At 47.5% G+C, this 71,510-nt stretch overlaps 2 protein-coding genes across 2 annotated transcripts; one reads left to right on the top strand and one right to left on the bottom strand.

Moving 5' to 3' along the window:
• Window positions 1–29,047: 29,047 nt before the first annotated feature.
• On the top strand, window positions 29,048–42,561 carry CLDN16 (claudin 16). Its single transcript, XM_081007548.1, has 5 exons — window positions 29,048–29,244; window positions 33,841–33,943; window positions 34,501–34,665; window positions 39,887–40,078; window positions 41,638–42,561. Exons 1-5 carry the CDS (start codon window positions 29,131–29,133, stop codon window positions 41,754–41,756), a joined length of 693 nt encoding a protein of 230 aa, XP_080863674.1. The 5' UTR covers window positions 29,048–29,130; the 3' UTR covers window positions 41,757–42,561.
• Window positions 42,562–51,890: 9,329 nt separating this feature from the next.
• On the bottom strand, window positions 51,891–61,489 carry TMEM207 (transmembrane protein 207; the record flags this gene model as incomplete). Its single annotated transcript, XM_081007553.1, has 5 exons — window positions 51,891–52,203; window positions 55,083–55,225; window positions 56,161–56,205; window positions 58,770–58,807; window positions 61,397–61,489. 5 exons carry the CDS (start codon window positions 61,487–61,489, stop codon window positions 51,986–51,988), a joined length of 537 nt encoding a protein of 178 aa, XP_080863679.1. The 3' UTR covers window positions 51,891–51,985.
• Between the last annotated feature and the right edge of the window lie 10,021 nt (window positions 61,490–71,510).

Below are 71,510 nucleotides of genomic sequence, written 5' to 3'. Positions count from 1 at the left end.
ACCAGTGGCTTCTTCTGGCAGGTTCATCTTAGGTTCCTGTGTTCTTAAGCTGAGGGAGGAGGTGGTGGCCGAAATATGTGGAGAGTGCGAGGTTGGTGAAGGCTGGTGCATATTTATTTAACACTCCTTGCAGGGGGCTGGACTAGATGATCCTCAGGGTTCCTTCCAACTCTACAGTTCTATGATTCCATGATCCTCCCAAAGGAGACCAGAACAACAGACAGCAAAACAGCAAAACAATGCAGTTTTAAAACCTCTTTAAAATAACATTTAACATTTAATATTCTAGTGCTTGGGATGCGGGTGGCACTGTGGGTTAAACCACAGAGCCTAGGACTTGCCGATCAGAAGGTCGGCGGTTCGAATCCCCGCGACGGGGTGAGCTCCCGTTGCTCGGTCCCTGCTCCTGCCAACCTAGCAGTTTGAAAGCACGTCAAAGTGCAAGTAGATAAATAGGTACCGCTCCAGCGGGAAGGTAAACAGCGTTTCCGTGCACTGCTCTGGTTTGCCAGAAGTGGCTTAGTCATGCTGGCCACATGACCCGGAAGCTGTACACCGGCTCCCTCGGCCAATAAAGCAAGATGAGCGCTGCAACCACAGAGTCAGCCACAACTGGACCTAATGGTCAGGGGTACCTTTATCTTTTTATTCTAGTGCTTACAGCTTGAATTAGGCCCAGTATGGCTAACTGGTAACCAGTGTAGTGCTCTGAGGACTGGTGCCACAAGGTTCCAATGGGCTGCCCCATATAAACTAGTTACCACTAGCTGGAGCCTCCAGACCATCTTCAAGGGCAATCCAGAGCAAAGAGCATTGCAGTAGTCCAAAGAGGAGGTCACTTAGAGCATGGCTAGCTGATGCCAGGCTATGCTGGTCAAGGAATGGCTGCAGCTTGCAAACTAGACTAAGTTGGCATGTGTGCTCCTAACCACAGGTGCCTCCTGAGACTCTAGGGACAAGGTGGAATCCAGGAGTACTCCCAGGGTTCAAAGCTGCTCCTTCAGAGGGACCACAACCCTTCCCAAAACATGGGAACCACCCACTCAGAGTACCTCTGTCTTATCAGGATCCAGCCTCAGTTCACTGGCTGCCATCCAGCCCATCACTGCTTCCAGGCATTGATGCAAGACCTTCACACCCTTTCCTGATGGAATGCAGTGAGAGCTGAATGGCATCGACAACTTGGTGACATCGTGCTCCAAATCTCTGGATGACTGCTCCCCATGGTTTCATAGAGAAGAGAAGAGAAGAGAAGAGAAGAGAAGAGAAGAGAAGAGAAGAGAAGCCAGTGGCGGGGTAGTGGTTAGAGTGCAATATGCTTGTGAAACATGGACCACTTACAAATACCATCTCCAACTCCTTGAAAGATTCCATCAACAGTGTCTCAGAAAATTTTACACATCACTTGGGAAGACAGGCGAACTAATATCAGTGTACTGGAAGAAGCGAAGATCGCCCGTGTCAAAGCAATGATTCTTCAACATCAACTTCATTGGACCGGTCATGTTGTGTGGATGCCCGATTATTGTCTTCTAAAGCAACTACCCTTTTCCCAACTTTAAAATGGAAAGCGTAATGCTGGAGGTCAACAAAAGAGGTTTAAAGTCTCTTCCAAGGCAAATCTTTAAAAATGTAGTATAAACACCAACAATTGGGAAACACTTGCCTGCGAGCGCTCCAGTTGGAGAATAGCCTTTACCAAAGGTGTCATGGGCTTTGAAGACACTCAAACTCAGGACGCAAGGGAGAAACGTGCTAAGAGGAAGGCATGCTTGGCAAATCCACACCGTGATCAACTCCCGCCTGGAAACCAATGTCCCCGCTGTGGAAGAACGTGTGGATCCAGAATTGGCCTCCACAGTCACTTACGGACTCATTGTTAAAACCGTGTTTATGGAAGACAATCTTACTCGGCTACGAGGGATTGCCAAAGAAGAAGAAATGGTTTGAATGTCACACTAGGATCCTGGAAACCAGGGTTTGAATTCCCCGCTTGACTATGCTGCTCACTGGGTGATGTTGGGCCAGTCACTCACTCTCAGACTAATCTACTTCATGGAGTTGTTGTACAGATTAAATGAGAGGGGGAGGGGGACCATGAATGTTGACATATTTTAATTAGGCATTAGTAACTGTGAAAATGCAATTGAAATCAAGAGGGCATGTGCATTGCAGAGGGTTGGGCTAAATGACCGTTGTGGTTCCCTTCCAAAGTTACATTTCTATGATTCCATAGCAAAAGCTTCTACCCTGGGAGCCTGCAGTAGGAATTGCAACAGGGGCGTGGAAGAGTAAGTGTGAGTGAGGCTTGTGATGCAGATGTCCTCTTGGTTTCAATTACATCTTCACAGTTTCTAAGGCCTGGTTGAAATGTGTCAGCAGGTGAGCAAGTGCTTACCTGAGAAATTCACACATCCTCATCCACTGGCTCATTTAAATCAAGCCACCCTTCCTGTAGGTGAAATGAGAGGATCTGTCACCCAGGAACCAGCCAAGCACCAAGTTTAAATGAGGCACCGAGAAGCTTTCTTCCTGCTCGTGTTTGGCATAGCGCTGAAACTGAACCTGCTTCACAGGCAACGTTTGTCTAACCTGCTGATTCAGAAATGGGAGTAGCTCCTGCTGCTAATCTCCGCACCTTCCCCATTTCAAATTCCTTCTAACTTGTTTTTGCAAACCGCTGTGGTATATATTTACCATACAGTGGAACAAAATAAATAAACTACATGGCTATTTTCATGCAGTGCATATTCTTAGGCCTTATACACACCTGAATTCCCTTGATAAAAATACCAAAAAAAATCCAAAGATGGGAAGACGGTGCAGTTTAGTGGGTGGCTAAAGTTAATAATAATAATAATAATAATAATAATAATAAGTATTATTTGTACCCTGCCCATCTGGCTGGGTTTCCCCAGCCACTCTGGGTGGCTTCCAGCAAAGATTAAAAATACACTAAGATGTCACACATTAAAAACTTCTGTTCCACCATCAAACAGCCCTTACTGTCACAAAGTTCTTCCGAATGTTTAGTCAGAATCTCCTTTCTTGCAATTTAAATCGATTGGTTCTGGTCCTCCCTTCTGGTGCATCAGGGGAAAAAATCTTGCTCCCTCTTGCATGAGACAGCCCTTCAGATATTTGAAGATCCAGTCTCCTCTCTTCCAGACTAGCTTCCTCATGAGGTCTGGTTTCCAGACCCTTGATCTCCTTCTGCACATGCTCCACAGAATAATAATCGTAGAATCGTAGACTTGGAAGCGTCATCAGCCCCCTGCAAATGCAGGAATCACAGCTGAAGAATCCCAGACATATAGTTATCCAGTTAGAGAGTTGGACTAGGATCTGGGAGAGCAGGGTTCGAATCCCAGCTGAGCTTTGAAGCTCACTGGGTGACCTTGGGCCAGTCAACAGCTCTTAGCTTTCTGGGTTTTCTAATGCTTTATTGGTTTCAAAACCGCATAACAGAAATAATCAATAGATGTTAACGACAAAATAAAGATAAGCATTCATTCATTCCTTGATTACTGCTTGTTTTGTACCTCATTCTATACAGTGGTACCTTGGGTTATATGTGCTTCAGGTTATATGCGCTTCAGGTTACAGACTTTGCTCACCCAGAAATAGTGCTTCAGGTTAAGAACTTTGCTTCAGGATGAGAAGAGAAATTGTGCTCCGGTGGTGCAGCGGCAGCTGGAGGCCCCATTAGCTAAAGTGGTGCTTTAGGTTAAGAACAGTTTCAGGTTAAGAACGGACCTCCAGAACGAATTAAGTACTTAACCCGAGGTACCACTGCGCTTCAATTTAACATGACCTCCCATCTTCCCATTATGTTCCCGAGTTAGATTCCTTGGATACGCACTTGACTTTATTTTCTCCCTATTACAGTGGTACCTCAGGTTACAGACGCTTCAGGTTACAGCCTCCGCTAACCCAGAAATATTACCTCGGGTTAAGAACTTTGCTTCAGGATGAGAACAGAAATCACGCTCTGGCAGCACGGCAGCAGCAGGAGGCCCCATTAGGTAAAGTGGTGCTTCAAGTTAAGAACAGTTTCAGGTTAAGAACGGACCTCTGGAACGAATTAAGTTCTTAACCCGAGGTACCACTGTATTTAACTTGTTTTAGATTTTTCCAAAATTGTCCTCTTCACACACAGAAACTCAATCAATACCTGCCAACAGTTTGATATTCTGACAATGTTCTTTTACATAAACTCTCTCTCTATATCCCATTCTCTGATAAATTTTTCATCTGTAACATCTCATAGCCTTGCTGATAGTCTTGCCAATTCTGCATACTCTCTTAATTTGTTTTGCCAGTCTGATTTGGATGGAATAGTTTCTCCCTTCCCACCTTTGCAGTTAAATTTCTGGCGGCAATGGCAGCATACATAAAGATTCTCGTAAACTTTTTGGAATCCTTTACCCGTAATTCCTAGCAGGAATCTCTTAACTTAACCTACCTCACAGGGGTGTTGTGAGCATGAAATGGGGAGAAGGAGAACCACACACACCATCTTGAGTTCTTGAGATCTTTGGAAGATAAATATCAACAACAACCTCTGCTAAGAAAAAACAATTCCAGTGAAGGAGAGTCCACCATTTTCGGAGGCAGTGATGAAAGGAGCCCCGCTTCCCATCCCTCCCACTGAGGCAGAATAATAATAATAATAGTAATAATAATAGTAATAATAATAATAATAATAATAATAATAATAATAATTTATTTGTACCCCGCCCATCTGGCTGGGTTTCCCCAGCCACTGTGGGCGGCTTCCACAAAGACCAAAAATACACTAAGATGTCACACATTAAAAACTTCCCTGAACAGGGCTGCCTTAAGATGTCTTCTGAATGTCTGGGAAATGATATATAATGAATTGAAAAAGGTATTTAAATATACCTTCCTGAAGAAACCAGAGGCCTTTCTTCTGGGCATGGTCAGCCAATTGGTGCGAAGGGAGGATAGAATTTTTTTTATGTATGCTACAACAGCAGCAAGAATACTCATCGGAAAGTACTGGAAAACACAAGAATTACCCACCCGAGAAGAATGGCAGATGAAAGTGATGGACTACATGGAACTGGCTGAGATGACTGGCAGAATTCGAGACCAGGGAGAAGGGTCGATGGAAGAAGATTGGAAAAAATTTAAAATATATCTTCAAAAATATTGTAATATAAAAGACTGTTAGAAAGATGTTGGAAAAAGAAAATTAGGTCATTTTGGTAGATATGATATAAAGGATTAAGCAAAAATGAGTTGATGAAATTGATGAAACAGAGGATGTTTAACTACATTATTTTAAATTAAAATACGCAAATGAAAATAAGGTTAGAAGGATTTGCTGGAAATACAATCTGAACTAGAATACAAAATTGGGAGGTGAGAGGAGGTCATGGAAATAAGTAAAGGGAAAAGGTTATGTAAAGGTTTAATCTGTTTTTGTTCTATTTTAACTCAATGCATTTTTATATTTTTTGTTTCGTCTTCTTTTTTACTCTATTTTATTGTTCACTTTTTTCTTGTTACTTTTCGCTTTGTTATGGTTAAATTTTCTTTGTATTTTGTATTGTTTTTTTATTTTTGTTTTTTTGTAATTTTAAACTTGGAATAAATATCATTTTTTTAAAAAAGATGTCTTCTGAATGTCAGGTAGTTGTTTATCTCTTTGACATCTGATGGGAGGGCATTCCACAGGGCAGGTGCCACCACCGAGAAGGCCCTCTGCCTGGTTCCCTGTAGCTTGGCTTCTCGCAATGAGGGAACCGCCAGAAGGCCCTTGGCGCTGGATCTCAGTGTCCGGGCAGAACGATGGGGGTGGAGACGCTCCTTCAGGTATACTGGGCCGAGACCGTTCAGGGCTTTAAAGGTCAACACCAACACTTTGAATTGTGCTTGGAAATTGTTATGTACTGAGAACAATAGGATCCAAAAGGCAGCAGTCTGATTGGTCCTAGAACAATAGGATTCAGAATGCAGCAGTCTGATTGGTCCTAGAACAATGCAGCAGTATGATTGGTTGGCAGGAACCACCCAATCCTGCTCCAGATAGAAGTGAATCCACAACCTGATTGGCTTACAGTAGAATTCCAGAATTAGCCAATCATGTGCAGCCCATTGTGTAAATAATGTATATAAAGCAGATACTGTGAGGGGACATTTATTCATTCCTCCTCACCACTATGAGCTGAATAAAGAGCATGAAATCACTTTGCGACTCTGAGTATATTTCACTGGCGACGAGGATGGGATCCCGCTGAGCTGACTGCCACACACAGCACCGCCAACTGCCGCACCGCTGCCTCGCACCGTGTATCCAGGCTTCAGCTCCGGGGCACAAGGAACTCAGAATGGCAGCCAACAGCAGCTTCTCGCCATTCAACCCAGCATCTGGAGACTGGGAGGCGTACGCCTCCCGTTTCACCTTCCTCCTAGAAGCCAAAGGGGTCACCGACGAAGAAGACGCCAAGAAGAGGGCGATATTCTTCAGCGTCTGCGGAGAGGAGACGTTTGAAATCGCCCGGGCTCTCCTTGCGCCTGAAGACGTCGCTACTGTTCCATACAAAACAATAATGGAACAGCTGAAGGGGCACTTTTCGCCGCAGCCCTCAGTGGTGGCTCGTCGAAATGCCTTCTACGCAAAGCGGCAAGCCCCTGGGGAAACCATAACTGGGTTTGTGACCTCTCTCCGCCAAGCCGCCCGGTTCTGCAACTTCTCAGAGCTGGAGAACATGCTTCGTGACCGCCTCGTCGGTGGCCTGAAGGATGAGAAGCTGCAACGACGCCTCTACGCTAAAAAGGACCTAACGTTCCAGGTCGCTCTGGAGGAGGCCCTGGCAACAGAAGCTGCCGAGAGGTCGACCCAAGAGGCACGGCCGAGCCTGCCATCCCAACCGAGGGTCCACCATGAAGACCTCACCAACGACTCAGGATCCGACAGGGAGGAGGTGCACCGAGTACAGCAGCGCACTCAAGCAGCGCACAGACCACAGCTGCCTCGACGAGAAGGAGGGAACTGCGCAAGCTGCGGGGAGAGTCACGAGAGGAGGACCTGCCGTTTCCGCAACGCAGAGTGCAGGCAGTGCAGAAAATCGGGACACATCGCCCGGGTGTGTCGGGCTCGGCCCACCCGACACCAGGCATCAGATGACCAATCCAAGAGCCCCAGGTCCCGGGGCCCAACGCACCAAGGCAACTCGACGGAGCTCACGGACTTCCAGGTATACCAGTTGCCCCACCCCAACGTAGAGAAAATTTATGTAGAGGTACAGATAGAGGGGGCCCCATGCCGCATGGAGCTTGACACGGGTTCAACTCTATCCATAATCTCGGCAAGGACCTTAAGGAAACTGTGTCCCACTGGGGGTCCCAAACTCAGGCCGGCCCCATTCACCCTCCGGGACTTCCAGAAACGTAAGGTCCCCACAATGGGGGTGGGGACCTTCAGGGTGCAATACCGAGGGCGGACGCGGCAACTGGACTTGCTTGTGGTCAAGGGCCCCTACATTAGCTTACTGGGATTGGCATGGTTTGGACCACTGGGGCTAGCTGTCACCGGGGTGAACCACACTAGCTTACAAGTGGACGTGGACGCCATATGCAAGGAATTTCCAGGGGTTTTCGATGGGAAATTGGGACAGTATACGGGCCCCCCCATTGTGCTACAGCTTGACCCCGCAGTACGACCGGTCAGGCTCAAGGCCCGCCGGGTCCCGTTCGCCTTGAAACCCCGTATAGACGAGGAATTGGACCGACTCGTAGAGCAAGGAGTGCTGGAGCCGGTGCCTAATGCTCCCTGGGAAACCCCAATCGTCACACCCGTCAAGCCTAATGGTTCGGTCCGCATCTGCGCAGACTACAAATGTACCATAAACAAGGCCCTCACGGCCCACGCATACCCAGTGCCAGTGGTCAGCCATGTCCTTGCCACCCTGGCTGGGTCGAAAATTTTTGGCAAGCTGGACTTGGCCCAAGCATATCAACAGCTGCCAGTAGATGAGGCCACAGCAGAGGCACAGACGATTGTGACGCACAGAGGAGCGTTCAGGGTAAAGCGGCTGCAATTCGGTGTCAGCGTGGCACCAGGCATATTCCAGAATATAATGGACTCTCTCCTTAAAGGGATTCCTGGCGTCACCCCCTTCTTCGATGATGTGTTGATTGCCGGCCCCACACCAGAGGAGTTTGAGGACCGCCTCCGCACCGTTCTGCACCGTTTCCAGACGGCGGGTCTCAAGGTGAAGCGGGAAAAATGTCTACTAGGAGTGCCTCAGGTGGACTTTCTGGGATTTATGGTGGACGCAGAAGGGGTCCACCCGACTGGGGACAAGGTACGGGCCATTTGTGATGCCCCAGCGCCCAAGAGCAAGACTGAACTTCAGGCCTTCTTGGGGCTATTGAACTTTTACCATTCCTTCCTTCCCCACAAGGCGGCGGTAGCGGAGCCCCTACACAGACTCCTGGACAAGCGGGCCCCTTGGGTGTGGGGCCAGCGCCAGGAGGCCGCATTCCAGGCAGTCAAGGACTTGCTTGTCTCAAACTCGGTCTTGGCACACTTCGACGAGAGGCTGCCGGTGGTGCTAGCATGCGACGCCTCACCCTATGGCATTGGAGCTGTCCTGGGGCACCAACTCCCGGATGGAAGAGAGGTACCGGTGGCGTACTTTTCCCAGACACTCAACACAACCGAGCGGAACTACTCGCAAATCGACAAGGAGGGTCTGGCAATCGTAAAGGGAGTAAAAAAATTCCATGATTTCTTGTACGGGCGGCCCTTCACCGTGGTGACTGACCACAAGCCGTTGCTTGGCTTGTTTGCCCCCGAAAAGCAGACCCCCCAAGTGCTGTCTCCTCGCGTCCTCAGGTGGTCAATTTTCCTTGCCAGCTACCAGTATGCACTGATTCACCGACCTGGGAAGGCGATGGGCCATGCGGACGCCCTCAGCAGGCTACCACTACCGGAAACAGGCCCTGACCCAGCACCTGCACAAGAGGTTATGAGCCTGGAGCTGCTTCCCGACCGCCCCATTCAGGCACAAGAAGTTGCACACCATTCCAAGAAAGATAGGGTCATCTCCCGGGTCCTGGACTGGGTGTGGAGGGGATGGCCCAGCAGCAGCCCCGGGCCAGAATTCGCCGGCTACACAACCCGCAAACATGAACTGTCGGCCCACAAGGGGTGCCTGTTATGGGGAAGCAGAGTCGTTGTTCCCCAGCCCCTCTGCAAAAGGGTCCTCACAGCCCTACACGAGACACATCCAGGGGTAGTAAGAATGAAGGCCCTTGCCAGGAGTTATGTGTGGTGGCCGGGGATCGATGGAGAGATAGAGGCCTGGGTCAAACACTGCCAGGCCTGCCAAGAATCCCGCCCAGATCCCCCAAGGGCCCCAGTCCAGTCCTGGGAGTCCGCCCGAGCACCATGGTCACGCCTGCATGTGGATTTCGCTGGCCCCTTTCAGGGGAAAACATTCTTCATAGTGGTGGACTCCTACACCAAATGGCTGGAAGTCGCACTGGTACCGTCCACTTCCACGTCCGCAGCCATCCGGGTACTACGCAGGCTGTTTGCAACCCACGGGCTCCCTGACACTCTCGTCTCAGACAACGGGACTGCATTTACGTCAGGAGAATTCCAAACCTTCACAGCGCAGAACGCCATCCGCCACATCCGTTCGGCGCCGTTCCACCCTGCCACCAATGGCCAAGCAGAACGCATGGTGCGGACCACCAAGGACACCCTTCGCCGCATGACGCAAGGGGACTGGGAGTACCGCCTTGCCACATTCCTTCTAGCACAGCACAGCACCCCCAGCTCAACGACTGGCCGGAGCCCCGCTGAACTACTAATGGGTCGGCGCCTTGCAATCAGATTGGACCGCCTTCACCCCGATAGAGCTCAGGATGAGGTAGTGGTGGGGGAAGGCAGGAACCCCCGGACCTTCGAGGCCCAGGACCCAGTGTACGCAAAGAATTTTGGGGCAGGCCCAGCATGGGTACCCGCCACAATCACCAGGGTCACTGGCCCCGTGTCGTACGAGGTGCTAACGGATGGGGGGCAATGCTGGCGCCGCCACTGTGACCAGATACGGCGACAATTCCCGGGAGAAAACCAGGAGGAGGACAGGTCAGAGGAGTCCCAAGGGAACAGCGGGGCAGTGAGGCCCATAGAGCAGGAGGGGCCAGCAGGAGAGGCAGAATCAGTAAATACAGAGAGGACCCGTGAGGCCGAAAGGACACCGGAACCAGAACCACGACTGAGCGAGCCGGTTGCACCAGACCAAACAGCCGCATCACAGCCAGCATCCTTGGAACACGAGCCAGAACCCGGAGCCCGGACCAGGGAACACCCCAGGCCACAACGCACACGTAGGCCGCCGGCATACCTTGAGGACTATGAATGCGACCTCCCGGGCAGGACTGGAACTTAGAGGGGAGGGGTGTTATGTACTGAGAACAATAGGATCCAAAAGGCAGCAGTCTGATTGGTCCTAGAACAATAGGATTCAGAATGCAGCAGTCTGATTGGTCCTAGAACAATGCAGCAGTATGATTGGTTGGCAGGAACCACCCAATCCTGCTCCAGATAGAAGTGAATCCACAACCTGATTGGCTTACAGTAGAATTCCAGAATTAGCCAATCATGTGCAGCCCATTGTGTAAATAATGTATATAAAGCAGATACTGTGAGGGGACATTTATTCATTCCTCCTCACCACTATGAGCTGAATAAAGAGCATGAAATCACTTTGCGACTCTGAGTATATTTCAGAAATGTACTGGGAGCCAGTGTAGGTCTTTCAAGACGGGTGTTATGTGGTCTCGGCAGCCGCCCCCAGTCACCAGTCTAGCTGCCGCATTCTGGATGATGGGATGGCTGCCCCCAGGTGACAGGTGATGGGAGAAGAGGCCAGGTGGAGCTGGCCTGGTTACATCCAAGCCGGTGGGGTGAGTTCTGCCTCCCAGTCTTCACACAGGGGAAGATTTTCTCCCCCAGTTCCTAAAAGCAAGGCTCTCCAAAGTCTTTCCTCTGGGTCAGAAAAGTAGAGAATTCCGTGGAGAAATGAATAGGGTGGCAGAGCTCACAGACACCCCTATTTTTAGCCGTACCCCCATAGATCACACTCTCTTTCCCCTTTCCCCCTCCCTTCGCTGGGCGGGGGCCACCCGCTGCAATGAGCTCAACTCTGCTTTTCTGTTTACTTCTCCCCAGACTTTGTTGTTTGGGATAAACAGCCCCGTGGCTTTGAAGGCTGCAGGTTGGGGCAGCCCCACAGCGTGTCTCTGCAGACACCCAAACACACTTTGTGAGCATGAGATCAATGTTTTTGGAGGGTCTCCAGGTGAGATTATTTGTGGCTGTTGACTCATAGGCATTTGTGGTCTGGTGAGATGGGCAAGAGAGAGAGAGAAAGAGAGAGAGAGAGGGGGGGGGGAATCACATTCCCTTTTTGGAGAGGAGAGTGAAGGCAGAGAAAAAGCCACCCAAGGGCCTCTGTGTCTATGTATTGAACAAAACTGAGAGTAATAATAATAATAATAATAATAATAATAATAATAATAATAATAATTTATTTATACCCCGCCCATCTGGCTGAGTTTCCCCAGCCACTCTGGGCGGCTTCCAATCAAGTGTTAAAAACAATACAGCATTAAATATTAAAAACTTCCCTAAACAGGGCTGCCTTCAGATGTCTTTTAAAAAGAAGATAGCTGCTTATTTCCTTCACATCTGAAGGGAGGGTGTTCCACAGGGCAGGTGCCACTACCGAGAAGGCCCTCTGTCTGGTTCCCTGTAACTTGGCTTCTCGCAATGAGGGAACCACCAGAAGGTTCTCGGAGCTGGATCTCAGTGTCCGGGCTGAACAATGGGGGTGGAGACGGTCCTTCAAGTATACAGGATTTGCTGCCCAATCATGTGCCACCTAAACTAAAATCTTGTTTTAATTGTTGGGAGGTTCAAGCTTAACATGCCCATTAGTGGCTCAATGGGTCAGTGTGTGTGGCTGTTCACCAGGAGGTTGGTGGTTCGAGCCCACCCAGGTGCACTGGTGGGCAGGATTCCTTCATTACAGGGGGTTGGACTGGATGACCCTTGGTGATCCCTTTGTGCTGTGCCCAGGGATTAACCCAAGCAATGCGGTCCAGGTCTGGTTCTGAATCCAACGGTTCCGTCAGGAGTCAGTCCAACAGGGCCAAGGCAAGACACGAGGCAGGAAACCAGACAAGGTCAGGCACAGGGTCTCAGGCAGGTTCTAGCAAACAGCAGTGTTGCTCCCGCAACCTGGGGCGGGGTCCGACAATCTTAATATGGTTTGGCCTTACATGGGCTCACCTTCCAAACCCTCTAAGTGTCCCCATTTTCCAGGGACATCCCTGATTTACAGAAGCCATCCCGGTTTCTGATTTGATCCCGGTATGTCCCGCTTTTCCTTAAGTTGTCCCTATTTTCATTGGAGAAATGTTGGAGGGGATGGAGTTATCCAACACTCTGAAGGCAATTCTGTATAGGTGTGCTGGGCCCGGCAGTAACCCGAGAACCGTGGTCCAGGTCCGGTCCAGAATCCGGAGGTTGTGCTAGGAGTCAGTCCGACAGGGCCAAGGCAGGACACGAGGCAGGAAACCAGGCAAGGACAGGTACAGGATCTCAGGCAGGATCTGGCATACAGCAATGTTGCTCCCGCAACCTGGGTCGGGGTCCAACAGCCTTTTATCTTTGTCGGGGTAACGGCTAGTCCTGATCCCCGGGCGACTCACCTCCCTGTTTTGCCCAAAGCCAAGCACTCCTCCTGCGAGTACTCAGGTCTCTCCTTCTCTCAGACCTGAGTCTCTGCAGCTCAGGAGACGTCGGTGGGTGACTAGACCCAGGGGCCGCCTCAGCCTCCCCTGACCCAACTGTTAGTGGAGCAGCTGTAAGTGATGGCCCAGCTGGAGGCAACGAGGTCATCCCCGCACCTGGAGCCAGGGCAGGCTCAGGCCCCTGACTTGGCCCAGCTGGTGCTTGCTGCAGGGGAACCTGTGCAGACTGGGGCTCTTCAGGATCAGGCCCCAGACTTGGTTCAGATGATGCCTGAGGCAAAGGATCCGGTGCAGACTGAGACTCCTCTGGTTCCGAGTCCGAGCCTGAGTCCCAGGCCATCACACCCTTCCAACTCTATAATTGCATGATTGACCCCTGATTAATTCCTGCATTGCAGGGGGTTGGACTAGATGACCCTTGGTGATCCCTCCAACTCTAAGATTCTATGATTCTATGACCCTTGCTGGAGTCCCAGCACCTCCTGTGCTTGAACTGTGCCAGCCGATTGATATGGGAACAACTGTTTAGTTTTGCTTTTCCTCTTCCCTCCCTGTCCCCTTTTCCTTGTGTGTCTTTTTAAAAAATATATGGTAACCCTGCAGGCAGAGACTGTCTTGTTTTGATTGCATGTAAGCTGCTCTTTTGGGCTGAAGTGCAGGCTGTAAATGCTCTAAATACATAAATGTAAATGAATCAGCATCCAAGGACTTTCACTTCAGGGTCTCTGGGAAAGAGGGATGTTGTGGTGGTGAAGGGGTAACATCCCAACCAAAGGATGCTCACGTGGTGCTGTGGGCATTTCAGTGCCCTCCAAAAGCTATTCAAGCTAATTTAAAAAATGTTTTGTTTTGTTTTTTTTAAAAACCCAAATCTATTCCATTTCCCTGTACTTTTAATGAGCTGTGATGAACTTTTAATTAGCAGCATTTAGTCTTCTGTTTTGTTTTGGCGGTGGTGCTTTATGTGTGAGAGGGAATGAATAAGCCAGGTAAGTCAAAAAACCTGATTCCTTTATGTTTGTATCACAATTTTAAAAACACAAACACAAAAACAAATGCAATGAGAAGACGGGGAGGAGAGAAATTGGACCGGATTCGGGGGAGGGGGGGTTATGTCAACCTACCTAATGGGAAATTCTGAAACCACCAGGTAAAGCGAAAGGCACACATCTCTGAATTTTATGATACAATTGCCCAGGCAACTAGAACTCATGGAGATTTGATGAAGATGAATATTGGAAAATTAAGGACAGATAAAAGAAAGTGCTTATTTATGTAGTGTGTTGTGAAACTGTGGAACTCCCTGCCACAGGAGGAAGTGATGGCAACCAAATTGGATGACTTTAAAAGAGGATTAGACAAATTCATGGAGGAGGAGAGAGCTGTCAGTGGCCGTAGTCATCAAGCCTAGTTCTGCCTCCACAGTTGGAGGCCATGCTTCTGAATACTAGTTGCTGGAGGCCACTGGAGGGGAGAGTTGGTCTTGTGTTCGAATCCTTACTGCTGTTTTCCCTTTGGGGTATCTGGTTGGCCACTGCGAGAACAGGATGCTGGACAAGATGGGCCCTTGGCTTGAACCAGCAGGCGATTCATATGATGCTTTTTAAAAAAGACGTACAGAAATGCATCTATTAAATTAAAGCATGCATTTAAATGCCCGTATTACTGAAAATACAACTACTGTAATAGGGGAAATTGCATGCACAACATGCGTAAAATTGAACACAAAAATGCTGGCAAATTTTCTGAAGGATTTTAAAATACATATCTCACAAATGCTGTTCATTTATTTCCTTTTTATAAACCACTTCCTATGAAACACCTTGAAGGGACTGAACAATAAAAAAACAGTAACAAGGAAAACAATTTCATTTATGAAAACAAAACAGTACCCCATATAAAACCAGTTTTAAATCCAGTGTGGGTACAGACTGGGTCAAGAATATCCACTTGAAAGACTTGTCAAAGAAGAAGACGAGGGGGAGTCCTCAGTAGGGGCTGGACAACAGGTGGTTGAGTAACTTCATTCGCAAAATGATACTAGAAGGTGGCAAATGGAAACTGAGATGAGAAAAAAAGGAAGCAGAGTGAATGTGAGTGGTTTTTGCTTGTCCACACTGTCTAGGCATGAATCCAAGCGGTTTTGCCCTCGCCCTTCCGCTTTCCCCCGGAAAACCCACTCTTTAGTGCTAAATTGGAACAAACAGCAATTCTTGGAAAACCTGGTTGCCACTTGATCTGATTCAGTGCTAAACCCTGGTGGAAATCAGCAGGGCAAAGAGAGGTGTGGCTAAGCTTATGGGAAACATGGATTGATCCTTTGGCTAAGACCAGGGCCAGATTTAGGTTTGATGAGGCCCTCAGCTACTGAAGGGGGCCCTTTATATGTCCAGCTGTCCTTTGTCAAAAACAAATTGTCACTATTTCTTGGGTTCAGTATATGCTGTATGGTAATTTATGGACCTCATAGGTATCTCAAGCCATTTGCACATGTTGCCCTGCAACCAGTCCATGCACAATGTAGGCACCCTGTATATAGAAAGGAGCAAACCAGGGATATTTGAGGGAGCAGGCTAGCAGGCGGGGCCCATGACTCACATCATAGGAGCCTACACAACACAAAACAAAACACTGTTGCTGGATGTAGGTTTTATTTTATTTGTTTTTTATCTTATATTTTGGAAATGTACATCCAGTTTCTTATTTTGTTTTTTGGGGGGCCCCCAAGAAAGTGGGGGCCCTAAGCTATAGCTTGTTTAGCTTATACAGTGGTATCTCTGGATGCGAACAGGATCCATTCCGGAGCCTCGTTCGCATCCTGAGCGGAACGCAACCCATGTCTACACGTCTGCGCATGTGCGGGTGGCGATTCGCCGCTTCTGCGCATGCACATGATGTCATTTTGAGCATCTGTGCATGTGCGAGTGGCGAAACCCAGAAGTAACCCGTTCCATTACTTCTGGGTCGCCGTGGAATGCAACCTGAAAATGCTCAACCTGAAGCTACTTTAACCTGAGGTATGACTGTACGTAGATCCAGCACTGGCTAAGACCCTAGGATGCATCTTGGGCTGGCCTCAGCTGCCCTTGACACATGACTCCCCTCCTGTGGTTTCCAGCAACTGGTATTCAGAAGCATTTCTGCCTCCAGCTGTGGAGGTAGACTATGGCCATCCTGGCTAGTAGTCATTAACAGCCCTCTCCACCATGGATTCATCCAGTCCCCCTTTTAAAGCCATGTAGGTTGGTAGCTACCACTGCCTCCTGTGGGAGGGAGTTCCATCAATTAACTATGTGCTGCTTAAAGAAGGACGTTCTTTTATCTATCCCAAATCTTCCAACATTCAGCTTTATTGGTTGGATGCCTGATTATCGTCTTCCAAAGCAACTACTCTATTCCGAACTTAAAAATGGAAAGCGTAATGCTGGTGGTCAACAAAAGAGGTTTAAAGACTCTCTCGAGGCAAATCTTTAAAAATGTAGCATAAACACCAACAACTGGGAAACACTTGCCTGCGAGCGCTCCAGTTGGAGAACAGCCTTTCCCAAAGGTGTCCTGGGCTTTGAAGACACTCGAACTCAGGATGCAAGGAAGAAACGTGCTAAGAGTAAGGCACACTTGGCAAACCCTCACCGGGATCAACTCCCGTCAAGAAACCAATGTCCCCATTGTAGAAGGACATGTGGATCCAGAATTGGCCTCCACAGTCACTTATGGACTCATTGCTAAAACTGTGTTTGTGGAAGACGATCTTACTTGGCTACGAGGGATCGCCAAAGAAAGAGGAAGAAGAATATCTGTTGAATTTTCTTTCTCTCTCCTCTTTGTTTCTATCTTTAGGGGAAATGATTCAGCTTCAGAAGCCTCCAAGACATCTTTTCTTTTTCTGAAAAGAGGAGCGAGTGAGCCGCGACTCAATGCTTGCTGGCGTAAGGAGCCAAACAAAGTTGTTTTTATTTTAAAAACGTCAACGCTTCAGAGTGTGTGGGTGGCAGAAACAAAGTGTTCTGAGTCAGAGCAAACACAACAGCAATTTCACGGCAAAGCTGCAATTCAGTCAGAAGGGATTGTAGCGATTAATGGGGAGGAATTAAGGCTGAAAAACAAATGGCATGTCTGGGCGAAAACTTTACACATGTGCAAATCTCCTGGCTTCTTCAATAACACCAGACTCTGATGCTCAGTTCAAGCCAGGAAGACATCTTTGTACGAGAGAGGATTTCTTATCCCTCTTTTAGGCATTATTCTCTCTCCCCTTTAGTTGTTAAATTGGGCCAGCTTATTTTTAAATCATATTGTACGCATTTATTTATTGCATTTCTGTATCCGTTTATTTACATTATGGTCACATTCACACCTTGCATTGGAAGTGTGTTTGAAGAGCAACATAAATTGACAGAATATATGCGCAGCTTGCGGACTTAACATATAAGAGAGCAAGAAGAACATACATTTAGAGAAGACTGGGAAATGTTTATTGAATATATGGGAAACAACTGTGTACAGCTGAAAACGCTGGCAGAGCTAAGATAAATTCAACAATGTAAATAAGCTTTGATGGATGCAATAATGGAATACAGGGATTTATGATATGTAACATGAACCATGGACAAAGAAGAAGGGAAGTCACTGTTATCTGAAGGATGTAAAATGAGTACTTTAAATTGTAAAACAGAAAATTTAATTATGTTGTTGTTTAGTCGTTTAGTTGTGTCTGACTCTTCGTGACCCCCTGGACCAGAGCACGCCAGGCACTCCTGTCTTCCACTGCCTCCTGCAGTTTGGTCAAACTCATGTTTGTAGCTTCAAGAACACTGTCCAACCATCTTGTCCTCCATCGTCCCCTTCTCCTTGTGCCTTCCATCTTTCCCAACATCAGGGTCTTTTCCAGGGAGTCTTCTCTTCTCATGAGGTGGCCAAAGTATTGGAGCCTCAGCTTCAGGATCTGTCCTTCCAGTGAGCACTCAGGGCTAATTTCCTTAAGAATGGAAGGGTTTGATCTTCTTGCAGTCCATGGGACTCTCAAGAGTCTCCTCCAGCACCAGAATTCAAAAGCATCGATTCTTCGGCGATCAGCCTTCTTTATGGTCCAGCTCTCACTTCCATACATCACTACTGGGAAAACCATGGCTTTAACTATACGGACCTTTGTTGGCCGTATTTGTTTATTATATATATAAATTATATATATAATTTAATTATATGTGTTTGAAGCACGCTACCTGGGGGATCATGGGAAATGTAGTTTGCAAAGGGTGCTGGGAATTCTTGCTCTGTGGGGGGTCAGCTGCGGTTCCCATGATTCTCTGAGGGAAGCCATGGCCGTTGAAAGTGCTGCTCATGTGCTTTGGATGTGTGGTGCTGGGTGTGACCTAAGGTAATTTGAATGGTTACTGTCCATCTGATATGTTGCAAGCACCTTTGGTCAGTGGCGGAGCTTCATGCTCCGGCACCGGGGGGGTGGAGAGCAGGCGGTAGTGGGGCTGGCGCACGTCCTAGGGGCGGGGCGCCCAGCACAGGCGGGGGGGGCAGCCGCGATGGCACCCTGCCGGGATCGCGCTGCTGGGGCGGTGCGCTCCCCCCCCCCACTCCTCTTCCTCTGCCAGTGCCTTTGGTCACCCCTTTGTGGGAAAGCAAAAGCAATGACAAACCTAGACAGCATCTTAAAAAGCAGAGACATCACCTTGCCAACAAAGGTCCGAATTGAGGGGATGCTCATCAAATTTGCAGATGACAACAAACTGGGAGGGGTAGCTAATGCCGCACAGGTGCACAAATATAGGCTTACTAGCAGTACATGTGAAAAGGATCTAGGGATCTTGGTGGACCACAAGCTGAACATGAGTCAACAGTGTGATGCAGCAGCAAAAAACTATTCTAAGCTTCATCAACAGAAGTCCAGTGTCCAGATCAAGGGAAGTCATAGCACTACTCTATTCTGCCTTGGTCAGACCACACCTGAAATACTGTGTCCAATTCTGGGCGCCACAATTTAAGAAGGATGTTGATAAGCTGGAAGGTGTGCAACCAAGGAGGGTGACCAAGATGATCAAGGGTCTAGAAACTAAGCCTTATGAGGAGCGGTTGAAGGAGCTGGGTATGTTTAGCCTGGAAAAGAGGCGACGGAAAGGAGATATGAGAGCCATCTTCAAATATCTCATGGGCTGTCCCATGGAAGAGGAAGCATGTTTTCTCCTGCTCTGGAGGGTAGGACTCAAACCCGGGGCTTCAAGTTGCAAGGAAGGACATTCCGACTCAACATTTGGAAAAACTTTCCGACAGTAAGAGCTGTTTGTCAGTGGAACAGACTCCCTTGGAAGGTGGTGGACTCTCCTTCCTTGGAGGTTTTTAAGCAGAGATTGGATGGTCATCTGTCATGGCTGCTTGGGCTGAGATTCCTGCATTGCAACGGGTTGGACTAGATGACCCTTGGCTGTGCCTTCTATAATTCTATGATTCTCCTGTGAGAGCCAGGGCAAGGCTTTCCCTGTCAGCCACTCCTGTGCCCATCCCATTGGCGTGGCCATACCTTTTGATGTCACCACTCACTGACTGTCTGGAGGATTCAGGTGTGAGGAATTTTCAGAGGAATTCATTTCTGGGAATCCCCACAGCACGTGCCGCATTGCATCAAGCTAAACTGCTCCAATAAAGAAACTCCATTGACCCAGATGATGAGATACCTATTTATTGCGTTTCTAGCCAACCTTTTTCTCTAAGCTAGCTCTCCTAAACTCCACATTTTATCCTCACAGAAACCCTGCGAGGTTGAGAGCAATTGAATGGCCAGAGGTCACTCATTAACATCCAGGTCTCTCCGGTCCGAGTCCAGTGCTCTAACCAGTTTCCAAAGTGGGTGTCAGCACACACACACACCCCAGAGGCATTGGGAGTACTTAAGAACAAACGGAGGGATGCAGGTGGCACTGTGGGTTAAACCACAGAGCCTAGGACTTGCCGATCAGAAGGTCGGCAGTTCAAATCCCCACGACGGGGTGAGCTCCCATTGCTCGGTCCCTGCTCCTGCCAACCTAGCAGTTCGAAAGCACACCAGTGCAAGTAGATAAATAGGTACCGCTCCGGCGGGAAGGTAAATGGTGTTTCCGTGCGCTGCTCTGGTTCGCCAGAAGCGGCTTAGTCATGCTGGTCACTGTACGCCGGCTCCCTTGGCCAGTAATGTGAGATGAGCGCCACAACCCCAGAGTTGACTGGACCTAATAGTCAGGGGTCCCTTTACCTTTACCTTTACCACCCTATACCCATTGATCTCAGAGCGGTTCCTTAGTGGGTCATGCAAAGTCCTATTCCCAATAATGCTTTGTATAAGGTAGGGGGCCCCAAGGGAACAGTCTTTGTAACCAAGCGGGTGGTGGCCCCAAAAAAATGGTTTGGCAACCACTGCTCTAACCACTACACCACACTGCTCCAGCAGATTTTATTAAGCCAGTAGGTTCCCCTCTTGCCAGCTTGCAAGCTTTCTCCCCACCCTACCCCCTCCCCAAAGCAGCATATGGCTTCACAGAATCCCAGAATCATGGAACTGTAGAGTTGGAGGGGACCCCCAGGGGTCATCTAGCCCAACCCACTGCAAATGCAGGAATCCCAAATTTCCCTTACTGCTGGCACCTGTGCAAAGCACTTCTCTCCCCACTTCCTTGGAAACTGTTTGAGGAAGTGAAGCAGTTCCTGACTCCTTTCCCAGAACAGGAATGACGTCAGGACCGGGGAGGGTTGACCACAGATCCTGACCACCCACAGAAACCCTGCCCCCTAAAGTGGAAGCCTACACCCCATAATGACTTCCACAGAAGCTGGTGACGCACACTTTCCATAAGAGGAAGGCTACAGTCCTGATATTCAAGTTTGCTGTGGATTGGGGCCTGATCTCACAGTGACAAACTCAGGATGAAAGCCTGGTTTTAATAATAATAATAATAATAATAATAATAATAATAATAATAATAATTTATACCCCGCTCATCTGGCTGTGTTTCCCCAGCCACTCTGAGCGGCTTCCAGCAGAATATTAAAATACAATAGTCCATTAAACATTAAAAGCTTCCCTAAACAGGGCTGCCTTTAGATGTCTTCTAAAAGTCTGATAGTTGTTGTTCTCTTTGACATCTGGTGGGAGGGCGTTCCACAGGGCGGGCGCCACCACCGAGAAGGCCCTCTGCCTGGTTCCCTGTAGCTTTGCTTCTCGCAATGAGGGAACCGCCAGAAGGCCCTCACCGCTGGACCTCAGTGTTTGGGCTGAACGATGGGGGTGGAGACACTCCTTCAGGTATACTGGACCAAGGTCATTTAGGTCTTTAAAGGTCAGCACCAACACTTTGATTGTGCTCAGAAACGTACTGGGAGCCAATGTAGGTCTTTCAGGACCGGTGTTATGTGGTCCTGGTGGCCACTCCCAGTCACCAGTCTAGCTGCCGCATTCTGGATTAGTTGCATTTTCCGGGTCACCTTCAAAGGTAGCCCCATGTAGAGCGCATTGCAGTAGTCCAAGCAGGAGATAACCAGAGAATGCACCACTCTGGCCAGACAGTCTGCAGGCAGGGAGGGTCTCAGGTTTTTAGGGCAGCTATGGCCAACACTGCAGGCTAGAATCATATAATTGTAGGCTGGGGAGGGTCATTCAGTCCAACCCCCTGCAATGCAGGAATCTCAGCTGAAGAATCCCTGGCAGGTGGGGAGGATCTTCTCAGGACCTGCTGTCCAGGAGGACCTGCCTGCCTCAGACCAAAAGAGACTCCGCTGTCTCTCCGTTTGGGGAATGTTCCCTCCCGCTCTCTGATTTCAGGCACACGGGAAAACAGAGTAATTCAATCTGGCCTTTGAAGCTGTGCTCTCTGCATATTTCTAACGGGGCGAGGTTGATTTGGATTCGATCCTTGTAGGTTGTTTTGACACTTGCTTTCATAGCACAGAATCGTGAAGTCGGAAGGGAACCCAGTGGCCATCTAGTTCAACCCGCCACAGTCATGGCTGAAGACTCCCTGGCAGATGTCCATCCAACCTCCAATAGAGGAGAGTCCGCCACCTTCGGAGGGAGTCTGTTCCAGCATTGAACAGCTCTTACCTTCAGGAAGTTATCCCGAATGTTTAGTGGGAATCTCCTCCCTTGCAATTGGGACCCATGGTTTGGGGCACTGCCTTCTGAGGCAGCAGAAAACAAGCTTGCTCCATCTTCCATGGGACAGCCTTTGAAGTCTTCAAAGATGGCTAACCCAACATCTCTCAGCCTTCTGCTCACAGGTCCTTAAAATATCAGTGGAAATAGTTGGTCCTGGCGAGTATTAATCGCTTTCAATTTTAACTTAAGGATGGCCATTTGTCCAGTCTAATTTTAATTCATTTGAATTAATTTTGGGATGCATTTTAATTGTTTGTTTGTTTTTATGTATATTGTGTTTTATATGATGTTTGCCACTCTGAGCCCAGCTCTGGCAGGGGAGGGCGGGATACAAATAAAATTTATTATTATTATTATTATTATTATTATTATTATTATTATTCTACTGTACAGGCTAAGCATACCCGTTCGTCATGAGGTTCGGTTTAAATCAAGCCATCCTTCATGTATGCAAATATAATCCAACACATCGGTCACCTGGGCAGGTGCCATGACATTGCCCAGGTAATAGCCAAGTGCCAACTTTAAATGAAGCACCAGGACCAATAAAGTTTTCCTGTTCATTTCCGGCATCACATTGAAACTGAACCTGATTCATTTGCTTCCTCCCCTGATTCAGAAATAGGTGTGTCTCTTGCTGCTGCTGCCTGAACACACCTGCCCTTGTTGGATTTCAAGTTCTTTCTCAAGGGTTTGGATATCTCCATGCAGTGTGCGGTTAACCTATGGAACCTTCTGAGGGCATCTGTTCCCCTGCCAAGGGGCTCTGGCTCTCAGGGAGTTGAATCCATTGGTTTGTGTCCTCCCCTCTGAAGCAACAGAAAAGAGCCTTGCTCCCTCTTCCATGTGACAGCTCTTCAGATTTTTGAAGGTGGCTGTCTCTTCTCCAGGCTAAACATACCCAGCTCCTTCAACCGTTCCTCATAAGGCTTGGTTTCCAGCTCCTGGATCAATTCAGTCACTCTCCTCTGCACATATTCCAGCTTGTCATCCTTCTTAAATTGTGGTACCCAGAACTGTGCAGATATCCGGGCAGTGGGCCCCCCCTCCCTTGCCCTCATGCTACAGTTCCCAAACTTCAGTGGACACCACAACTACCCAAGGAAAGGAAGGAAGGAAGGAAGGAAGGAAGGAAGGAAGGAAGGGGTGTTAGAGGGGGAGAGAGGTGATCTATTTGTGTGGCTGCAAATGTGGTTCGTAAGTGAAATGATGGGATCGTCTGTCTCCAGGACTTCCAAATTGTAACCTTCTTCTATGTTTTGGTGCCAGTACCTGAGCAGGAAGAAGCTAGTGCCACCTGGTGGAAAATGCTCAGAAGACAGACATGGAGTCAACGCAAAAACTTTCAGCTTGCAAGATTCCGTGCTTTAAAACCTGTTCTTTGTCCTCACCCTCCAAAGTTCCCGTTCCAACGGTACCCAAGAGAGGCTAGGTTAGCATGCACCCACCTTGGGGAATACCTCTTCTCCCTGAACCCCATACAACTCTGGGAGTAAGTCCCAGCGAGACTTATTTCAGCAAAGGCAGGAGAGTCTCTTGGTGCCTGCAGAGACTGTCACTATTCAGCAAAAGGGATGCACCAAGAATTTAGGTTTGTGGATTAAAGCGCTCTCGTCCTCCTGTGTAACAAATCATTTTAAAAAGAAACGGACTTCTTTGTGGTTGGGAAAGGGATGGGGAACTTTGCCTGGAAAGTATGGAAACGGTTAACAGCGAGGTGTGTAAACTACCCCCATGCAAATCAGGTTAAATGCATCGTGTCTTATGACTGCCCTCTAAATAAAAGAGAACAAATTATCAATGAAGTCTGTCTTCTGGGAAAGCTTTGTGAAGTTTCAATAGATGTGACACCTGGAGGAGTCCTTCCATTGAGAAATTAGGAGAGCCAGGGCTCATCTAGCCCAGGATCCGGTTCTCACAGTGGCCAACCAAATACCCCAAAGGGAAATCTGCAAGCAGGATCCGAGCCAAGTGCTCTCTCCCTTCCTGCAGTTTCCAGCAGCTGGCATTCAGGAGCATTGGCTGCCTCTGACCTTGGAGACAGAGCAGGATCATCCTACCTAGTAGCTATCAATAGTCCTCCCCTCTCCTCCATGAGTTGTTCAATCCTCTTTGGAATCCACCCCACTTGGTGGCCATCACTGCCTCCTGGGACCATCATTCAGCCCAGACCCTGAGGTCCAGCTCCGAGGGCCTTCTGGCGGTTCCCTCACTGAGAGAAGTGAGATTACAGGGAACCCGGCAGAGGGCCTTCTCGGTGGTGGCGCCATTCCTGTGGAACGCCCTCCCGTCAGATGTCAAGGAAATAAACAGCTATCTGACTTTTAGAAGACATCTGAAGGCAGCCCTGTTTAGGGAAGTTTTTTAATGTTTCATCACATTAATATTATTATTATTATTTACACAGGATCAGGCCCTCCTGGTTTTGGCAACGTCTTATTCCAAACTAAACTTTGTGCCTGCATATATATTCCAGGAAGAACAGCCTTTACCAATATATATATATTCCAGGGGAACAGCCTTGACCAAAGGTGTCCTGGGCTTTGAAGACACTCGAACTCAGGACGCAAGGGAGAAATGCGCTAAGAGGAAGGCACCATTGGCAAACCCTCACCGGGATCAACTCCCGCCCGGAAACCAATGTCCCCACTATGGAAGGAAGTGTGGATCCAGAATTGGCTTCCACAGTCACTTACAGACTCACTGTTAAGACCGTGTTTATGGGAGACAATCTTACTCAGTTACAGATGGGTAGCCGTGTTGGTCTGCCATAGTCGAAATAAAAAAATTCCTTCCTGTAGCACCTTAAAGACCAACTAAGTTAGTTCTTGGTATAAGCTTTCGTGTGCATGCACACTTCTTCAGATATCTGAAGTGTATCTGAAGTGTATCTGAAGAAGTGTGCATGCACACGAAAGCTTATACCAAGAACTAACTTAGTTGGTCTTTAAGGTGCTACAGGAAGGAATTTTTTTAATTCAATCTTACTCAGCTACAAGTGTTTGCCAAAGAAAGAAGAGTCCAGGGAGGTGTGATTTACTGCTGACCAGGTACAACTAGTTCTGGTGGCTGCCTTTGCCAAGAGTGAATCCCACCCCCAGTCAATCCAGTTTTCAGCTTCCTGATTCCAAGAAAATCAGGTGATGAATCAGAGGAAGTTGCCCGACTTTGCAGATGTGCTCAAGCAGCTGCTGCTCAGAAAAGCCTCTCCTCCTCTAACTTCAGGTGGATTCAGGTGCCCCTACAAGGGGCAGGAAAACACTTTGTTAGGCAACCTCAGTTCAAAAACTTCAAACGCTTGTCTGTTCCACTGTCAAACATCTCTTACCCTTAGAAAGTTCTTCCTAATGTTCAGTTGAAATCTCATTTCTCGTCATTTGAATCCTCGTAATCTGAATAGATTTTCTCTTGTGGCCTTTAGGTAGCGTTTGCCCCAATTGCGTTTCCTTGCAATTCTCCCATGGGTCATTGGCTCTTGTGGTCTCTTGATCTGCACAGGGCTGGCAGCTGATTTAGCTTACTGCTTTGGGCATGTGGTTGGACAAGGGCAGGGCCGGCAGCTTCTGTCAGTATCCTGGGCCATTGGCCATTCACACACAGCACAGTTAAGCTATGGAACTCTCTGCCACAGGGGGCAGTGATGGCCACTAACTTGGGTGACTTTAAAGAGGGATTGGACAAATCCATGGTGGGAAAAGGCTATTCACGGCCTGGGACCCTCATACCTATGGGACCGCCTCTCCCGGTATGCCCCACGGAGGACCTTAAGGTCCATAAATAGCAACACCCTAGAGGTCCCGGGCCCTAAGAAGTTAGATTAGACTCAACCAAGGCCAGGGCCTTTTCAACACTGGCTCCAGCCTGGTGGAACGCTCTGTCTCAAGAGACCAGGACCCTGCAGGATCTGATTTCTTTCTGCAGGGCCTGTAAGACAAAGTTGTTCCGCCTGGCCTTTGGCTTGGATTCAATTCGATTCCCTCCCCCTCTTTCCCCCCCCCCCTTTCTCCTCCTGTGAAGAGGCTGCATCTTAATTTTTTAATGTTGTGTTTTAATCTTGTTTTTAAAGTTGTATTTTAATCAACTTGTTTTTATTATTGGTTGTTAGCCGCCCTGAGCCCGGTCTTGGCTGGGGAGGGCGGGGTACAAATAAATTATTATTATTATTATTATTATTATTATTATTATTATTATTATTATTACCAACGCCTACTAGCCACAATGTGTAGGAGTAACTAAGAAGGGGTAAATTTCCTTCATCAGCATGAATCACCCCATGGATGTGTGGGGTGTAACATCACAAAAGCAGTCAAATGCAACATTTCCTGTTTTCCCTAGTAGACACACGGGGGGGGGGGGGAATGTTGCCCCAGCCAGGAGGACTTCCTGTGTGTGATCAGGTGTGACCCTGGGAGACCCCATAAAAGGGCTAGTCACACAGCCATCTTCCTCGTTTGCCTTTTTTGCTCTTTTGCCACTTTGAGCTCTCTTTCTCTTTGCTATTTTGGCTTTGCGGCTTATCTTGGGTATTTCACAACTACACCCCGGGCTAGGTAATCACTTCACAAATTTACCTTTCCCACTCCAGGTGTATCGTTTTCCCCCCACACAGGCGTATCTCTCTGATCCCACCTCAAGCGTATAGATATCATCCTACCACTTGCCTACCACTTTTGTGGTGACAGGTAGTGTTATCCTACCATGGGCGTATTTTATTTATCCCACCTCTGCCACCAATTTTGTGGTGATCACACACAGGGCCCCCAGACGTTTGACGGTCTATTGACCCTGTGCCACCACTGCGATGGCTTTTTCCGCTGCCACCACCCTGTTTCTCACGGGGACACACGGAGTCCAGACAGTTGTTAACGTAAACAAATAATCAAGTTATTTTTAAATGCAGGAACAAGCTTATGGTTACAGTTAATTTTTCTTGGCAGTTTCTTAATCTTAGTTTCTTACTGACCTATATGTCCTAACAACTTCAAACTGATTATTCCAACTGTCTATCTGACTCCACCTAACAATTCCTCTCACTCTCTCACAATACAACTCGACCAACCCACTGCCTATTCCTCCCTCTTCCTTCTCCAATTCCCAAACCTCAACTGACTTTCAAAACCTCCCACTCTAACTTTTACTCCTCCCTTGCATTCCCACTGGCCAATCACATCACACTCATTTAACCCTTTCCTTATGATCCACCTAGGAGGCAAACGCCACAACCATCTTGATGCTTTTGCTGTCTGCTGGATCTCAGCCAGCAGCACATGGGCTAACTCCTGACAAGAGGACGAACCCACACATTTCTCTGTATCTGCAACTACAAGGTAAAACCTGACTTCAGGATCACACTGGGGACTGAACGTGAGCAAACCTTATCATTACTTTAGAAGAAGATTACTGTGTCATTATTATTTTAAGAGGGAAGAAAAGTGGATTTACCAGGAACAAGTCCAATCTGGACGAGCCAGACTGGATTGCTTAACTCAAGGGATTCTCACGTATCCAATCAATGAGCTTCCTGCAATATACAAGGGAATGTGCTCTGCTACGACCTCATTAGCGTGAGTGAGGAAGGATAATATTAATCAATATATCCTTTCCTACTGCCCTCAACATTCCCACGGAATGAGCTAATCACAGGTGCAAGGTCAGCCAAGCCACTTGCTATGATAATGGCCCAGTGCCACAACTATATCTGTGATTAATACTTGTCAGCTCAGAAATGTCTGTCAGTTCGTCTGCCTGTTGGTTAGCCTGTTGGTGTTACTTGTTTGGTATTAAGACTTGAATTGCTGAACTTATTTAGAGAAACAGAGATATTTTATACTTGTATGTATCTGTACATATCCATTCTGAAGGAAATCAGCCCTGAGTGCTCACTGGAAGGACAGATCCTGAAGCTGAGGCTCCAAGACTTTGGCCACCTCATGAGAAGAGAAGACGTCCTGGAAAAGACCCTGATGTTGGGAAAGATGGAGGGCACAAGGAGAAGGGGAGGGCAGAGGACGAGATGGTGGGACAGTGATCTCGAAGCTACCAGCATGAGTTTGACCAAACTGCGGGATGCAGTGGAAGACAGGAGTGCCTGGCATGCTCTGGTCCAGGGGGTCACGAAGAGGCGGACACGACTAAACAACAACAACAACAACAATCTGTATATATCTATCTGCAAAAGCCTACCTATCTGTTTTTCTGAGCTTTGTCTTCTTTCCCTGCCTCTGTGTGGTGACTGGTAAAGGTAAAGGGACCCCTGACTGTTAGGCCGCAGACAACTCTGGGGTTGCGGCACTCATCTCACTTTACTGGCCGAGGGAGCCGGCGTACAGCTTCCGGTTCATGTGGCCAGCATGACTAAGCCGCTTCTGGCGAACCAGAGCAGTGCACAGAAACGCCATTTACCTTCCTGCCGGAGTGGTACCTATTTATCTACTTGCACTTTGACGTGCTTTCGAACTGCTAGGTTGGCAGGAGCTTGAACCGAGCAACGGGAGCTCACCCCGTCGTGGGGATTCGAACCGCCAACCTTCTGATTGGCAAGCCTTAGGCTCAGTGGTTTAGACCACAGCACCACCCGCGTCCTGTGGTGACTGGTGCTGGGAGCAATTTCCACTATGTGAGGATCTCACCTGAGATTTCCAGCACAATGGCTATGCTCTGACCACACGGTCGGAGGCGATGATGCTTCTGAATACCCGTTGCTGTGAGAGTCTTGCTCTTGTGCCCGAATCCTGCTTGCGGGCTTCCCCCTGGGGCATCTGGTTAGCCACTGTAAGAACAGGATGCCGGACTAGATGGGCCTGTGGCCTGATCTAAGAAGCTCCTCTTTTGTTCTGCCCTTGGACTAGGCTAAGACCACCTTCGGCTCTGCATTTCTCTGGTCTAGATGATCCTTCGGGTCCCTTCCAACTTTGCAATTCTATAATTCTTTCTCAAACTGTCGAAATCTTCCACGCGGGTTTGCGGACCCTGCACTGGTGTTGGTCTGTGCAGTGCAGGACTCTAATTGAACCCAGGCGATTGGTTGCTGCTTCTTGGTTGCTTAGCACCAGGCATAAGGCCCGCCTCCCTCTGCTCCAGCCTGCTCAAGCTATGGGACCAGTTGATCACCTGTTGATCATTTGCAAAAGAAAGCTGAGACTTTGCTGGAGATCAGGACAGACCCACAGCAAGACCTGGCATAGATTTTGGGGAAAATGAAGCACCTTCTCCAATACACGGGCTGCTTCTTGGCCTTCTTCTCTGCCGGCTTCCTGATTGCTGCCACTTGGACAGACTGTTGGATGGTGAACACGGACGACTCCTTGGAGGTAAGGCAAAAAGAGAGGGAGAGGGAGACTCCAGCGGCCACAAGGCTGGCTCAGATCCATCAGGGGCAGCTTTCCAGAGCGAGGAGGAGCGGTGGTGAGTGTGGGAGCAGAATGTATGGGTCTGGTTTCTGCAAGGACTTTGGACTGCGTCTTCCTTAGAATGAAAAAGAGAGAGTTTGCAGGAAGGTAGGAGAATCATAGCATTGTAGAGTTGGAAGTGGCCATGAGGGCACTCCCTGCAGTGCCGGAATCTTTTACCCAATGTAGGACTTGAAGCCAAGACTCTGGAGAACAAGAGTCTTGTGCTCTGCCGACTGAGCTATCCCCAGAAAACGTGAGAGGTCAGTATGGAATGCTTTAGGTTTTTGACCAGCAATGATGTTTTCCTGTGATCTTCCTGCTAAGGTAGTTTCTTAACCAGGTTGTGAGAACTTTGCCATCCCTTTAAAAGTTGTTAAGCTCTGTATATAAGCAGAACACCCCATCAATCAGCTCAGAAGGGAGTCTGGCTGGTGGGAGTCTTCAAGGTCACCCAGTGAGTTTAGCAACCGAGCAGAGATTTGAACCCTGGTCTCCCAGGTCCTAGTCTTGACACGCTAACCACTCCCACTTTTAATCTGTTAAAATAGCACCCCTAATTCATCAGTGTGATTTGTAAGAAGGGACGGAGCTATAGCCCAGTGGGCAGGAAGCCTGATTCACATGCAGAAGATCCCATTTTCAATCCCCAGCAAACTATTCCAGGCAGGGCTGAGAAAAACAGACCAGTGCTGTGATTTGGGATAAGGCAAGTCCCTAATAAACTCCCTAATAAACATAATAATCAACACCATCAACATCAACAACTTCCTAATAAACATTAGCAAAAAACAACAACAACAACAAAACCTGTTTAAACAGATGGGAAAAGGCAAGGAAATGCAAGGAGCAGTGGGAAATTCACATAGGAAGCTGCCTTATTTTATTACGTATTATGATTGTCATGCAATGCCCTTTTAAAATGTGCTGGGGAGGTTCTTGGGTTGCTTTCATTTTCATTTTATGTATTTTGTATTTTTATGTTGTAATTTTATCCTGTGAACTGCCCTGGGACCTGAATGTTTATAGAGTGGTATACAAATTTAATAAACAAACAAATAATAATAGAAATATTTTGTGTTTTTAGCTTAGATTTTATGTTGTGAACCACCCTGAGGTCATACAAATTTAACAACAGCAACAAATTCCTGCACTGGAGGGTTGGGCCAGATGACCTTTGGAGGTCCCTTCCAAGTCCACACCTCTATGATTCCAGCTTATCCTACGCTGGCTGGCAGCAGCTGTCCAGGGTGTCAGGAAGGGAGCCTCTCCCAGTCCCACCAGACTGAACCCGGGGCCTTCTGCATGCAAGGCAGCTTCTCTGCCACCCGGTTACTGAAAGACTGCTGGGTCGCTTGCGTGCCCTCTGCGCAATGTCACCCCTGACTGCCAAGGGAACCCAGAAATGGCAAGTTTCACAAGCTGCTTCTCTCTAGACTTAGGGGAAACTGGGAAATCCAACACAGTGAACAGCAAAGGGGTTTGGTGTTTTTTTAACCTTGCCTCCGCGGTTCAAAGGCACCTCCAGTTGGACCACGTCCCCTCCTCTCCTCCTCGGTGTTTCATTAATGCGCCCTCGGGGTTAAGCGCATTCAGGCTTTGCACGTCCCGGCGCTGCGTCTGAATACCAACGCGCTCAGCGAAGGGCCTGCGGCATTAATACCTGACAGAATGAGTTGATCTCGCCACCTAAGCGGGTCATTGCATCCCTAAATATGGGGACCGGGGGGGGGGGTAATGAGCCGTGTTCCCTGGAAAGGAGCCGGCGTCGGATCAGGGCGGCCAGACGCTGGCTCAGCAAGCAGTGCAGAGGAAGGGCTTTGCGCGAAGGAAGGAAGGAGATACAAAGAGGAAGGAAGAGAAGGAGAAAGGGGGGGGGAGAGAAAGGAAAGCAGTGAAGAGAAAAGGAGAGAGAGAGGAAGGAAGGAAGGAAGGAAGGAAGGAGAGAGAGAGAGAGAGAGAGAGAGAGGAAAGCAGGGAAGAGAAAAGGAGAGAGAGAGAGGAAGGAAGGAAAGAAGGAAAGGAAAAAGAGAGGGAGGGAGGGAGGGAGGGAGGGAGGAAGGAAAGAAAGAAAGAAAGAAAGAAAGAAAGAAAGAAAGAAAGAAAGAAAGAAAGAAAGAAAGAAAGAGGGGCTCCAGACAAGGCTATCCGCCCAGATCACTTTTCTTTCTTCCCACCACCAAATTTGCATGTTTCCAAGATTATGGGAAATCCCCCCAGTTTCAGCGCTTGGGGTGAATTTCAGCGCCTGGCTTTAGGTTGCAAAACAAAACTGGTTTTAGGTGACTCTTTTCCATGAACCCTCAGTAGCCCTGAGATTGTTTTCCTAGCTGAAATGCGTGCAGCCTCCATCCTAGGGTTGGGGGCCTTTAGAGGGGAAAGGTAACAATGTTTTGAGAGTTTTAGAAATAAAATGTGAGCGAGGGGTAGGGTATGACAGAGGTGTATAAAATTATGCAAGGCAAAGGGGGAAAGAGAGTTTGTTGTTTAGTCGGTTAGTCGTGTCCAACTCTTCGTGATCCCCTGGACCAGAGCAAGCCAGGCACTTCTGTCTTCTGCTGCCTCCCGCAGTTTGGTCAAACTCATGCTGGTAGCTTCGAGAACACTGCCCCACCATCTCGTCCTCCGTCGTCTTCTCCTTGTGCCCTCCATCTGTTGCCTTTCCGGCAACACCTCCTTGTGGAATGACAAGCCTTTTATATTGTTCAGAATCCAGACCCCAAGCCTGTTCCTCTCCCTTCCCAGAACAGCGTCCTGTGTGCTCTTCCCAGGCCTGCTCTTCCACTGGCCTCTGCCAGTGATGGAATTTAGGGCAGGGTCTCAACTGGAGTTTTTCCTTTGTAGTGGGTCTGCTCCCTGGCTGTGTGGTAAACATCATGGCAGGAAGAGGGTAGGGCAGCTCTCTCTCTCTCTCTCTCTCTCTCTCTCTCTCTCTCAACACCAGTGCCCTGTGGTGGCAACTTAAGGACAATTGCATTTATCCATTCTCTTAGAACCTCTTCCATCATCACCCCACACAACACACTATAGTGTCTATCTGTGTGTTTCTTAGGAACTGCATGTGTTTTTGTGCAAAGTTATTGATAGTATAATGCACTTTACATATGCTCATGTTATTTTTTTAAAAAATATATATTTAAAAATATGTAAGCTGTAGCCAAAGGTTGACAATGGAACAAATTATCTAAAGGGATTGTGGCCTCCCCCGCACTAGGCAAGCCATATGTTGGGGGTGTTTTTGCTCTGGATTTCCTGCATCATTGAGTGGGAGGGTTGGGCAACAGGGACATCTCATTCTCTAGCCTATGCTTTTATTATACATATTCCTTGGCTGGAGAAAGGCATTGCAAAATTCAGAGTAGTGCAAATTTCAAAGGACGGCTGTGTTCCAGTTCTTGTGTTGGTTTAGAAAGTGGAAATTAATTTTTGCTGTTGTTTAGTCATTTAGTCGTGTCCGACTCTGCGTGACCCCCTGGACCAGAGCACGCCAGGCACTCCTGTCTTCCATTGCCTCCCACAGTTTGGTCAAATTTATGCTGGTAGCTTCGAGAACACTGTCCAACCATCTCATCCTTGGTTGTCCCCTTCTCCTTGTGCCCTCCATCTTTCCCAACATCAGGGTCTTTTCCAGGGAGTCTTCTCTTCTCATGAGGTGGCCAAAGTCTTGGAGCCTCAGCTTCAGGATCTGTCCTTCCAGTCAGCACTCAGGGCTGATTTCCTTCAGAATGGAGGGGTTGGATCTTCTTGCAGTCCATGGGACTCTCAAGAGTCTCCACCAGCACCATAATTCAAAAGCATCCATTCTTCGGCGATCAGCCTTCTTTATGGTCCAGCTCTCACTTCCATACTCGGATTTAAATAGAAACGCAATCCATCTCTGGCAGCTTCAAGGCTGTCACTTCTGTTGCTGCTGCTTCCTCTTTGGACCAGACCGGAAGATCGGCCGCTGCTGCCTATTGAGTCAGGCCATTGGTCCACCCAGATCTGTAGTGTCTACCCAGGCTGGCAGAGGCACTCCTGGATGTCAGGCAAGGAGCTTCCTCCAGCCCTACCTGAAGATGTACCTGGGACCTTCTGCTCACCCCATTTTAAGTGTGCTGTTCTGTTTTTAATCTCCGCATTTTAACATATCTGTGTTTTTGTATTGCTTTAATTCTGTTAGAGTTTAATTGCTTTACAACTTACTATTTTTCCCAGGCTTTTAGCCTTCTGCATTTTCCCTTGTGTGGTTTTTAATTTGTGTCAGCTGCCTTGAGTCCCACTGTGGGGAAATGGCAGGATATTATCCCAAACTATAGCTCTGGGATAACACCGCCCTTCCCATAGAGGACTCATTCACAGAAGGAACCATCCTCTGTTGACTGGGGCACACAGAATAACAGAATGGTCAAGAGCTGGAAGGGTTCCCCAAAGGTCATGTAGCTCAACCCGGTTGCAAGGCCACTCTAACTGAAACTGTAGGCTCCTTGGGGCAGGTCCTTGTAATAATAAGGATGATGGTCACTTTCTCCCACGTAGCTGAGCGCTACCTGCCGCGGCCTTTGGTGGGAATGCGTCACCAATGCCTTTGACGGGATAACAACCTGCGATGAATATGACTCCATATTGGCTGAGCACCCAGGTACGTCTGCTGCGAGTTTTTATTATTATTATTACTGGATCAATTCTGAAGGAAACAGGTCTTAGAGAAAGCATTTACTGGGACAGGTCACCATAAGCTGAAAAACTTGGTTTTTGTTTGTTTTATTGTTTATTTTCTTTTATTGTTTGTTTTATTTGGTTTTCACTTTAATAATATCAAAATCACATATAATTCATCATTTAAACAGCTGTATAAACACAAAACACATTTAGTTGAGTTACATGCTGTTCACTTCTCTGGAATCGTTATGCTGATGTCATAATGATCTGAAACTTTATTTATTTATTTATTGCATTTAAATATCACATTCTCCCTCTCTAAGGAGCTCCCTCTCCCACCCTCCTCCTTTAGTCCCTACAACAACCCTGTGAGGTAGGTCAGTCTGGAGGCAGCGACTGAGCTCAAGGTCACCCAGTGAGCTGTATGGCCAGGGAGGGATTCGAACCCTGGTCTCCCAGGTCCTACTCTGACACGCTAACCACTGCACCACACCAGAGTCCCTCCCTTCTGCCTCCAGGCTCTTTCTTGTTTTGCAGTGAAACTGGTCCTGACCCGAGCGATGCTCATCACGGCTGACATCCTGGCTGGCTTCGGGTTCACCTTCCTCCTCCTGGGCCTGGACTGTGTGAAATTCCTCACGGACGAACCTGGAATCAAAACCCAAATTTGCTTCATAGCTGGACTGGCTCTGCTAACGGGAGGTAGTTGGCCGCAGAAAGCTGGGACCTGGGTCGGGTGGGGCTGGGAGATAGAAGGAGTTTAAAGTTAAAATGTTAAAGTGATAATAATGCTCAATTTACGATGGGCCGGAAGGTCCACAGGCTATGAAGGACTTGCTCACAAATTTATTGACAGCTGCACAAATTATTATAGCCAGGAAGTGGAAGGGGCAAGCAGAATATAAAATGGAAGAATGGTATAAAGAGGTGTGGAATATAGCTATTAGTGATAAATTAACATGTGCCATTAAGGTAAGACAGGGAATATGCAGGAGAAATGATTTTGAGGAGTTACGGAGGATGTTTGTAGAATTTGTGCTGTTAAAGCAGAAAAGGTTAAATACCATCGCCAGAGGTGTTGAAATTTGGAGAGGTTTGTAGGTACAATAGAATGGTCTCGGGGTGGGGTGCACATTTTTATTCTTATTTTTTCATGATTATTACTTTGTCAAAATAAAAAAATTAAAAGGGATAAAGTATAGGAAAGAAGAAGAAGTAGGTTAAAGTTGACCTAAACTTTCTAAGCAGGGAGTTCCAAAGTGTAGGTGTTGCTACACTAAACAACTGAGCTTCCACAAGTTTGGAATGGGGATTATGTGACACCCGCAACCTTGACCATAGCCAATGGGGGGCAGATCTACAAAAATTAGTGAAAAGCATTTAAAATACTCAATTAACTGAGGTTCTGCCCCCCACAAAGCCTGCCCTCCGTAATGTCCTACTTTGGGGGGTATTTTTACCTGTGATTTCCCCCCAAAACTTTGGCTGCCCCTCCCTAACAAAAATCCTGGCTACACCCAGGCTTGCAATAGTGTCAATTCTGCTAATTGAAATGTTCAGTCTGGTCTCAGGTTCAGTAGTACCTCGGTTTAAGAACAGTCCTGCTTACGAACTATTCATTATAAGAACTCTGCAAAACCGGAAGTAATGTTCCAGTTTGCGAACTATAAAAAGTAAAGGGTAAAGGGACCCCTGACCATCAGGTCCAGTCGTGGCCGACTCTGGGGTTGTGGCGCTCATCTCGCTTTATTGGCCGAGGGAGCCAGCGTACAGCTTCCAGTCATGTGGCCAGCATGACTAAGCCGCTTCTGGCGAACCAGAGCAGCGCACGGAAACGCCGTTTACCTTCCCGCCGGAGCGGTACCTATTTATCTACTTGCACTTTGACGTCCTTTCAAACTGCTAGGTTGGCAGGAGCAGGGACTGAGCAACAGGAGCTCACCCCGTTGCGGGGGTTCGAACTGCCAACCTTCTGATCGGCAAGTCCTAGGCTCTGTGGTTTAGAGAACAGCGCCACCCATGTCCCTTGCAAACTTTGCCTCGGTCTAAGAACGGAATCCAAACGGTTGAAGGGCACCAGCAGCGGAAGGACACATTAGGGAAAGCGCTTCTCGGTTTAAGAACGGCTTTGGTTTAAGAATGGACTTCCGGAATGGATTAAGTTCATAAACCAAGGTACCACTGTTGTTCTATTGCCCCACGCCACCCCAATCTCAAAAGAGTGAGAGACTCTGGGGGTTTGAGGCACTCACCCAGGGATCCGTTTCCTTGGAATGAAGGTCAGTAAAGACAGTTGTTTCTTCAGCTTATATGGTTTTATTTACACATATTGAGCACATCTACACAACGACATTAGCACCCCAACAGATCTCACTGCTCTGTTGGTCGCAGCTTTTGATCCAGCACAGAGCAAGCAGGTCTCTGTATCTCCAGCTTCCAACCTGCTTTCGGCTCGGCTCAGATACACCACAGCTCTGGCTATTGTCTTCCTACTGAGCAGCTAATAATATTTATTTATTTATTTATTTATTTATACATACATACATACATACCCCGCCCATCTGGCTGGGTTTCCCCAGCCACTGTGGGCGGCTTCCAGCAAAATATTAAAATACAGTAATGCATCAAACATTAAAAGCTTCCCTAAACAGATGTCTTCAGATGTCTTCTAAAAGTTTGGTAGTTATTTTTCTCTTTGACATCTGGTCGGAGGGCGTTCCGCAGGGCGGGTGCCACGATCAAGAAGGCCCCTGCCTGGCTCCCTGTAACTTGGCCTCTCGCAGTGAGGGAACCGCCAGAAGGCCGTCGGAGCTGGACCTCAGTGTCTGGGCAGAACAATGCTCCTTCAGGTCTACTGGGCCGAGGCCGTTTAGGGCTTTCAAGGTCAGCACCAACACTTTGAATTGTGCTTGGAAACATACTAAGCTAAGAGAAGAGGGTGGAGGAAAGCCAATACCCCTTAGCTTGGAAGCCTCCCTGACTTAGTTGCAGCTCTTGCAACCTGGCTCCATCTTTTGGTGTACTGGTGAGGACACTTAAATGGCCAGCTAAAAAGAAACTTGTCTGACCAGTTCAGCAACAGAATCCTCCATTAGATTCTAAGCCTCACTGGGTAGAGCAGGCATAGGCAAACTCGGCCCTCCAGATGTTTTGGGACTACAGTACCCATCATCCCTGACCATTGGTCCTGTTAACTAGGGATCATGGGAGTTGTAGTCCCAAAACATCTGGAGGGTCAAGTTTGCCTATGCCCGGGGTAGAGGAACCAAGCACATGATCCAGACCAGTGTCGGATTTATGTATAAGCTAAACAGGCTCTAGCTTAGGACTCCACTCTCTTAGGGGCCCCAAAAAGTTTAAAGGGAAAAAAACCGGGATGTACATTTCCAGAATATAAGATAAAAAACTAATAAAATAAAACCTATATCCAGCAACAGTGTTTTGTGTTGTCTAGGCTCCTATGATGTAAGTCATGGGCCCCGTCTGTTCGCATGCTCCTTAAAATATCAGTGGTTTGCTCATATATATATATATATATATATATATATATATATATATATATGTATATGACGCAGGTGGCACTGTGGGTTAAACCACAGAGCCTAGGACTTGTCAATCAGAAGGTTGGCGGTTCAAATCCCCGTGACGGGGTGAGCTCCTGTTGTTTGGTCCCTGTTCCTGCCCACTAGCAGTTCGAAAGCACACCAGTGCAAGTAGATAAATAGGTACTGCTCTGGCAGGAAGGTAAACGGCGTTTCCGTGCACTGCTCTGGTTCGCCAGAAGCGGCTTAGTCCTGCTGGCCACATGACCCGGAAGCTGTACGCCGGCTCCCTTGGCCAATAAAGCGAGATGAGCTCCGCAACCCCAGAGTCGGCCACGACTGGACCTAATGATCAGGGGTCCCTTTACCTTTATATATAGGGTGCCTACATTCTGCATGGACTGGTTGCACGGCAACATGTGCAAATGGCTTTAGGTACCTATTAAGTCCATCAATTACAATATAGCATATTTTCAACACAAAAAGCAGTGACAGTTTGTTGTTGACAAAGGACAGCTGGACATATAAAGGGCCCCATTACCTTCAGTAGCTCAGGGCCCCATCAAACGTAAATCCGGCCCTGATCCAGACTGACCCCTGCAAACACACATGAGTTCTTTAGTCACATGGACAGAGAGAAGGATTTTCTTTGACCCAGGCCACAGGAGTCAGCAATGGGACCTCATTTCAGCACTGTGGATCAGACCTTGAAAAGTGACGCACTGACCCATAACCATGTGCAGAGTGCAACTTGAACAATTGTGTCCCACCTCCATTTTTCCGGGAGCAGGCCAAACATCCTCCAGGTCCGGCATAATGTGGGGCAATGGTCAGAGTGATGCCCAGACATGCCTGGGGGGGGGGGCTGCACCCTTCAGTGCTGAAAACCTCCCCCAAGAAAACCGCGGCACCCACACCGGGCATTGCGCCTCCCCGTTCTGGAGCGTGGACTGTTTGCAGGCTGCGTTTCTGCTACCATTCCAAATTCAGAGCAAGCAGTGGTGAATGAAACCCCCCAGGGGTACGAATTATGCAGAGGATTTTACCTTTCACAGAGCTGCAGGGATTAAACGGAAGCCCTCGTGGGTCGGAGGTTGCGGGTGCAGCCGTGCCAAAGAATTCAAATTCCACACGAGGCAAAGCCGGAATCTGTGACCCAGATAAATTATGCAAACGAACCACCTTTGCAGAAACTTTCCTGTCTTTTTTTTGGGGGGGGGGGAATCAGCATCCTGCCCATCATACTGTTGTATAGAATTTCATCTGGCATTTCCTAGATGCTTTTCCTAATCTCTTCAAAGCCACATAATCTAGAAACTTGTCCTTTCCTCTCTCTCTCTCTCTCTCTCTCTCTCTCTCTCTCTCTCTCTCTCAATCTCTCTCTCTCTCTCGGTGCTGGATGACTTCTGCACTCACTGCCATGTATTCTGGGGTTCTGTTGCTCCTGTCATTTAGTTTAATGCATTTTAAGAGACCATGTAACCAGAGTGGCTGGGGCAACCCAGATGAGTGCAGTACAAAAATAAATATTATATTATTATTATGATTACAGGGGCGAGGGGAATGTCCTGCCCATGCAAATGAAACCATGCTTTGCAGATATCCACACTGCAGGGTGGGCTAGGTATTGTGGATGACAAATTCAAGGTTACATTAGCCCTGCGAATTCTGTACCAGCTGAAGTTTCTGAGCCGTCTTCAGAGGCAGCCACACGTATAACGCATTGCAGTAATCTAACCTTCAGGTTACCAGAGTGTAGAGAACAGTAGTTAGGCTCTCCCTGTCCAGATAGGGACGTAGATGGGCCACCAGCCAAAGCTGGTGAAAGTCACTCCAGGCCACTGAGGCCACCTGAGCCTTGAGCGACAGCAAAGGATCCAGGAGGACCCCCCAGCTAAGAACCTGTTCCTTCAGAGGAAACGTAACCCCATCAAGAGCAGGAGATCTCCCACACATCTGATCTAGGGAACCACATAGTAAGGGAAGTGCAAGTTGATTATCATTGGGATAAATAATTTCTTTCTTACACAGAGAGGCAGAGATTGGAGAATTTTGTGGGGCTGGTTGTTGCTAATGGTATAAACACATTCATGTCAAAGACACAATTTCCTTTTGCTCAAAACACAGGGAAGGGTGCCTATTTGACCTGTAGACAAGGCATTTCTGAAGTTAATAATAATAAACAAGCACAACAGATGCTCTTTAGTCTCCTCCTCCTCCTTCTTCTTGTTCTTCTTCCTGCTTGCTTTTTCACAAATCTGCAGGCAGGCACCTCTCATTTTCGGTGTCCAAGACCCCAGAGGAGGGTCACCTGTGGATCAGCAGAGGATAATATCCCAAACCTGGCAGTTAACATCTGGTGCTTGCTCTGTTTCTTGCAGGGGTCCCTGGGCTCATTGGATCCGTCTGGTACGCCATCGGCGTCTACGTGGAGCGCTCGACTCTGGTTTTGCATAACGTCTTTGTGGGCATCCAGTACAAATTCGGGTGGTCCTGTTGGCTGGGGCTGAGCGGGTCTCTGGGCTGCTTCTTATCTGGCTCCTTGCTAACCTGCTGCATGTATCTCTTCAGAGGTAAGAGCTGGGGGTGGAGGAGTCTGACATGCAATATGTTCTAGGCCATCCCGAATCACACCTCTGTGCCTTCAAGTCACTGTTCCCTAAAATGTGCCCATAAAATGCTCGCCTTGTCTGGAATCCTGGAGATGTTGTCATTGTGGACCAAGTCATTGTTGTCATTGTGTCCAAGTCATTGTGGACAAGACTGAGCTAGATGTTCTGACTCAAGATAAGGCTTCTTCTTCTGTTCCTGAGTTTAGTGAATAGATAATCTACAGTATCTCTCCCCACCACCTGGCCCAGCTTCCAGTTTCCCCCTAAGAGGCCTGGATATTCTGAATTCCAGCAAGCAGCTAGAATCAAAAGGATGAAGACTGATGCAGCGATGCATTGCTGGGAGTTGTCCAGATGGCCTTTGGGGGTCCTGTCCAACCCTACAATTCTATGACCTCGGAAGATGGTGGCTTCTCCTTCACTGGAGGTTTTTAAGCAGAGGTTGGATAACCATCCAGCAGTAGAACCATCAAATTGCAGAGCTGGAAGGGACCCCAAGAATCTTCTATTCCAACTCTCACAATGCAGCTAAAGCATCCCTGACAGGAGGCCATTCAACCTCTGCTTAAAAACCTCCAAGGAAGGGGAACCTATCACTTTCTGAGGGAGTCCGTTCCACTGTCAAACAGCTCTTAGCATCAGAAAATTATTCCTGATGTTTAGTTGGGCTCTCATTTCTTGTAACTTGAATCCATTGGTTTGGGTCCTACCTACTTGTCACTTTTTTCCAGGGTGATGAGGAACCATTAGTGAGCACTTGTGGTGGTGGTGGTGGTGATTGTTTGTTTTTGTGTGTTTGTGTGTGTGTGCTTCCGTTCTACAATTTACAGTACTCATTCTACATCCTTAAGATATCAAGGACTTCCCTTCTTCTCTTTCCATGGTTCATTTTACATACCTTAAATCCTTGCATGTTTTACAAAAATCAGTATTCCATTATTGCATCCATCAGAACTAATTTACCCTGTTGAATTTATCTTAATGCTGTCAGCGTTTTCAGCTGCACACAACTATTTCCCATGTAGTCAAGAAATGTTTGCCAATCTTCTTAAAAATTTGTGAGCACTCTTTGGGTTGGGTTACAGGTAGATAGCCGTGTTGGTCTGCCGTAGTCGAAACAAAACAAAACAAAACAAAACAAAACAAAACAAAACAAAACAATTTTAAAAATCCTTCCAGTAGCCTAAGGTGCTACTGGAAGAATTTTTTTTATTTTGTTTTGTTTTGTTTTGTTTCGTCTTTGGGTTTGGTCAGTCAACCAGCTATCAGTAACTTTGCCCATCTACATTTTACCAGCTTCTCTGCAAGAATGTCATGGGACACATTGTCAAAAACCTTCCTGAAATCAAGATAAACAGTCGGGGAACCTTCAGCTGTGATTCATGTATTGCAGGGGGCTCCATTGGATGGCCTTTGAGGTTCCCTTCCATCTGTGCAATTCTACAGCGATTCCCGCCCCCCCTTCTAACCAGCAGTGTTTTTTGTGTGTTTCTCTCCCTTTCCGGGGCTCTGGGCTACAGATGTTGGTGCAAGCAGTTCGTTGCGGAAGACTTATTCCCCTCCTGGGATGAGCAGCCTGTGCCGCCCAGCCTCCCAGACAACTACTGCCAAAATGTACGCCATGGACACCAGAGTGTGAGGAAGAGGAGAGCCTGAGAGGACTTGGCTCACCTCCTTTGTGACTTATGGGGCTGCCCCAGATGCCAAAAAGGGTCTCCAGAGGCTGTGATTCAGCCCCAAGGACTTTGGCTGTTTCCACCAACCATGTTCAGGACAATCTCCCATCCCTAACAAATGTCTGTTAGTTTGTTTTGAGAATCGTGCCCATGGTGAATGCAGCGGGTCCTGGGAAACACCCATAATTTAACCCGAGTGGTCAAATGGCAGGGGGTTGGACTAGATGACCCGCTGGCCCCCTTCCAATGATTCCATAGCCCAAGAAATGTGGCTGTTTGATGCAGCCTTGGAGGTGCGTCCCATCAGCTGACTTCAGGGCTCCCCTTCTGCACCACACCCTCTCCAGCTTGTGGGGGTCTGAATGTGCATGGCAATCATGGACCAGATGCCATCCCCAGGGCCAGATTTAGATCAAGAGCGGCCCTCGGCTACTCCACTTGTGAGGCCCCTCCCAATCCCCCACCCTCACGACTAGAAGAAAATGGAAGAGTCTCATGAACAAAACTGAGTGAAGCCAAGGATAGTGATGAATATTTAAAATTCTGCAGTTCACAATTTCTCCTCTAAAGGACATCAGAAAACATCGTCAAAATTTGTTTAAGTTTGTCGCTTTCAATGTACAGAAAGCTCAGTGCGGACAACCTCTCTTGAGACATCGTGGCTCTTAATTCGTTTTTAATTCTTTTGAGTCTTGGAAAACTCCTCTCTCCTGAGCAGTTAGTGACCATAAGGCTAAGAGATAGCCGCAAGATTGCTTCCACATTAGGAAAGGCCATCTGAATTTTTCCTTGATCAAGGTCTGTATGAGACAGAGAGGGCTCTGCTGTAAGCCTATGGCTTTGTCTCACGTACAGGTTGCAAAGTGCAAAAGTTCTTCAGCCAATTAGCCTATGCATAAATCGGGCACTGGGCGTCCCACAGGTGCAGGGAAGTTTTCTCTTCTGGAAAACAGGACAACAGCAGCCCCAAACTCAGAATTGGTGGCATGTAATGAGGGACGTTTTGGGAGCAATTCTTAGGAATCGATGCTGCTTTTGGGGTTGCCTGAGTCCCTGCTTGCCTGCTACTTCCCCAACCTGTATATGTGTAAATAAACAGATATAACAAACCACTACAAGTCTCCAGCATACTTTGTCCCCCTCCCCCTCCTAATTCTTTGAAACAGACCCCCCACAACTGCAGTCCCCAATCTTTTGGGGACCCCCACCCACCCCTTGGTTCCATAAACACCCCCCGATGCCCTCTAAAAAGCATTATTCAGAACAGTGGTCTGCATGACTGTTATGTACTGAGTTGAATAGGATCCAGAATGCAGCAGTCTGATTGGTCTGCAGGAGCCATCCAATCCAACTCCAGGTGGAAGTGAATCCGCAACCTGATTGGCCTACAGGAGAATCCTGGAATTAGCCAATTACGTGGGGCCCATTGTGTAAATAATGTATAAAAAGCAGACATTTCAGGGAAAATTCCATTCCTCACTACTATGAGCTGAATAAAGAGCATGAAATCTGCACTCGACTCAGAGTACAGTGGTACCTCGGGTTACATACGCTTCAGGTTACACACTCCGCTAACCCAGAAATAGTGCTTCAGGTTAAGAACTTTGCTTCAGGATAAGAACAGGAATTGTGCTCCGGCGGTGTGGTGGCAGCAGGAGGCCCCATTAGCTAAAGTGGTGCTTCAGGTTAAGGGCAGTTTCAGGTTAAGAACGGACCTCCGGAACGAATTAAGTACTTAACCCGAGGTACCACTGTATATTTCAATGACCCACTAAGGAAGATAATGTTAAAAAAGTTGCACACACACACACACCCAATCTCTGCATAGCAGTGCAGGAGATTCCGGAGGGTTCTAACCGCTCACCCAGGGGCATGTTTACGTTGAGATTTGAGACATAGAGGAGGCTGCAGTGTCCTTAAGAATTATGGTTTAATGGGACATATTTGCCGTGAGTTGAGATGAAGGAGCTGCAGATTTTACCACATTGTCATCCCAAAAGCAGCTTGCTCCACGCAGCAGGTCAGCATTGCAGATAGAGCCATTCTAAGTTCCCCAGCCAGCTCTAATAGCTGCCCCCCCCAAACTCCTTGTCCTTCTTCTCTGCCATGTAGCTCCTCCCCTTTGGTCTCAGTCATTCCAAGACATGGACCTGGAAAGCCCAAATGTGAAGCAAAGGTCAGTGTTGATAAGCCCAAAGTTGATATGCTTGGTGGAAAGAGCTTATCCTTTCTCTCCTTTCTGGACACGGAGCGGTGGGGGGTGGGAGACACACTGAAAGGCTGTTTCCTTTTTATTTGCAAAACAGAGAGTTACTTCCAACAGGATGATTTCAGACCCTCCAAGTGTCCCTATTTCCCAGGGACATCCCTGATTTAGAAAAGTCGTCTCGGTTTCTGACCCCAGAATGTCCCGCTTGTCCTTCGGATGTCCCTATTTTGACTGGAGAAATGTTGGAGGGTATGGAGTTATCTGAAGGCAATCCTGTACAGTGGTACCTCGGGTTACATACGCTTCAGGTTACAGACTCCGCTAACCCAGAAATATTACCTCGGGTTAAGAACTTTGCTTCAGGATAAGAACAGAAATCGTGCAGCGGCGGCACAGCGGCAGCAGGAGGCCCCATTAGCTAAAGTGGTGCTTCAGGTTAAGAACAGTTTCAGGTTAAGAAAGGACCTCCGGAACGAATTAAGTACGGTACTTAACCCGAGGTACCAATGTATACGGAATGAGGTTTTTTTAAAAAAAAGGTTTAAGGTTTTATTATGTTTCTGTATAAGTTGGAAGCTGCCCAGAGTGGCAGGGGCAACCCATTCAAATGTGCGGGATATAAACAGTAAAGTAATCATTATGGAATGGGACGTCCCTGTTTCTCATTGGCGAAATGTTGGAGGGTATGTGATTTCCCTGCACAGGGTCCCCAGAAAACAGCCTGGCCCAACTAGCTGCTGTGGACACCTGAAAGGGAGTCTCTCTAGCCAGTTTTCAGCAGCCTCACCTGGTCAAGGAAGTTAAAGCATCCCAGGAGCAAAGCCAAGATTGGATGAGCTTTGCCATCTCTCTCCTTTCCAGATTTTCCCAGTCCACAGTGGAGGCCCTTACAATTTTCCCTACCTCCCTGATGCTCCACAAGCCCCATCACTTCAATGCCTTTTTCTGTCATTTCTGCTGGAAATACAAAGCTGGCACTGCCCAGGATGAGGCCTGCTTGATCTCTCACCTGCCAACCGCTGACAGTTCCCTCCTTTCATCTGAAAGCAAAACCAAATCGGCTTCTTGCACGGGAATAAAATAACAGCACTTCCCAAGCAGAGAAAATGTCTGAAGCTCTGACTCCTCGTCTCTGCCCATAGAAAATTCATTTGACGCTATAGAAATGCTGCATGAAAATCAGGGAACGGAAATCCTCAAAAGCCATTTTGGCAAAACGCATTAGTTCGTCCAACTGATGAAATGACGCTGGCAGAAAGAGGTGGCAGGATTCCAGCTGCCCCCAACCTGTCGCTATGCGGCATGCATCAAATTTGTTATTAGAAGATGGTAGCAGACTATGTAGTCCATGGGTAGGCAAACTAAGGCCCGTCCGGGGGCCGGATCTGGCCCAATCGCCTTCTCAATCCAGCCCACGGACAGTCCGGGAATCAGTGTGTTTTTACATGAGTAGAATGTGTCCTTTTATTTAAACTGCATCTCTGGGTTATTTGTGCGGCATAGGAATTCGTTCATATTTTTTTTTCAAAATATAGTCCAGCCCCCCACAAGGTCTGAGGGACAGCCCACAGCTGAAAAAGTTTGCAGACCCCTGATCTAGTCAAAGCATGTAAAGTAAATTCAAATGCAACTTGCTTTCCTCGCATGTACACCCTACAAGGTTGTGGCTGGCTGGGAAGGAAATCTCCACGCTGCGGTGAGAAAACAGAGGGTGTTTATTGCTAGCAATAATCACTCTCCAAAAGCTGAGCAAGCCAGGAAAGGGTGGGGCCTCCTTAATATACAGAGCTCTTGTCTGTTAAAGCAATTTGTTGTTGTTGTTGTTGTTGTTGTTGTTGTTTAGTCGTTTAGTCGTGTCCGCCTCTTCATGGCCCCCTGGACCAGAGCACGCCAGGCACTCCTGTCTTCCACTGCCTTCCACAGTTTGGTCAAACTCATGCTGGTAGCTTCGAGAACACTGTCCCACCATCTCGTCCTCTGTCGTCCCCTTCTCCTTTGGCCCTCCATCTTTCCCAACATCAGGGTCTTTTGCAGGGAGTCTTCTGTTCTCATGAGGTGGCCAAAGTCTTGGAGCCTCAGCTTCAGGATCTGTCCTTCCAGTGAGCACTCAGGGCTGATTTCCTTCAGAATGGAGAGGTTGGCTTTGGGGCGTGGCCTGCCCGATTTAAACACAGGCGCCCCCAGGGATTTCCCTCTTTTGCCGCCTACCAGCTGTTCCTGTTTCCCACCCTCCCCGTCCCTTAAGGTTTCCATTCCTTGACCTTGCTATGGACCTTGGTTGGTTGCCATTGAGGAGCCTGGAAGGAAGTTTTCCACTTGGCAAATTTGCACCAGCCACTTGGTTTTCGCCTACCTCATAGCAAACCGTCACAACTTTCTGGGTATTGGCGGTTAGGCATTGGTATTGTTCTGTAGATGGAAGAGGGGAGGAAGTGCCATCACCTGCCCCACATATTGAAGGGTAGTCCGACAAAGGATTCCGGGGGATGTGGCCCTGTCCGAAGCCGAGGGAGGTGAGGGCCTAAGGCACGCCCCCTATTGCTAACCCCGGGGGAGTTCCTAGTTGATGTGCATCAGCCGGACTCCCCCTACTGGTGGTTAACCCTTCCCGGACTTCAAGCGGATGGGCTGAAGTCGGATATAGTCGGTTAGGACCAATGCCTAAGCCAATACCACTCAACACCTGTAACCAATAAAGTTGTGGCCTTATTTAGCCCATTAACCTTAATAATTGTGTCTTTATTTCCACTGGGGGGGAGCATCTAAGGCAGGAATGAGGGATGTTTTCCCCCTCCCAGTTAAGAACTGCATTTCTTCCTAGGTAGTAAGAATGTAAAAAGAGCCTGCGAGACCAGGCCAGTTCTGATCTCATGGGCCGACCAGATGCCCCAAAGGGAAACCTGCAAGCAGGAACCGAGTGCGAGAGCTCTCTCCCCTCCTGCAGTTTCCAGCAACAGAAGCACGGCTGCCTCCGACCACGGAGGCGAAGCAGAGGCGTTGTGGCTGCCAGCCAGTGAGAGCCCTCGCGTCCTCCATGAATTTGTCTTCATCTTCCTTTCAAAGCCATCCAAGTTGGTGAGCATCCTTGCCTCCCGTGTCAGCGGGTTCCACAGTTCCAACTATGTGCTCTGCCAACATTAGCTTTGGTGAACTAAGCCACGGCTTAGCACGATGTGTGAACCAGACATCTGAGAATCAAAGAAGTTAAGGAGAGCCTGCTGGATCCGGCCCGTGGCTCACCTGGCCCAGCATCCTGTTCTCACAGTGGCCAAAAGGGATACCCAAAAGGGAGACCTGCAAGTAGGATCCGAGTGAGAAATCCCTCTCCCTTCCAGTGGTTTCCAGCAACCGGGATTCAGAAACATTGCTGCCTCTTGACTGTCAAAGGAGAGCTTAAAAATGGGGGGGGGGGGCCTTGCATGCTGCTGCTGGTGAGCAGGGCTAGGATGCCCCCTTTCTCTTCCTGCCACCCATTTTCTCCTTCTCTCCTTCTGCCACCCCCTTTCTCTCTCTCGTTCTCCTTCACCCCCATTCCTTCCCTGTGTGATGGCCTGGGACTCGGGCTCGGACTCGGAGCCAGAGGAGTCTCAGTCTGCACCGGATCCTCAGACATCATCTGAACCAAGTACTGCTCATCACCTGTAACCAATAAAGTTGTGGCCTTATTTAGCCCATTAACCTTAAGAATTGTGTCATGTGTCTTTATTTCCACTGGGGGGGAGGGCGGGAACTCGCCACGCAATTGCTGCCTCCACCAGATGATGGCTCAGTGTGTCCTCTGCTTCAACTCACAACAACCCTGTAGGGGAGGTCAGCTGAGGACTCGGGCTTGGCTCAAGGTCTCCCAGCAAGCACCTTCGCTCGAGCGGGAATTGCACGAGAGTCTGTAGCCACTATGCGCTGTGATTTCCTTTGTCATTTCGACTCAAATTAAGCTTTATTTATGCTCTCCTCATCAGAGCCGAATCTTTGCATGGTGTCCTTCAGGGCATCACTCTGGCAATAGGCTGCCTCATATCCAAGGCAACGGTTGAAAAAGAAGTTACACGGTTTTTCTATTCAGCTTTGCAAGGTGAGTCCCAGCCTTCATCTGCGATATTCAATCAGCCTTTTGAAATTGATAACGCTAAAGAGAGAGAGGAGGAGACGAATCTGGCTCGTCTCCCATCACAGCTCATAACTTAGGAAATCATGTCTCAAAGAGGTTCATTAGGGATGAGTGATTGTCGGGTTTCAGAAGAGACCTCCCTCCCTCCCCCCTTTCGCAACGCCACTGCACATTTTTCCAACTGCGTGCTGGACAGTTCCATAAAGAGAAAGTCGCAGATCTCTCTGCAGCTTCCATGGTCTTGCAGAGCCCAGTTTCTAAACCGGGAAGGGCGGGGCATAAATAAAAATTCATTATTATTATTATTATTATTATTATACAAGGACACAATCCATGTCTACAGGGATGGTATTGCACTAATGTTTACTCGGAGGAGAGAGGTAGAAATTCTGCAAATCCTGTTACAGTGGTACCTTAGTTCTCAAATTTAATCCATTCCGGAAGTCCGTTCCAAAACCAAATTGTTCCAAAACCAAGGCGCGCTTTCCCATAGAAAGCAATGCAAAATGGATTAATCCGTTCCAGACTTTTAAAAACAACCCCTAAAACAGCAATTTAACATGGATTTTACTATCTAACAACACCATTGATCCATAAGGTGAAAGTAGTAGTAATAATAATAATTTATTTATTTATACCCCACCCATTTGGCTGGGCCATGCCCAATTTCATAAATATCTATCATGTAGTCTCTTGGTCTCTAAACTAAGAAGTCCCAAACTCTGCAACCCATTTTCACTGGATTTGTAGATTCTAACTACACGTGATGTTAAAGACTGTCAATCATCTTGTATGATTTTTTTTTTAAGTAAGCAAGGGGGGATTTCTTCGGGGGTCTCCAATGTTTTGACCCTATGGGGGGGTTAACTCTTCCCTCCCCAGACACGATCTCTGCAAATAGCCCCTGATTGCCGGCTTGCAATCAAAGGGAAAGGACTGCGCCCAGTTGCAAAGCATCGCCTGGGTCTCTGCATTGCTCAGAAAACAGGGAGCACAACCTTGTGGGGTGACCTTGTCCTAAAAGTGAGTGCAGCCAGCCTGTGAGAGCCCCAGCTTCTTCTGCGTCGGCTCAGGCTGTGGAGGAAGCCAACCGATGTGACCGGAATCCACCAGAGCCATTTCCAAAATTAAGCACCTTCCATTATGCAACCTGGCCCCAAACCAGCAGCGTTCACCTGCTCCAGGCATCAGAAATGCTGGATTTGCACATCTTGATGGCTTGGCAGTCCTCTAGAAGTGCAGCTACAGGCCTTGGAAAGATGCCTTTGGTTCGTCCCAAGAGGTCTGCCTGCTCCGTAGATTGGCTCTCCCCCCCAAATCTTTTCTCCAAAGCCAGGGATAATTCACAAGGTGAGGGTGTCAGAAGCTCAGCGGGGGTGTCGGGGGGTCAAGGAGGCTGCGTGGACTTCAGGGACTTTGGCGCTTGGCAAGCTCAGGCTGTTTTGAGTGCCACAGCCTGCCACCTTGGCAGGACAAGAGCTTTCTGCTCCCTGCAAAGCTTCTGGCTTGAAGGTTTTAAGCTACAGCATCTTAAAAAGCAGAGACATCACCTTGCCAAAAAAGGTCTGTATAGTTAAAGCTCTGATTTTCCCAGTAGTGATGTATGGAAGTGAGAGCTGGACCATAAAGAAAGCTATACCGCCCCCCCAAAAAATCTGGCTGGGTTTCCCTAGCCACTCTGGGCGGCTCCCAATATTAAAAACATGATAAAACAAAAGGTATTGCTTCCCTGAACATCTTATGCAAACAAATCGGGATAAATGCTCAAGGAAGAGGTCATCTGGAAGTAGAGAGGGGGAGGAATTTGTAGAACCACAGGACTGTAGAGCTGGACAGGATCCAAATGGTCATCCAGTCCAACCCCCTGCAGTAAAGGTATCACGGCTGAATTAAATTCTGTTCACAATTAAGCTCTGGTTTTCCCAGTAGTGTGTATGGAAGTGAGAGCTGGACCATAAAGAAGGCTGATCGCCGAAGAATAGATGCTTTTGAATTATGGTGCTGGAGGAGACTCTTGAGAGTCCCATGGACTGCAAGAAGATCCAACCGATCCATTCTGAAGGAAATCAGCCCTGAGTGCTCACTGGAAGGACAGAACCTGAAGCTGAGGCTCCAAGACTTTGGGCACCTCATGAGAAGAGAAGACTCCCTGGAAAAGACCCTGATGTTGGGAAAGATGGAGGGCACAAGGAGAAGGGGACGATAGAGGACGAGATGGTTGGACAGTGTTCTCGAAGCTACCAGCATGAGTTTGACCAAACTGCGGGAGGCAGTGGAAGACAGGAGTGCCTGGCGTGCTCTGGACCAGGGGGTCATGAGGAGGTGGACACGACTAAACGACTAAACAACAACAACAACCTGAATGTCCAGCTTTTTTGGGGGGGGGGAATGCTTTGCCAAGAAAGCTGAGAGCTGGCTCTGCCTTTCACCCAACCTGTCCCGCCAACTTCACTCCTAGAACAGGGCTGGGGAGGGTTGAGAGTCAAACCGAACTTGAACCTCCTTCACAGCGCAATGTGGGCATAATTTTTGTTTCTAAGCCAGACAGGTTATAGCGAGTAATTGGAAAATTGCAGAAGAGCTAGGGGTGAACCAATGGAGGAAAAAACTGAATAATATTATAATTTTAGAATACCTAACTGTGAAGATGCATAGAATGAAAGGGTTTAAGGTCAGTGAGAAAGAGGAGGATTGATCTGAGAAGATATTGAATTATTTGCATAGGTTTGAACAATTTGGGGCAATTAAAATGTTAAAAGTTAAAAAAACCTTGTGGAAGGAGGAGTGTTAAGGTATATAGAAGTGTACATATGGTTGATTTGAATATGTTATTATTGAATATTATTGACTATGTATATTATTGAATATTGTATACCCAATGTATCAGCCGCCTGGGGGTTTCACTATTTGTGTTTTGGTGGTTGGTAAAAAATAAAATATATAAAAAAACCCAGCTAGCAGATCCTTGCATTCTGATCCATCAATATTTTGAGTGGGATATGGACTCCTTACTTAATGCACAATGTTAGAATTCCTGCTCCATGATTGCAGTCATGGGATTGTTGTCTATCACATGACGGTGTATGTTTTGACTCCACAAAGTGGGAAGTGATGGAGACAGGATGTTTGTGTTCCTGTGGTCCATGAAGGGGGACTATTGCCCTTTGTTCTTTCTCTTTGCTGTCTGATGCTAGAGAGAGAGGGAGCCATGTTGCAGTGCTCCGTGTGTGTTTATATGTAAATAAAGTAGATTAGCCAAAACGCTGAGTTGCTGAGGTCTGTCACGCAAAATGCGCAAACTCTGCGGATCCCTAAGTGTGCCGGTGTCAATTGGCATCGGTCGCTGTGATGTTCGGGCAGAAGAAAGCTTTTGAAGCTCCCGAACGATCGACCAGGAGGGAGAGAACATGCCAGTTGGGCATGTGTCTCTGCCAGGGTCCTATTCAAGTGTAGGACGAGCTCCTGACAGAGAGCCCACCACCTTATCGTGTGGCTGAACTCCTGACAGGTAGGGCCTGCAGCAAAGGCAATGCTCAACTTGAGTCATAGAATCCTCAAATTGTAGAGTTGGAAGGAACCCTGAGGATCATCCAGTCCAACCCCTTTCAATGCAGGAATACGCAGCTATCCCATACAGGGATTGAACCTGCAACGTTGGCATTACCAGCTATCCAATCCTTCACTCGGTTGACTGAAGTAGCATTTCTTTATTCATGACACGCACTTTTCCCTTTCCACACAGCTTGAAGCAACATTTCAGCCTCACAACAACCCTGCGAGGTAGGTAAAGCTGAGGCAGAGTGGCCTGCCCATGGTGGCCCCATGAGCTTCCTTGCCAAGGCCAGGGCTGCCCATGTCCCAGCCCGGCCCTCTAGCTAGGACTCTGAGTCCTCTCCCCATGAAAGTGGGTCTGTGGCCATGTCACCCCTCAGTCTGGAAGCTGGGCAGCACCTCTGGGTGGCCCCTGGCTTCATGATCTCCTCGTAGGACGGAGGCGGCCCGTTCCTCGTCATCGTATCAAAGATGAAATCAGAGGAGCTCCACTGGGGCTGAAGGTGGATTGGGGGCACGGTACTCAGCCTGCCGTCACTCTCTAGAGAAGGAGAGAAAAGAAGTATCCATGATCATATGAGCAGATTTTAAAGTCCTAATCGGGAGAGTGATAGGAGCATGAAATAGACTCAGAGTCGAGAGTGGATTTCATGCTCTTTATTCAGCTCATAGTAGTGAGGAATGGAAGTTCCCCCGAAACGTCTGCTTTATATACATTATTTACACAATGGGCCCCACGTGATTGGCTTATTCTGGGATTCTCCTCTGGGCCAATCAGGTTGCGGATTCCCTTCCACCTGGAGCTGGATTGGGTGGCTCCTGTGGACCAATCAGACTGCTGCATTCTGGATCCTATCGTTCTAGGACCAATCAGACTGCTGCATTCTGAATCCTATCATTCTAGGACCAATCAGACTGCTGCATTCTGAATCCTATTGTTCTAGGACCAATCAGACTGCTGCATTCTGAATCCTATTGTTCTAGGACCAATCAGACTGCTGCATTTTGGATCTTATTCAACTCAGTACATAACAGAGCACCACATCATTGGCGTACAGCCGACAGGATATCTTCCTATTGCTAATTGATGGAGCAGGTGATTGCGCTTGTGTTAAATGTGGCAGCATATCATTTATATAAAAGTTAAAGAGGGTGGGAGCCAGGTAGAAGAGCTAGATAAAATAGCGATCAACTGCAAAGGGGATTCGGACATTTAAGATGGCATATTTTACCTGAGATTTCCCTGCTATTCTAGTTTATGCAACAAATAATCTCTAGGAGACTTGATGTGGTTTACTGCACCGGTAGTGCTAAAAATTTTTTGAAAAAAATGTTTTTATGGTTATTGCTGTTTTTCCTTTTGTTCCCCCTGTGAACGATGCCATGGCCTTTGGCTAGCACAATAAAGTTTATGAATGAATGAAAAGGATAATATGAGAAAGCAATTGGTGAAACATAAAACCATAGAATGGGAGAGTTGGAAGGGATCCCCAAAGGTCATCCAAACCAACCCGCTGCAGTGCAGGAACCACAGCTCAAGGATGCCTGGCAGATGGGCAACCAATTTCTACATCAAACTTGGTTCCTTTTTGATCAGTGTCTCCTTGGGGTGAGATATCTATAACCTCGCTTAGGGTTTTTCCTTTTTTCCCTCCTCCTCCCCCCCCCCCCCCGTTCAATCTCTATTGATTTATAAACAATACATCAATTCACCTCGAAACACCAAAACACAAAAGCATTACAAGCAAACCACTATCAATACAAAAAAGAAAAATACAACCCCGGGCGGGGAAAGTAACTTTCTTCTCCGCCTGGTGACTTCCGACCTCCTCCGTGTGGGTCCTTTCTTTCCTTATTAGCTGCCTCTATTTTTCAATAAACTTAACTTAATTCTGCTCTGGTCAGACCTCACCTGGAGTACTGTGTCCAGTTCTGGGCACCACAGTTCAAGAAGGACACTGACAAACTGGAACGTGTCCAGAGGAGGGCAACCAAAATGGTCAAAGGCCTGGAAACGATGCCTTATGAGGAACGGCTAAGGGAGCTGGGCATGTTTAGCCTGGAGAAGAGGAGGTTAAGGGGTGATTTGATAGCCATGTTCAAATATATAAAAGGATGTCACATAGAGGAGGGAGAAAGGTTGTTTTCTGCTGCTCCAGAGAAGCGGACACGGAGCAATGGATCCAAACTACAAGAAAGAAGATTCCACCTCAACATTAGGAAGAACTTCCTATGATTCTAACCAATATTAAATGTTGTTTGTATTCTTTTTGACTTATGCTATAATGAGAGTTAATCAAAGCATATTAAAGGTTTGGTGTGGGGACAATGTTCTTTTAAGCCTTTGGCTTGGAGCCAATTTGATTCCCTCCCCCTCTTTCTTTTTTCTTTTTTCTTTCTCCTCCTGTGATGAGGCTGCATTTTAATATTTTATGTTCGCTAATTCTATATACTCAAACAAATTATCCTGCCACTCCTCTTTAGTTGGTATTATACCTCTTTTCCACCCTTTGGCTAACAGCATTCTCGCTGTGTTTGATGCATACGTAAAAAAAAACCCTCCTTCTTTCTATTGGAATGTCTGATACCATAATATCCTCGCTTAGGGCTTTCCATCCAGAGTTCTGAACAAGCCCAGATGAGAAATCCACTCCACTTCCCAGTGGGGAGGAGTTGTGGTGGACCACGTGGCCACCCACTCCCCATTGGGGGCGGGGGACTTTGTCCCCCGTTGCCTGGGGGATCCCAGCCACGTCAGAGCCTGGCCAGCCAATCCGCTGGCCGGGGGGCATGGCCAGAGCCGTTTAAACGGAGGAGTGAGCCGTAGGATTTCCTCTTTGGCTCGCTTCCTCAATCACCCGCCCTCCCTTCCTATTTTGCAGGTTAGGCACTGGCCTTGCTATGGACCTCGGTTGGTCGCCTTGGTTGTCTGAGGGGCCTGGTAGGAATTTTTCCACTTGGCAAACTGGCACTGGCCACTTGGTTTCCGCCTACCTCGTAGCAATCGTCACAACTTTCTTGTGCCCCTCCATGCTTAAGGGTATTCCGTTAAAGGAATCCGGGGGTGTTGATCTAGTCTGAAGCCCGGCTGGGGGGCTAAGGCCTTGACACGACCCCGACGGGAACACCAGGGGGAGCTTGAGTTGGTTCGCATTGACAGGGCTCCCCCTACCGGTGGCTTACCCTTACTGGACTTCCTGCGCAGCGGGCAGGAGTCAGATATAGTCGGGTCCAATCAATGCCTAAGCCAATACCGCTCACATTCTGTAATTTCAATAAAGTTCTGGCCAAAATTTTTGCCCCATAACATAAACCTAATATCTGTGTCCTTCCTTGTGTGTTATTTCCAACGAGGGGGGGGGGCTGCGGGGTCTCGACATGCAAGCAGATCCTCTCTCCACATCCAGACGCGAAACTCACTGTGTCCTGAATCAGCATCGCTGAGGGCAAACACAGCGACTGTCCTCTGAGAGGAGAAGAGCCTTCGTCGTTTCAGCCAGCGCTGCAGGCAGCAAGCGGCGATGCACAGAAGGATCGCAGCCAAGAAAAGGGAGATGCAGAACCTAAAGCAGAGAAAAATCCACAAGGCTGAGCTCAGAAAACCTGGACTCTCCAGGAGAAAAACTGATGGGTGAGTTCAGCCGTTCCAATCAAGTTACAAAAAAACAAGACTCCAACTTTTAATGTCTTTGCCTACGCCTTACGTATGAAAAAACAGCACAGCCCTGTGGAACTCTCTGCCACTAGAGATTCAGCAGGTGCCTTCTGTGCCAGCTTTTAAACTCCTCCTGAAAACTTCTCCATTCCACCAGGCCTATGCAGGCAATTAAGAAGACATCCTTCTACAATGGTTAAATGGTGTCTGTGTTTACACACACACACACACACACACACACACTTTTTAATGTTTCTTTATTGGGTGGTTTTATGTAAACCACTTTAGTATGTTTTTGTGACACAGTAGTATACATTTTTTTTTAAATATAAATCTATCTATCAGTCTTGGAGTGCACAGTGGTACCTGGGTTTACGATGCATCGGGTTACAAACTCCACTAACCTGGAAGTGGTTGCTGCAGGTTAAGAACTTCGCCCCAGGATAAGAATGGAAATTGCGCACCAGCGGCAACAAGAGGCCCCATTAGTGAAAGCATGCCTCAGGTTAAGAACTGTTTCAGGTTAAGAATGGACCTCTGGAATGAATTAAGTTCTTAACCTGAGGTACCACTATACCTCGGGTTACATACGCTTCAGGTTACAGACTCCGCTAACCCAGAAATATTACCGCGGGTTAAGAACTTTGCTTCAGGATGAGAACAGAAATCGTGCTCTGGTAGCGCAGCAGCAGCAGCAGCGGGAGGCCCCATTAGCTAAAGTGGTGCTTCAGGTTAAGAACAGTTTCAGGTTAAGAATGGACCTCTGGAACGAATTAAGTTCTTAACCCGAGGTACCACTGTATCCTTTATTAATGCATTTCCCCACAGATATTAAACACGCACCAGATATACCAGGCAATCAGACTCTGCTCTTCATAAACAGCACACCTGAAAATGAAAAGAATAATATCAATACGGTTTTAAGATTGGCCTTGAGACAGTCTTTAAACCTCTTTTGCTGACCACCAGCATTATGCTTTCCATTTTTAAGTTCGGAATGGAGCGGTTGCTTTGGAAGACGATCATCAGGCACAACATGACCAGTCCAACAAAGTACTCCTGCCACCCCTGGTCTCTGAGCTGCTCCCTCCCCCATCCTAAAGAGAGGGGCCTCCTCACACTGCCCCACAGGGGTCTGGGAAGCACCCCCTGGCCAGCCCCAAAGGCACCATTCGCCTGCAGAGCTTGCAGCCAGGGCTGCTGCAACAAACAGACGCACAAGCCTTTGGGAGGCAGAGACACAAGAGGGCATCAGAGGAGGGGGGGAAGGAAGGAAAGAGGGACACAGGCCAGTATTGTCCACGGCATCCCTGACCATCATTCAAGGCACCCCAAGGTGCCATGGCACACTGGTTGAAAACCACTGCCATAGAGTAAGCTGTTCTGCCCAGTTTAGCAAGGCCACGTCCCCTTGGCAGGAAATGGGTTTTTGTTCCCCCTCCAGTCTGTCTTGGTTGCGAGTGAGTGTCCTGCCAGGCTTAGCTAGGCCACCTCCCCTGACCTTGGGAGGAAATAGGTAATCAAGCCTGTTGGTGTATTCAGTCTACCTGAGAAGCTCAGCGTGTGAAGAGTTTTGAGGTGGTTGCTCCAGCTCAGCCGTGTCGCTCTCTCAAGCCACTCTTGAGTTCCTCTACTAATAATTAAAGAACTTTCACTACTTTGTAATCAAGCTAAGTGTTACTGCCTGTGCAACTTTTCTGACTGATGCATGGAAAGGCACATAAATCTGACCTTTGGAGAGTTTGTAAGTAAATCAATTTTTAACTTACCAAATGACTGATATTTTCCTATGCTGGGAGAAGAGGGGAAGTTTGGAATTCTCTTGGAAGGGAATACATTAAAGGTCTAACAGCCTATATTTTCACCCTTTATTTTGTTGCTTATTTTGTGATTTTTAACTCTCTGCTGGGATTTTCTCACCAAAGAGCATTTGCCACAAAACTGGATCCTGGCACACGGGAATTCTCCTTTCTACATATTTATGTTTCCCTTGAACCAACAATTAATTCTTCACAACAGCCCTGTGAGGCAGATGGGCTGAGAGAAGACAGTGATTGGTCCAAGGTCACACTCAGTGAGCTGAGTAGGGATTTGAATCCTGGTCTCTCCCAGGTCCTAGCCCAACGCTCTAACCACTGCACCACACGAGCAGCTTCCAGTTGAGAAAGAGCCATAGCTCTGTGCTTTGAATGAGGAAGGTCTTGAAACTTTGGAGAGACACTGCCGGCCAGGGTTGGCAATTCTGAGCTTAGATGGGCCACTGGTCTCCCTTGGTTGTAAGGCCAATTCCTCTGTTGCAAATGTGCAGCTGGTGTTGTTGTTGTGGTGGTGGTGGTGGTGGTGTAGTCGTTGAGTCGTGTCTGACTCTTCGTGACCCCCTGGACCGGAGCATGCCAGGCCCTTCTGTCTTCCACTGCCGCCCGCAGTTTGGTCAAACTCATGCTGCTAGCTTCGAGAACACTGTCCCACCATTTCATCCTCTGCCATCCCCTTCTCCTTGTGCCCTCCATCTTTCCCAACATCAGGGTCTTTTCCAGGGAGTCTTCTCTTCTCATGAGGTGGCCAAAGTCTTGGAGCCTCAGCTTCAGGATCTGTCCTTCCAGTGAGCACTCAGGGCTGATTTCCTTCAGAATGGAGAGGTTTGATCTTCTTGCAGTCCATGGGACTCTCAAGAGTCTCCTCCAGCACCAGAATTCAAAAGCATCAATTCTTTGGCGATCAGTCTTCTTTATGGTCCAGCTCTCACTTCCATACATCACTACTGGGAAAACCAGAGCTTTTACTATACGGACCTTTGTTGGCAAGGTGATGTCTCTACTTTTTATGATGCTGTCTAGGTTTGTCATTGCTTTTCTCCCAAGAAGCAGGCGTCCAACTTACCAAGGTTCATGGTTCTTACATTCCAGGTTCCTATGCAATATTTTTCTTTACAGCATTGGACTTTCCTTTCGCTTACAGGAATATCTGCAACTGAGCGTCCTTTCGGCTTTGGCCCAGCCGCTTCATCAGCTCTGAATCTACTTGTACTTGTCCTCCGCTCTTCCTCAGTAGCATGTTGGACGCCTTCCGACCTGAGGGGCTCATTTTCCAGCGTCATAACTTTTATATGCCTGTTGTATTTGCCCATGGAGTTTTCTTGGCAGGGATACTGGAGGGGCTTGCCGGTTCCTCCTCCAGGTGGATCACGTTTGGTCAAAACTCTCCACTATGACCTGTCCATCTTGGGTGGCCCTGCACGGCATAGCTCATAGCTTCTCTGAGTTATTCAAGCCCCTTCGCCACGGCAAGGCAGTGATCCATGAAGGGGGCGCAGCTGGTGCTTGGACCCAATTCATGCACCATCCCAGGCTCGGCAGCATCAGCGCAGCCCTGCAACTTTGCACCGTCCCTCCTCCCCACCCAAACTAAAGTTCCCAGAACAGAAAAAGTAATGCAAATTGGAACTGGCTTACCTGTCAGCAGATTCACACTCTGCTTCTGAACCCGATGCCTGAAACACACAGAGAACATGAGAAACTGGGGTGTGCTTAGGTGAGCTTAGGCTCCAGGCTTTCAAACTTGGGGCTTTAACTGTGCTTAGATGGCAACAAGGATTACTTAGGTGCAAAACACCTAGCTGTGAAACCCACAGTCAGCATTGCTTCCAGCAGCTGGTCTTCAGAACCATCGCTGACTCCAACTGTGAAGGCAAAGCAGAACCATCTAGGCTAGGAGACTTTGATAGGCTGCGCAAAAAAAGCTTGTAAGCCTTGAATCTCTTTAAAATAAAGGTAAAGGTAAAGGACCCCTGACAGTTAGGTCCAGTGGTGAATGACTCTGGGGTTGCAGCGCTCATCTCGCTTTACTGGCCAAGGGAGCCGGCGTACAGCTTCTGGGTCATGTGGTCAACATGGCAAACCAGAGCAGCGCACGGAAACGCTGTTTACCTTCCCGCCGAAGTGGTACCTATTTATCTACTTGCACTTTGATGTCCTTTTGAACTGTTAGGTTGGCAGGAGCAGGGACCGAGCAACGGGAGCTCACCCCGTCACGGGGATTTGAACCGCCGACCTTCTGATCGGCAAGCCCAAGAGGCTCAGTGGTTTACACCACAGCAGTTTAATTAAGCCATATGGGTCACAGATTTTGCTTAAAGCAGGATGGCAAATCCTAAATCACAAGAGTCTAGAAGAAAACTTAGACAGCATCTAAATCTGGGTGTTGTTGTTGTTGTCCTTTCCTCTTTTAAAGCCACCCATCTTGGTGGCCAGCACTGGCTCCTGTGGCTTCACAGGCAGCAGACCTCCTCAAGGGCACCCACCATAATGGTGACCCCAGTAAAAACCAGAATCCTGCACCCCCATATAGCTCAGTTGGTAGAGCATAAGACTCTTAATCCCAAGGTCGTGGGTTCGAACCACACTGGGGGAAAGATTCCTGCATTGCAGAGGTTTGGACCTTCACGGTCCCTTGCAACTCTCCAATTCTACGGTTCTGTGAAAGAATATGTCTTCTCCAAAGAACACTTCTCAAGGGCATAGAGCCCTTGGGACCCACTCCTCAAAAATGTATTCCCTCAATTGGATTTGCTGCAATCTTATTCGTGTCCTATCAAAAGGAAATATACTGTGCTCTCTCCTCAGCCGTATAAATTATGTGGGAAAGTATAAATAACACATACGGAACTGAACTAATGGAGTAGCCCAGAAGAATGTACAAGGAGAATTTATTGCTGTCCCGTCTCCGCCAGAGCTCTTACTTTATACCTCATTAGCAGATCTCACTTGCCCAAGGAGAGTTATCATATCGCCCGTTCCGAGCAACACCCTTTGTGTTAAATTTGTGAGAGACAAAGTTAATGAAGGTCTGGCTTCTCAGTCGGCGGTGGTGCTTCGGGCAAAATAAAATAAAAAGCCCAAGTAATAATGCTACATAGAACAAGGAGGCTGAGGGAGGGTGGCTGGAAGGAATGCAGAGAAACAAAGGAGTTTTTCCACTAGAGTTGAAACAAATTTCGAGGTGGGTGGGGGAAAATCCCAAGTCCAATTTATTTATTTATTTTTGGCTTGCAAAAAGTTCACATTTGTATTTCCCTGAATGAGGTTAGGAGCCTCTGGCAGTGATGCATGTCCGTGACAGCAGCATTGCCAAAATTATTATTTAGAATAATAAATAGCAAATTATTGGGCTAATTGAATTCAGCGGGTAATAATAAATCCCAAAGTGTTCCTTCGGAACGCTCCTATCGCTGCAGCCTCCAGCGGCTCTCAAAGCAACTTTCAAAATATTCTTAAAATAAAATGGTGCTCAAATTTAGTGCAGGGGGAGAGAAAACTAGAATGTGTCAGGCTGCCTCCCATGGACTCCTTCCTTGTTCTTCTCAGGGGGTTCTACGAAGCAAAGGCTCCCATCGAGATTCTCCACGGTCAAGGTCCCAAAAGGTTCTGAATACTCTGTATATACATACAAGGACGTTATGAAGAGCCCTGATGTTTAGCAGCCTGTGGCCAGCCGGATCCCCAATGAGAAACTTGCAAGTAGGATTTGAACACAAGAGCAACTCTACCCCCCTGTGGTTTCCAGCAACTGGGATTCAGAAACATTGGTGGCCCCTACCTAGCCTCTCTTCCGTGAATTTGTCTGATCCTCTTTGAAAGCCATCAAAGTTGGTGGCCATCCCTGCCTCCTGTGGCGATGAGTTCCACAGGTTAACTCTGCGTTGCATGAAGATGGGCTGTCTTTTATCAGTCCTGATTCTTCCAATGCTCAGCTTCCTAGGATGCCTATGTTTTCTAGAGTCACAAGAGAGGGAGAAAAACCTCTCCATCCACTTTCCCCAAGCCATCTATGATTTTATGAACTTTGATCGTGTCGTTTCTCACTCGACTTTCATCTAAACAAAAAAGTCCCAAATCCTGCAGCCTTTTTTCAACAGGGAGTCGCTCCAACCCCTTGATCATTTAAGTGGCCTTTTCTGAACCTTTTCCAACTATGCAATATCCTTTTTTGAGGCGAGTTGGCCAGGACGGCACACAGTTTTCCAAAAGCAGTCGCACCATAGATCTGTATAATGGGGTTATGATATAAGGGCAATGCTCACCTCAACATACAAGATTCCCTGGGCGAGTGCCAAGCAGATCTGTCCGGTTTGCAAGACCAGAAGGAGGTCCAGCCCAAATGGAAGATTCCTCATGGTCAACCTTTGCGAAAGCTTCTCAAATCTCAAATCTTCACCTGCGGTTCTCCTGCGTTTGAGCTGGAATGCTTCCCAGCTCCTTGTGCGGCCGGGGGTGGAGGATTAATTATGGGATGTGAAGCAAGTGCATGGGGCAATAGATTGCCCATGTGACGTGGGAGTTATTGCTGCCTTCACAGCCCCTTGCCTTGCCTGAAAAGGGCATCCCACTCGGGGAGCTTACCTTGTGGGCCCTGGTGAAGGTCAGGCATTTCCAAATTGGAAACATCCTTTTTATTATACCTCCCAATACCTTGATCTAACAGCATCTATGTGCTTGGGAAATGCCAATCAGGCAAATAAGCATTCGGATTTTTTTGCAAGAAATTCAAGCTGCAAGAATATTCTCGGGAGCCAGACACCCCCCTCCTCGCAATTTATTTCACCTCTAATGAAATGTTATTCAGTTCTTTAAATTCTCCCTCCTCCTCCCTCTTTGTGTGGTTCTGCTAGATTCCCTCACCCCACTCCTCCAAAACACAAGCCCTTGTGTTGCAAAGCCATCATTACTCTGTTCCTTGCAAAATTAACACAAATAGTGTTGCTGGGAATGAGCATTCCCTTCATTTAAAGTTAAACATTGAGCTCAATTGCATCCTTGGGGCAATGATTGACCGAGGTGCCAAAGACCAGCTCAGAAATACTCGTGGCTGGATCAGAGCTGAGGGCAGGAGTGGAACCTTGGCTGTTCTCTCCTCTTGGCCTGGATACCAGCCACTCAAAAAGGTAAAGGTTTGGTGCTTGGGGCTGCTTCATCGCCCGATGGCCACAACACCAGTGAAGACTTGCACTTATAAATCCACTGGGAAGTCAAAGCTCGCAGAGTGAATTTTCCTATTGCCAACTCATGTCACCCAAATATATTACAGTCCAATGGAAAGAGAGACTTGGGACCTTGTTGTTGTTTAGTCGTTTAGTCGTGTCCGACTCTTTGTGACCCCATGGACCAGAGCACATCATGCACTCCTATCTTCCACTGCCTCCTGCAGTTTGGTCAAACTCATGCTGCTAGCTTCGAGAACACCGTCCCACCATCTCGTCCTCTGTTGTCCCCTTCTCCTTGTGCCCTCCATCTTTCCCAACATCAGGGTCTTTTCCAGGGAGTCTACTCTTCTCATGAGGTGGCCAAAGTATTGGAGCCTCAGCTTCACGATCTGTCCTTCCAGTGAGCACTCAGGGCTGATTTCCTACAGAATGGATCGGTTTGATCTTCTTGCAGTCCATGGGACTCTCAAGAATCTCCTCCAGCACCAGAATTCAAAAGCATCCATTCTTTGGCGATCAGCCTTCTTTATCGTCCAGCGCTCACTTCCATACATCACTACTGGAAAAACCATAGCTTTTATTATATGGACCTTTGTTGGCAAGGTGATGTCTCTCTTTTTAAGATGCTGTCTAGGTTTATCATCGCTTTCCTCCCAAGAAGCAGGCGTCTTTTAATTTCGTGACTGCTGTCACCATCTGCAGTGATCATGGAGCCCAAGAAAGTAAAATCTCTCACTGCCTCCATTTCTTCCCCTTCTATTTGCCAGGAGGTGATGGGACCAGTGGCCATGATCTTCGTTTTTTTGATGTTGTGCTACAGACCATATTTTGCGCTCTCCTCTTTCAGCCTCATTAAAAGGTTCTTTAATTCCTCCTCACTTTCTGCCATCAAGGTTGTGTCATCTGCATATCTGAGGTTGTTGATATTTCTTCCGGCAATCTTAATTCTGGTTTGGGATTCATCCAGCCCAGCCTTTCGCAGCCTTGGGACCTTAGAGTCACAGAATTGTAGGGTTGGAAGACACACCCAAGGCTGGTGCATCCCATTTTAAAGCGATTTCAAAGGCGAAATTGACATCTGGGGGGAATTTTCCACTTTGCCCTGGATCTTAGAGAAGTCAGTCACTGATCTATAATGAGTTGAAGAAATTTTTTAAAATAACTTTTGTTAAAAAACCAGAAGCTTTCTTACTAGGATTGATAGTGTTAACGGAGGAATCCGAGGGCTCCCTTGGACAAAAAGGCAAAGACACCAACCAGGACAATTTGGAGCAAAACAGCAGCCTGTAGGCTTGGTCTTTATTGAAGACTGTCGCGACAGGACTCCCACCTGCCACCAGGTGAAACAAAATGGAAGCCCAGAACAAAAGAAGACCCCAACTTTTATTAGCTACTAATCCCCCAAGCTACACCCCTAGAACTACATCACAACTACATCATAACTACATCATTGACACATCACAAAAAGGAGGGGTTGATGGAGGGGTTGTGGAAGTAACCTGAGTATCTTATCACCTGGCTTGTTCCTCCTTTTCCCCTCCCCATGAGTCATTTCCAGAGGACAAAGGGGAGTTAGCAGTTTCCTGCCCCCAGAGGGAAGATGTGATCATTGTCCTTTGTTCTAGTCCGTGTTGAATCCACTCCCATATGTAAGTCCATTGTGTCCTTGATGGTCTTCTGTCTGGGACCATCAAGGTTGCCATGCCAACTGGGCAGTGCTCCTGAGTACGTGTTGGTACGGTTAAGGAATTATGGCTGTCCTGTATCAAACCATCTCCCTTTGATAGTCCTTCCTTCATGGAGCAAAATAAAAGTGGACCGGTGTAAATCTGATGTACGGTTGATTTACTATGAATTTATAACAGAAACGTTGTGTATGTCGTGTGTGAGAGTGTGTGCGTGTGTGTGTGTGTGTGTGTGTGTGTGTGTGTGTGTGTGTGGTGTTTGTACAAACTGAATGTTTGGGGGGGGGGGTTCCTGCAACAATAGGAACTGAACCTCCTAAAGAGCAGAAGAAAACATTTGCGTATGCTACAACAGCCGCCCAAATATTGTTAGCCCAGATATGGAAAGAAGAGAAGACATGGACGAAAGAAGAATGACAGATCAAGCTAATGGGCTATGCAGAAAAAGCTCAGAGAAGTTTTAAAAAGAGTGGGAATCCTCTATTGTTTATGTGCAAAAAATACTGTAAACAAATTGATACATTGGTAGGATTTTAAGTAAACGCTTGCAACTAGGAGAAAATTAGAAAAAATTAAGGGAAATGAAAATTGGAAAAGTATAAGTATGGAAATGCAGAAGAATTTGGTTAATATAAGGAACCAGAAGTGGGTATGGAGGGAAGTCCACAGATTTAAAGAATATCAAAGAGAAGGTTTGTGAAAGGTACTTGTATAAATTTACATTTGGCAGAAATGTGAGTTAATTACTGTTTTTACTTGTGAAAATGTAAATTTATTTACAAAAAAAGAGAGGTCAGTCACTTTTTTTGGCATTTTTGTAGAAAAAAAGCTCAATCACTGTTGAATAGTGGAAGAGATGGACGAAGGACACAGCTCTGTTGGATTCACAGCTCTTTATTGCAGCAGTTAGAACCGCTCCTGGAATCAGAGTGACTGCAGGCTAGCTGGCTGCTTTATATAATACTAAGTAACTTGAAACAGTAACAACTCACAACTAGGTGACTAATCAGGAGCGACAGTTTTCAATCCTTCATTTACATACTGGTGGCCCTGAGTGAGAACTGCCACTAATCTTAAAACATAACAATCAATCACTTTGGAGTTTGCCTAATACACAAATGACAGCTATCTCTTGTGGACTGATATCCAATCTCTGTTTAAAATGAAGGACAGGCCCCCCCCTTCCATGACCATAGAATAGGAAGGGACCCCGAGGGTCATCCAGCCCAACTCGCTGGTTCTAGAATTCTATAGGGGACGTTGCCCCTGTTCACTTCAGTCGCCAACCCCACCCACCCGTCAATGCCTTTTCCCCAACCCTCCTTAAACCTCCCCAATACTCGCCCATTCTCACAGCCCACCCCTCACCCACCAGCTTGTCAGCACACTCTGTGAAGCACATTCTCACGCCATTAAGTAGCTCACCTGGGCCACCTGCCACACATGCTGCTTGCTCACTCACCTGCCTGCCTACCATTCATCAAACTCAGTTCTCCAACCCCACAACAGTGGCAAAGCGGGGCCAACAGGTGAAGCTGAGGCTCACCGAGGCCACCTGAGCCTCAAGCGACAAGATCCATGCGTACCCCCAAGCTTCCTCCTTAAGAGGAAGGGTAACCCCATCAAGGAGCAAGGAACCTCCTAGGAGAACCACCCACTAAGAGAGCCTTGGTCTCTTCTGCACTGAGCTTCATCCAACATTTCCGAGGCAAGACACCGATCTGTTACTTCCACTGCCTCACCTACAGATGCAAAGGAGAAGTAGAGCTGTGTGTCATCAGCATTTTGCGGACAATGTACTCCAAAACTCCAGATGAAGTGATGTGAAATGCCGCATGACGACAACCTTACATTTATATATATATAGGAGGAAAGGGGGGTTATGTCCAATGATGGGAGGGGCCAGGCAGCAAGACCAAGAATAATAGCACTTGCTGCTACCACCCCATGCGCACCTCACAAGTCACATATTCTATCTACATCTGTCACACACAAAGTTTCAAATTGCAACCGTGGTGCTTTTCTAAACCAATTAATAGTGGCTCAAAAGTGAGCACATGGAAAGGTCTGATGGGAAGATCTCATTACTGCTAACCATGTCTGCCTTTGGAAAAGTCTGTCCATCATGAGCTAATTCCAGATTGCTTCCCATTTTTGCAATTATTTCGCTCCAAGCAGCCTGCTGGTTCTTCCACAAGATACTGCTATCTCAGATGCCAGTACAGAGCTCTCCAAATTGCTTCAATTAAAGGTGGTCCATGTATCATCTCTGGAACGTGTTAGCAGGCAAAGCAAGTGACCAAGAAACAGGAAAACAGATCTGTACTCAATGCACAAAACTATGTTTTCCTGGCTGAAATTGACATTCTTGGTCAATTTGCAGGTCCAGAACTGGGCTTCTGTTGATGACTCTGAAAGATAGGTCCATATCATGAAATTGCCAGAAGCAGGAGGCTTGATCTCTTGTGATTTCTTGAAAAGTTCAAATTATGACCAGACTGTAACTCAGTCCTGTGACATTCTCTCCTGCTGCACCACAGATCCACTCCCCACTCCAGAAAAAAGAATAATGGGGAAAGGATTCGACCATTATCACAATTCCTTCCCACTTAGGGTCATCATTTGAACATGATCCAACGTGCCACAAACGTTTTCCATGAAAGGCTTGATGGAAGGAAGGGGAAATATCAAGAAGCCACCCATTTTCATCAATTCATAGAATCATAGAGCTGGAAGGAACCCCAAGGGTCATCTAGTCCAACCCCCTGCAATGCTCAAAATGGGGTTTTCTTTTTAAAAAACAATGTAAGAAAAATCTTTTCTGAGAAATTAGGCACTGATCTATACACATAAAACAAACATGGCTGTCAACTTTTCCCTTTTCTTGCGAGGAATCCTATTCGAAATAAGGGAATTTCCCTTTTAAAAAGGGAAACATTGACAGCTATGAAAACAAATTCACGCACAGATGTCTTACACTTACCTGAAAGCGCTCCAGTTGGAGAACAGCCTTGACCAAAGGCGTCATGGGCTTTGAAGACACTCGAACTCAGGACGCAAGGGAGAAACGTGCTAAGAGGAAGGCACACTTGGCAAATCCACACCGTGATCAACTTCCACCCAGAAACCAATGTCCCCACTGTGGAAGGATGCGTGGATCCAGAATTGGCCTCCACAGTCACTTACGGACTCACTGTTAAAACCGTGTTCATGGAAGACAATCTTACTTGGCCAAGAGGGATTGCCAAAGAAGATGAAGGTAGGACAGCTTGCTCTATCATATTAACTCCTTCCTGCATTAATTAGCCTGAAGCATGTTGATTATATGATGGGACAATATGAAAATTCATTTGCAGGGGCTTGAACTAAGTGACTGTTGGTGTCTCTCCCAACTCAACAATTCTGTGCTTCTATGCATGCCATATTTAATAATAATAATAATAATAATAATAATAATAATAATAATAATTTATTATTTGTACCCCGCCCATCTGGCTGGGTTTCCCCAGCCACTCTGGGCGGCTTCCACAAAGACCCAAAATACACTAAGATGTCACACATTAAAAACTTCCCTGAACAGGGCTGCCTTAAGATGTCTTCTGAATGTCAGGTAGTTGTTTATCGCTTTGACATCAGTACTCGGATATGGATATTGAAGATCCATTATTGGCTAAAGCTTATTTTCTTCCCGGTTGGGCTGGCACCTTTAACCTTATTAGATACCTACCAATCCAAATGGAAAGCTACACTGCTGGAAAAGCTTAAAGGCTTGGGGATCCCACAGCAGACCCTGATAGTGACAGGCTTCGAGAAAGCTAGGACTACAATTCGCCAGCGTATCTGGGACGTAGAATTACAATGCCACATGAGCGAAATGATCAAACATCCAGCAATAAGGGACCATGGGAGAGGTTTCTCTCCAGCTAACTATCTGTCAGGTCTTCAGGTACCCAAATACAGACGGTCTTTTACCCTCGCCAGATTCAACGTTCTCCCTTCTGCCTTACTTCAGGGCAGATTTGAGGGTAAACCATACACAGCACGGGTCTGCCCCTGTGGCTCGTTGGAAGTTGAAACTGCTTCACATGTACTATTACGCTGTCGTCTTTATGAGGATATACGTTTGACTTTTATTACACTTGTTTTGCAAAAGTCCAGGAAAGAATCGGAACACCATAGTTTAAAACTACTGCTAGAGGACAAGAATCCCAAGACTACATCAAATGTAGCCAAATTCTGTGCGTCTGCAATTCATCGCAGGAAGCAAGTGGTATCCCATAAGGACCAAACCCCCAAATGTTAATTACAGGGGGCACGCTAATAATTAATTTTAATTTTTTATATTTAAATCCTTGTTATACTCATATTGTCCTCTGTATTTCTGATTTATTTTTTTTTATGATCTGTGATATTGTGTGTGTTGATGCTGGTCTGTGACCGTATTAATAAATTCATTCATTCATCTGATGGGAGGGCGTTCCACAGGACGGGCGCCACTACCAAGAAGGCCCTCTGCCTGGTTCCCTGTAGCTTTGCTTCTCGCAATGAGGGAACCACCAGAAGGCCCTCAGAGCTGGACCTCAGTGTCTGGGCTGAACGATGGGGGTGGAGACACTCCTTCAGGTATACTGGGCCGAGGCCGAACCAATACCCCAAGTCTTTTGCTGACCTAGCAGCGCCCCCTGTTGGCCACTGTGGGAAATAAGATGCTGGACTGGATGCACTACCTTGAGTCGATCCTACAAGAGATCAATGCTCTTGCATCCTCCATTCTAGATCTAGTGGAAGCAGAGGTGACTTCAGATTTCCGTCGACGAGAAGGTGCAGGAGTTTCATCGCAGCAGGATCGGGCCGCTCCGGGGCACTGAAGCACCTCCTCATTTCCTATTCCTTCTCAAGTGCTAATTGCTTATTTACATCAAGCCTTCTAGGCTTCTAATGAGTTGAGCTAATTTGGAGCCTGCGGGGAAACAAGCGTTCAGTGGGATGCACATCCAAATCAGGCTAGAAATGGCAGCTGCTATGGGGTGGGGAGCCAGGGTTTCTCAAGCTGCTTCTGAAGGTTGGAAGCACCAGCGGTGGAGTTTGGAGTGGGCCACCGCTCATCCCATCCTTCTGCAAACCGCCCTGGCGAGGTTGATCCCAGCACCGAAAAAGCGAGGCCTTGCTTTGCAAAACGTAAAATGCAAAACGCACAACCCTCTGGCGATTAGGGAGTGATGGTTTTTGTAATACTCTCGCTGCTGCGGAAATAAAATGGAAGAGGGAGAGCCTTGCGCTCAGCTTCTAATATCCTGAATCAGAGTCATCCCCCTCCCCTGTTTTCATTAATGGGGCAATTGGGGGCAGGAAATGATTGCACTCATCCATACATTGCTATTTCCTGTCTGGTTATTCCTCCAGTGTTGCTGCTTCTAGATAGGCTTCTGCCAGCACACAAACAATTAATAAACTCTCTCTAAGAAAATTTAAAAGCAATTTACAGTGATTAAAATAGAAAAGCAAGGGGTTTTTTTGGGGGGTGGAATTCAACAGTGTACTAAACAATTGTTTAAAATCCTAGGTAAGGGGGAAAGTGAGTGTTGCATGGCATGTGAAAGACAAAAGGCAAGCCGTGCTGGGAATGGGGGGAAGTATCATATAGATGGAGCACCCAGAAGAAGAAGGTCCCCTCTCTGGTCCTCAACTGCTTAACCTCTGAGGACCAGAAGGGTGCCTCCAGAACTGTGATCCGAGGATGGCTTGAGTAGGCAGGAAGGTCTTCATGGGAGGTGTGATCCACCTGTGTTTGGGGCAACTGTGCCCCTGAAGGACCAGGTGCACAGCCTGGGAGTCATTTTGGACTCACAGCTGTCCATGGAGGCGCAGGTCAATTCTGTATCCAGGGCAGCTGTTTACCAGCTCCATCTGGTACATAGGATGAGACCCTCCCTGCCCACGGACTGCCTCGCCAGAGTGGTGCATGCTCTGGTTATCTCCCGCTTGGACTACTGCAATGCGCTCTACGTGGGGCTACCTTTGAAGGTGACCCGGAAACTACAACTAATCCAGAATGCGGCAGCTAGACTGGTGACTGGGAGCGGCCGCCGAGACCATATAACATCAGTCTTGAAAGACCTACATTGGCTCCCAGTACGTTTCCGAGCACAATTCAAAGTATTGGTGCTGACCTTGAAAGCCCTAAACGGCCTCAGCCCAGTATATCTGAAGGAGCGTCTCCACCCCCATCGTTCTGCCCAGACACTGAGATCCAGCTCCGAGGGCCTTCTGGCGGTTCCCTCACTGCGAGAGGCCAAGTTACAGGGAACCAGGCAGAGGGCCTTCTCGGTAGTGACGCCCGCCCTGTGGAACACCCTCCCATCAGATGTCAAAGTGATAAACAACTACCTGACATTCAGAAGACATCTGAAGGCAGCCCTGTTCAGGGAAGTTTTTAATATGTGACATTTTAGTGTATTTTTCATCTTTGTTGGAAGCTGCCCAGAGTGGCTGGGGAAACCCAGCCAGATGGGCGGGGTACAAATAAATTATTATTATTATTATTATTATTATTATTATTATTATTATTATAGAAAGACATGGGACTCAGCTATACAGTTGCAAATAAAATGTTTTAAGTGAGTTGCAAAGTGCATTATACAATTGTGACACTAGATGGCGACAGTGAGCTATGGCAAATGCAATATATTTTTCAAAACACTTTTTTTTTTTAATAAAAAAAAAAGCTTTTTCACAACTTTTTTAATATGTGTCTAGATTCCACCATGAAGTGACCCAGGGGTCTTAGTGGACCACAAGCATAACCTGAGTCCACGGTGTGATGTAGAAGCAAAAAGAGCTAATGCAATTCTAGGCTTCATCAGTGTCTAGTGACCGGGTCAGGGGAAGTCATAGTACCACTCTATTCTGCCTTGCTCAGACCACACCCTGGAGTCTTGTGTCCAGTTCTGGGCAACACAATTTAAGAAGGATATTGACAAGCTGGAAACTGTGAAGAGGAGGGTGACCAAGATAATCAATGATCTGGAATCCATCCTTAAGGAATGTTTCTGTCTGCTCCATAGGGGAAGGTCCAAAATAACAGATTCAAGTTACAAGAAAGGAAACTCTGACGAAACCTAACAAAGAAATTTCTGATGGCAGAAACTGGTTGACAGTGGAACAGGGTCTCTCAGATAGCAATGAACTCTCCTTCATGGGAGGTTTATAAGCAGAGGTTGAATGACCACCTGCCAGGTATTCTTCAGTTGTGGTTCCTGCATTGCAGGGGGTTGGACTAGATGACCCTTGGGGTTCCCTTCCAATTGTAAAACCCTAGGATTCTACAACTAAGCATCATGGCCACACCTGTCCCAGGTGTGTATACCCCACTCACTTGTCCATCTCGCTTTCACAATATTGAGCTTGATGGGCCAATGGACTTATTTGTCATCCGTTTGCCGTTTCCACATAAGTTATTCTCCACAGCAGAGCCTGGACATCTGCATCTGATATGATATCTGAATTTGCTTAGTGAATATATTTCCATG

The sequence above is a fragment of the Podarcis pityusensis genome (genome assembly GCF_964106645.2).
Source record: "Podarcis pityusensis genome assembly, chromosome: 5".
Taxonomy (NCBI): Eukaryota; Metazoa; Chordata; class Lepidosauria; order Squamata; family Lacertidae; genus Podarcis; species Podarcis pityusensis.
The sequence above is the reverse complement of the archived record's forward strand: the minus strand, read 5'-3'. Positions and strand labels throughout refer to the sequence as shown.

Bases quoted from the DNA above. Each gene is read 5' to 3' on its own strand.
- CLDN16 (XM_081007548.1), top strand. From the start codon at position 29,131: ATGAAGCACCTTCTCCAATACACGGGCTGCTTCTTGGCCTTCTTCTCT. The intron at 29,245-33,840 runs GTAAGGCAAAAA...TCTCCCACGTAG, and splicing joins ACACGGACGACTCCTTGGAG to CTGAGCGCTACCTGCCGCGG. The intron at 34,666-39,886 runs GTAGTTGGCCGC...TGTTTCTTGCAG, and splicing joins ACTGGCTCTGCTAACGGGAG to GGGTCCCTGGGCTCATTGGA.